Below are 72,089 nucleotides of genomic sequence, written 5' to 3'. Positions count from 1 at the left end.
TCAGACGTGAAAGGATTCGTTGAACGTGCTACAGCCACTATAGGTGTAGACACGGCGGTAGAATCAGTTGAGGGGACAGACGCGGAAGCGGATGTGCTTGCCGAAGCTTGTGTCGTGACTTGTGTCGGAGCTTGCTGTGACACAGTGACAGATACCTGATCTTGACGTTGAACCCCCCCAGCAGACGGTCTGTGCGGTGCGGGGTTAGCATATTCGGGAACTGTATCATCTAAATATGAGGAAAGAAAAATATCTTCTGCGGTTCTAGGATGTCCTTTAGGATGTACCTTTATTGGAAACAATGGGGGTGGCAAGTCTTTTGGTATGGCCGCAGTGGCTTGAGGCAATCCTTCGGCCAGAAGGGGATACATCCCTTTCATAAGGGCATTTCTTTGTCTCTCTGTTTGTTCTGCTTGTACTCGTGTACCTTCTTCAATCAACTGCTTCTCTCGGACCTTATTTGCACTTTCTTTACTTCTCTCTTCCTGTCTTAGCGCCTTTTCGGTGCGCCTATGCGATTCTTTACGCCATAATTCAATAGCGTCTTTCTGTGACTGTCTAGCTTTCCTCTTCCACAACTCTTCTTCTACTTTCATGATACAGTCTGCGTCCCAGGTCCCAGCTACGGGCCATCTCTGATTCTCTGGTAACTCTTTGGTGTAGTCCACCCATAGATCTAGAAATAATATGGCATCTAAGCCATGTTTATGGTACATAAAGTGCCCTGGAGTGTCCCTAGGAGGGATAGGGACTGCCTCTTCAAGCACCCCTTTTCTAGTAGTGATTTGTCTTAACTTCGAAAAGAGCGGCATATTGACAACTAATCTGGTACTTACTCTTGAACACAACTGATCTGATACTTAATCTTGAACACACTTAGTACGAAAAACACAATAATGAACAAAGCACAATAAAACAATCATTCATACCACAATATGCAGGACATTTTAACACGTTAGAAATAAAACACTGAACATTTTAAAAAAAATGACCAACAATGATGACAGTCTGCATAACTAATCACCAAGCAGAATTCTTGACAATAACTAGATACTTCGGAATACTTGATATACGGCTAAACCGTACATATACACTGCTAAACAGTGCAGACCGGATTTGTGTACCCAAATCCGTCTTGACCGGCACAACCTATGTGCACGTCAACACGCCTCCCCGGCGATGGTACTCACCGAGTAGCTCACAACGAAAGGCCTCGGAGAATGAACTCGATTTCGGACATCGGACCCTCTGGACATCGGGACTTCGGAAACCTGGTGGGCCTCTGTATACCTCGGATCTTGCTCTCTCAGCTAGGCTCTGGTCGGGATACTTCGCGCTTCTCACCGCCTCGTCTGGGTTGATCGCAGCCTCAGTCGCCCCCGCTTGACCGGAGGGAGCTACAGGAAATCCTGCTGGTACGCGTTATGGTCCGTCCAGCTGTGGCAGGAAACCGGGCCTGCAACGCACCGCCGGCGCGTGAGATGAGAAAGTGTCCCTGTTCGGGCGCCATTATGTGGTAAATAAAATCTTCTTTACCAGACTGAATTTCATACTGGATACTTTAGACAAATAGCTCAGAATAATAAGAGGCAGAATCCGTGGTATAAGAGGTTTCTGAATGGGCTTTATTCCAAAAATGGCCGACTCGAGTCGCGGCCTTCAGGTTCCGTCACCAAGAAGGTTCAGGAAGTGAAGTACGATATTTTATTGACAGACATGCATTTTTATAGTAAGTACATTTACAATGAAATGAATGTAGGAGGCGTAACAATTGATATGAAAAGTGACATAGTAATTACGTAAACGAAACTAGGCGTAATAAGGAATAAAAAGAAACATAATTGGTTAGAGTTATCATATATAGGTGGATCTATAAGATAATACTTGGCATAGATGCGCGCGCAGCAGCATGACGTGTAATTGACGTGTAACTAGGGGGTGAAGGGGGCTTAACATTAACTCTACATGTGGAGACGAAAAGTCTAGGGGGTCAAGTCAACCTAATCCCAAATCATATCTAACATCCTATGTTTAAAGAACTATGTTATCCACAAGGAAGGACTCTCGGACAGGATCTAGTCTATACTGACTGTGTGCGTGCACAAACGTCTAAGTGTCTATGTGAGATGCAAGAGGCAGAAAACTTTCCATGGCAACTGGGCCATGAATTACTTGCATGAGCACAAAGAGGCCAAGCCCCTTGCTCGGAAGCTAAAGGAAATGTTTACCTAAATCACTAGACAGGAATGCATCGGCTGGAGAGCAAAGTAGATAATTCGAAGGTGAAATACAGCTTCTTGGCAGGCAGGCAAAAACTGGCCGAGGCAGGCACCGTTAGCTGCACAGGAAATAGGACAAAGTTCATGGGTACAGATGCAAGCTCAAGCTGACGCTTGTCAGAGACAGAGAGCAGGGAAAGGCTTTGAGGACAGAATCGGGCCTACTTCGCCTGAACTGTAAAAATGGAGTAACTGAGCCATATAAAGTCGGTGGCCTTTCCTACTTAGGAATCAAATATCCAGCCCATTGATGGCGGATCTGACAGAGAACATGTTGATGGTGGACGCACATGTGTTTGCGTCTTCGAAACTGAAACTGGAGGGAACATACATGTGTTTGTAACATGCATATAGAACCGTTGGGGTCCAAGATAGGGGACATAACTGATCAGGAAAATCCACTTTTCCACAGTACGCTTACCGTAAGCGGGCTCAGATATAGATATTGATTTAAAGGCTATTTTCTCAGAATCTACTGAACAGATTTACACCAAACCTACAAAAGGCACTTCCTTGACCTAGGGACTACCTCTCTGCCAAATTTTGAGTAATTCTGTTCAGCCGTTCGGGCTGTAGCTCGTTCTAAAGGTCCTATGGAAAAATGCATGGGAAAAACGCGTTTTGGGACCCCCCTTTTATCTCAGCCCCCGCTTGACGGATCCCCCCGAGACTTTCAGGGTAGGAGCGGAGCGTAGCGCCCCACCTATTTTGAGAAATTCGCGAGGATTCGTCGACCGGCGTCAAAGTTATTCAAAATAGAATGTTGAGGTTTTCCTATGGAAACGTGGTCCTAACTATAACTACCTACTGGCGACCGCCAGTAGGTAATATATATATAAATATATATATATATATATATATATATTTTTTTTTTTACACACAATTGTCCTGCACGGAAGGAGCACCTTACCAGCCGGTGCACACGTCGAGATCAGGACACGATCTCGGTATTTTATCAAACACAAATGAAAAATGACGCGGCACTCCTCTCGACGATTCAGATGTTAGTTTAATCTCAGATAGTAACAAGTAACAAGCAGGCTTGTTCACCAATTGGTGAACAAGCCTGCTTGGCAGGCGAAACGCGTCCTCCTAGGCTGTTCCAATAAATTTTTGGTCAGAACACAGCGTCGTCAATCTTTGTCGGTTCGAGAAAGAGAGAGATAATATATATATATATATTTATATATTTACTGATAAAGAACTAAAGTTATAAGGACATTATGGTTAGGCTTCACGTCCGCAAAACCAGAGAAATTTGGCACTTATACATTGCGTCCCAGCTATGCAATGCTATGCACTGCTTATGACCTCACATATTACATCCCTCATGACAGTGAATTTCTAAGGTTTTTTTAAATTCTATTTGCTAACTATAACGGCCCTGTAACCTTTGTTTTTTTTCAGTGAATTTCCATAGTTATTAAAAGGTAATTCCTAACTGTAACGCTCTTTGTTTTTTTCAGTGAATTTCTAAGTTTAAAAAATAAATTCTATTTCTTAATTGTAACGTTGATTCTTTTTTCAGTGAGCTGCTAAGATTTTTGTATTTTCTTTATATTATTGAATATTGTATATTATATTTTTATTTTACAGCACTCATTTTTTGATTTGGTACATGTTTATCAGAAAGTACATTGATAACTGGTTTTATGTTTAAAATGTTTTTAAGTCAGCACAACATTGTCACAATATACTTTGGAGAATCTGTGATCAGCAAATGTATTTCACATTCTAAAAAATAAACTTAAAGACATTTTTTTAATAAAGTTTAAGTGTAAATATTTACTAAAATATTGTTTCAACTTTTCTTTCTGTGATCAATGTAGGAGAAAACCACCTTTACAGAAAACTTCATATCCACTACTAGCAACGTTGTTGTGGTGACGTTGGCAGTTGCGAAGAGTGTGTGTTTTGTGCAAAGTGTAAACCATATATATAGACATACTCTACAGTATATTTAACAGTAGATCTTTGTTAGTGTACTTTTTGAACTTATATTGTTTAATCTCGGATACTGCATGTTTTTCAACATCTCTGAAATATATATATATATATAGAGGTATTGTAAAAATGTTTCAGTATAGCTGTCCACTATTACAGTATTGAAAGTTGTGCTTTCTTTCCATTTTTAAAGAAAACTACTTTAAATTTGTATTTTGAATATCCACTTCTGTGCAGTAACCGTGAATATGTCAGTCACCCCGAATATCACATGACTGGGAAAGCAAGGAATATCATTGTATGATATACGTTTCAGCAAAATCAATAGGAAGTACACACCCACTCCTTATTCTTGAATTTTCTTTCATAGAACTTAATTCTGAGCAGGTGGATCGATCTTGCTGTGGAGAGTTGGTGCAATTTTCTTTCATTAAAAATGGCAACACAGGAAGGAGATGGGGTAAGCAGCAACAACAAGAAGACCAGGATGTGGAAGAGGTGGAGACCGAAGATTTAGAAGGAGAGGAGCCACCACATAGGAGAGCAAGTGTAGCATAGGATTTTTTCAAAATCACATCTGGGGAATCTAAAACTGCTGCAAAACTAGTGCAATGCACAATCTGCAAAAAGACCCTCTCTAGAGGGCTAAACAACAAATATTCATATGGGACGACGTCCATGTTTTATCATCTTAACAACTATCATAGAAAACATCTCCAACCGGCGATCAAGCAGAGGGAAGCTTCGAGGACCATCTACATCAGTGGAAGCAGAAACTTTTTCCGGCCAGAAAGTCCCTCCAGAGGTGCTGAAAACTACAACAGATATGGCTCCAGAGTTTTCAAGAATGGCCACGTACTGCAGTGATGTTTTAAGTGCTGGTGAGCAGTGTTACAGCTATTCGCAATGCTGCAAAACATCATACATGCCAATGTTCCCCTTTTGTATCTTTTGCTAATTTTTCAGTGCAAGTTTTTTGAATTACTCCTGTCTCAGTTGCCATCTTTGTTATCATGAAAAAGAAGAAAAAAATGTAAAATTTTACAAAAAGCACTAAAAAAAGTTCCTGTTGGAACAGCCTTTTACAGTTAAAAAAGATAAAGTATTTATATATGTTGGAATGAGTGTATGACCTGTGTATGGATGATTAAATGAGTGCATAACTGGTGCTTGGATGTTACGATGAGTGCAGCAGTGGTGCCTGAGTGAATCTATGAGTGCATAGGCATGGGTAATTGGATGAGAGCATGGGTAGTGCCTGGGTCATTGGACGAGTGCATGGTAGTGACTGGGTGAATGCATGAGTGCATGGGTGATTGGATGAGTGCATGGGTAGTGCCTGAGGGAATGGATGAGTGCATGGGTAGTGTCTGAGTGAATGGATGAGTGCAAGGGTAGTGTGTGAGTGAATGGATGAGTGCACTGATAATGGCTGGGTGAATGAATGAGTGCATGGGTAGTGCCTTGGTGATTAGATGAGGGAGAGGAGTTGGCCTAATGGCTAGGGCAGTTGACCTCGAATCTGGGGAACTGGGTTCGAGTCTCAGCAATGAAGCTGAACATCCTGTGATTCTGGGCAAATCACGTAATCTCCCCGTGCCTAACAAAAACTGAATGTGTCCTCATGTAATGCAACTGGTGCTATGTAAAGCACTCTGATACCCAATTCGGGTCAAGTTCACGCTATATAAAACTCTGTAAAATAAAAAAAATTAAAAAAGATGAATCCATGGGAAGTGCCTGGGTGAATATAAAAGTGCATAGGTAATGCCTAGGTGACTGGATGTGTGCATGGATAGTGCCTGAGAGAATTAGATGAGTGCAAGGTAGTGCCTGGGGTATTGGATGAGTGCAAGGGTAGTGCCTGGGTGATTGGATGAGTGCATGGGTAGTGCTTCAGAGAATGGATGAGTGTAAGAGTAGTGCCTGGGTGATTGGGTGAGTGCATGGATAGTGCCTGGGTGATTGGGTGAGTGCATGGTTAGTGTCTGGGGGAATGGATGAGTGCAAGGGTAGTGCCTGAGTGAGTGCATGAGTACATGGGTAGTACCTGGGTGAATGGATGAGTGCATGGGTAGTGCCTGGGTGACTCTATGAGTGTATAGGTAGTGCCTAGTTGATTGTATGAGTACATAAGGAGTACAAGGGCAATTGCATGAGTGCATGGGTAGTGCCTGGGTGATTGGATGAGTGCATGCATAGTGTCTGGATGATTGCATGAGTACCAGGGTAGCACCTGAGTGAATGGATGAGTGCAAGGCTAGTGACTGGGTGATTAGATGTATGTATGGGTAGTGCCTGGTTAATATCATGAGTTGCATGGGTAGTGTTTTGGTGATTGGATGAGTGCAAGGATAGTACCTGGGTGATTGTATGAGTGCATGTGTTGTGCCTGGGTGATTGGATGAGTGCATGGGTAGTGCCTGAGTAAATGGATCACTGCATGAGCAGTGAATGGATGACTGTATGGGTAGTGGCTTGGTGATTCAAGGAGTGCATGAGTAGTGCCTGTGTGATTGGATGAGTGCATGGGTAGTGTATCAGTGAATGGATATGTACATGAGTAGTGCCTGTGTGAGTAGATTAGTGCAAGGATAGTGCATGGGTCATTGGATAAGTGCATGGCTAGTGCCAGAGAGAATGTGTGAGTATATGGGTAGTACACAAGTGAATGGATGAGTGCATGAGTGGTATCTGAGTGAATGGGTGACTGCATAACTAGTGCCAGGGTAATTGGATGACTGAAAGTGTACTGCCTTGGTGAAAGAAGGAGTACAATTGGAGTGCCTGCATGAATTATAAACTGTGATTCCTTAAAGTATGTGACTGAGAGAATACATGTCTCTGGGTAATTGGATGACTGAAAGTGTACTGCCTTGGTGAAAGAAGGAGTACAATTGGAGTGCCTGCATGAATTATAAACTGTGATTCCTTAAAGTATGTGACTGAGAGAATACATGTCTCTATACTTACTGCTTGGGTGATTGGATGAGTGCCTGAGTAGTGGCTGGGAGATTGGATAAATGCAAGTGCAGTACCTGAGTGAGTGGATGACTGCCTCAGTAGTTAATGGATGATTGAATGATTAGAACTGTAGTCCCTGGGAAATGGGATTAGTATATGAGTAGTGTCTTGATCCATCACAAGATTAGTGATTTCAGACAAGTAATATATCCCAACCTCCAAACACTGTGAAAAAATATAAACAGACAAAAATGTATTAGAATTCAATTTTGAACATTAGGCAACCAAAACTTAAATTCAACAAGGACAAATGTTTTACTGTTTTTTTTCCGTTTTCAGCTTTCATACTTCTTCACTTTCAACAGGGCTTTGTATGAAGCATCATCATTAAATAGTGGGAAAAACAATCAATGTATTGTAAAATAAAAACCAAGTGTGCACAGTACATCATTACAACTTTGTCATACTGTTCACTGCACTCACTAAAAGATTTTTAATACTGGCTTGCTGATAGGTTACTACCTTAATGAAAGCAAATATATGTTAAAACTGTTTCTGATATTTTTATATCTGGTACAAAATGTCCAACAATTATGAAGATGACTTCTCTTTTTGGATATGCTTTTGTAAACATCATACTTTTAAGGCCAAATGATGTCTGAAATGTTCTTAGTTTATGTACGAAAAACATAACACATAGTACTACGTAGAAGTTGCTGTAGCAGAAACAAAAGAGCACATTTTTTTAAGTCTTGAAGAGACTTTTTATTTGCAACTTAAGGCTACTGGTATTATAGTACCTCCTTTTACTTTTTATCTGTAGTAACACAATGCAGTCCTCAAATGTTTTATAAATTCCTTTCCTGCAGTTAAAAAGAGTCTTTCATTTCTAACAGCTTGCTGTAGACAATACACCTAATAGGCCGAATAATGTCTCAGAAACACATAATCCTTATATATGTCAACACAATACCACATTTTCTTATCTTAATTTCTCATTAGAACTTTGGTTCTAGAAATTGCAGATATGAGTTTGAGAACTTTGGAGGTAGTCTTGATTTAGAAGTCACTTGTATGTCATTGAACTCTGTTCATCCTGTTTAACATCTTAAATATATTGTGTAGCCTCCAGATGTTATATTAACTCGTTCATGAAATATGATTGTATAGTTGTGAAAGTTTTTTTTGGGATGGAAATTTGTGTTGCTTTAAAGTTTGCAATTTCAGTTCCTAATTTAGTACCATTCACTCTGCATTTTTGTAGCATGACTAGTACATATTTTCCCTACCTTTGTAGAAACAACGTTGACTTAAGTTTTGATCTGCAGTTTGGACAGATCATATCTTGATGGGCGTTTGTGGCTAATTTTTCAGAGAGCACAGCTTTACAATCTGATAATGTCCAATGGAGGAATCGTTCTGAATTGATTTCAGTGCTAGACGTAAATTCACAATCTTCACAGTTATGGGTCCATGTATAAGTTAAACCAAATAAGTCATTGTTCACATCTTCTTCATCTAATAGTCGTAGCATTACCATTAGAAAATCTTGAGCATCCTGCTGAAGATTTTGAGAGAATACTACTGATGCAGTACAGTCATCAGTGAGTTGTTTTATTCCAGAAGCAGAATGTATAATACTTATGTCACTTCTTAATTCTTCAAGTAAACTGCACAGTTGTGAAGACATTATTCAATCTACTTTTTCTTTAACAGAATTTGTGAAATGAGGCAAATGATGTACTGCATTTAATACTATATTAGCACTCCAAGGGCCAGATGTACGAGGAGAATTGGCATGCGCAAACGGATTTGCGACCCGTTTGCGCATGATAATTCTGAAAGGGCCATGTCCAAACACTATTTTGTGACTCACAAATAATTTGCGACTCACAAAATAGTGTTTTGCGACTCGCTATTAGGAAGGGGCGTTCCCTTCCTAATAGCGAGTCACAAGCCTATACACTCGCAAATTACCACCCTTTTCAAGAGGGTGGTAATGGAGTCACAAATAGGAAGGATTCCTATTTGTGACTGGCTTTGAATTATTTTTTAAGGGCAGGTAGTGGTCCAAAGGACCCACTACCTGCCCTTGAAGGAAAACGAGCTGCATTTAAAAATAATATAACTGCTTTATTGACAAGCAGTCCCAGACATGGAAGTCTCCTGAGTCCAGCAGGCCACCATCCCTGGGTGGGCCAGCCATTCCCAATGGGGTCGCAAATTGCGAGTGGCTCATTAGTATTTATGAGTCTCGCATTTTGCTACCCCATTGGGAATCGCAATCAGTGTCTCTGACACTGTAGTAGATTGTAAATTGCACCTCCCAATTTGCGACTATGGGTGGCGGAGAACTCCGCTCCGCCCGCGGAGTGTGCAGAGTTTTGCCTACTGCGCGTTCCGCAGAGAACATGGAGCAGGCAAAACCCACACACTGCGTGGTGGAGCAGAGTTGGCCTGTCCCCGCCTCCCACCCGCCCTATTATTAACAATTGCTAAAGTTTTAAAAAATAACTTTAAAGCGGGTGGCGTAGCGGAGCTACACGGAGCGCCACGGAGTTTGTTATCACCTTTGTGGCGTGTAGCCCCACTACGCCCCGGGTTATTTGCAACTCGCAGTCAAGCGTAAATTGTGAGGCGCAATGTACAATGGTCGTACATCCGGCCCCAAATTTATTGTCAAAATGATACCCTTCTATTTCCTCATTGTGCTGCAGTTTTCTTTTCTTTCCTCCTTGTTTTGTTTTTGTTCGTCTTTCTGTTCAACTCTGATAGACTGCTTTGATATTTCCCACTTTGGACACAGTATCGCTTTTGATGCACAGGATACTGGCCTAATTGAGGAGCATATTGAGCTCTTAACCAGTTATACTCCCTCACACAGCTCCCATCAGCACTTTCTTTCTTCAGAAATAAACCAGACAACAAAGCAACATATGACATTCCTTCTTGAATACACTACTACCAATATTAACAAGACCTGTACCTACACTTAAGCCTTGCGATTTGTGAATAGTTACTGCATACGCTAAAGACACTGAGAACTGCTTTCACTGGACATACAAGTCTTTCACAAGTAGGAAACATACAATGCATCTACCAATCTGCTTAAATTCAGCAATATCAGCAGATTTAAAGGCTAAGTATTCCGAATTATTTCTGTTTGGCTAATTATTACATTTCATAATTCTACCACTAGAATTACTTCAACATTTAAATTACGACGTAAGATTATGCGACAATTTCTACAGATACGTAACTGTTTTTCTAATTCTGCAGTTTTTGACACAGAATTTTCCGAACCATCCAATTTTGATTGTAGTTTTTCTGTTGGTAGCAATTAACTCCTTGAGGTTCCATTTTACCATTTGCTCTAATTTCGTTGATCTCTTCTTTTTCCAGTTGCAGTAATTGTTCATTAAAATTACTACACTCCTCAAGAGTTGGCATCAAACAAACAATAGACTTCTCTTCCTTAACAAAATTAGACATTACTTCAGCAGCTGAAACATAACTTGGAAACAAGTTTTTGATGAGACAGGTTTGTATTGCTGTCTTTCCCTCTTTTATGAGGACTCCCACTCTTGTGCCCTTTAGTATATTTCCATAATGCATATCTGATGCTTGTCATATATTTTGAATTAACTCTTTGTATTGAAAGTTTTTCCAAATATTTACATTTTGAATGCTTCCTAGTGAATTCCGTGTTTCCTTATGAAGTAGTATCTTGAATACAGGTTGTCCTTTTACTGGAGTTAGCTGTTAAAGGTCTCAAAAGACTATTAAGTGTTTTCGTCCAAAAAGTACATTGTAGTCAGTTTTCAACATTTGCTGCATTCTTAAATATATAAAAGGTAGCATTAGGTTAGACACCATGCTGACTTCATAATTAATTAGTAGCTTCAATTTCTTTAATACTCCTGCCACTTCATGACAAGCATCAAAAGATAATTTGTTGAATTGTAATTTGTTGTCATGCTTAACAGGCAGCATTAATAATTGACAAAGGGTAACTCCTTTAACATTATGAGTGTCTGTAGAGTCCTTTAGGGTGGCTTAGGATAGTATAAATACTATAAGTTTACACTTAGATCTGGAATAGTTCTGCGTCTTTGGTCTTTCCTGGGTCACAAGGATTAGGGGTACAGGGGTAAAGGGCGCTGGCTCGGTATTAATAGCATTAAAAGCATTTTTCTTTATTAAGAAAAAAAAAAAACAGTTAAGTATAACAGTCGGAGACGTAATTGGTGGGGGGGGGGGAGACTTCTGCGGGCTCGCAGCTGTCATATATAGGCCTTGGCTGGCCTAATTGCCTGTAGGGAGGGTGGGAGACTTCAAGGGGTGGGGGGTTGGGAAGGGGGGGAGGTGGTTTTGGGCACGGGCACAGGGTTCACTATGGTTAGGTACTTCAACTATTGCAGAGAGGCTACATATTGGTTTGTACAAAGCATAAAAAAGAATAAGATGGGATCTGAAGGACAAAAAAAGAAAAGTTTTACTATGTTACTTGTAATGCTGGATAACTGGAGAGGATTGGCACCAGATGTGTTCTAATGCATACACGAATTCTTACACTCAATGTGTGTGGCTTAAATGATCATCTTAAAAGGCAACGGGTAGCAACATTATTAAGAGCAACCATGGCAGATTTTATCTGCCTGCAGGAGACGCACATTGAGGGAACAAAAGGCTTTTTATTGGAACAGCTGGGGTTTGATCTCCTTGCCTATTCAAAGCAGGGGGGTAAGACTAGAGGGGTGGCTATATTAACTAGATTAAAGGACGTGACAGTTAGGAAAAAGCTGGAGGATCAGTGGGGCAGATGGCTATTAATAGAGTGCTCTATAGCTGGAGATTGGGTTACTCTGGGATCCATATATGGCTCGACTGAAGACGATCCAGAAATTTTTGCCTTTTTAGATCTGGAACTTGCTACATGGGCTCCACATGTTATTCTTTGTGGGGACTTCAACATCAATCGAGTGGGAGGCTTGGATTTAGATCAGGCTGGGAGCTATCAGGGTCGAAAGAAGCGAGTGTGCTGTGCGATCACAAGCCTAGCAAGGAATAACGCACTTGTAGATGTCTGGGCAAGGCTGAAACCCACTGATTCTGGTTTTACTTATTTCTCCACCCCCCACAAGGTTAGTGCTAGGCTGGATTACTTTTTGGTTTCCAACTGTTTGCTGTTAAATACCAAGATTGAAAAACTACCTCGTGTTCTTTCAGATCATAGCCCCCTGGTTTTCTCTCTAGACACCACAAAACAAATTAAGAATGAACGGATATGGACCTTCGAGAGATGGCTTTTAAAGAATATAGATTATGTACGCCATATGGAAAACTGGATTAAACAGTACTGGGAGATTAACAGAGGTAGTACATCGTCGGGAAATTCCTGGGATGCTTTTAAGGCAGGCATCAGAGGCGAAACGTTAAGCTTTAGTTTGTTTAAGCAAAGACAGGAGCAGGAAAAAGCTTTAGAACTGAGTAAAGCCTTGGTGGAAGCTGAAGATAGGTTGTCCTCCCTCTCCCTAGTTGGTGCTCCTTTGGAGCAAGCACTAATTGAAGTCGTTAGAGCAAAAGCAAGAGCAGAAGAGAGCATAGCTAGTAAGGTGGCTGCTACATATTTAGTAAAAAGGGAACAATCATATGAGCTTGGGGAGCGGGTGGGCCACACTCTAGCAGTGCGTGCTAGGCAAAAATCGGCTCTGGGTGAAGTCAAGGGGGTTGTGGATGGGTATGGGCAACTACACACGGACTCGGAGGGAATTCGTGAGGTCTTTAGACAATTTTATGTTGCATTATATGATGAGGAACACCCAAAGGACCCTTCAGAAATATATTCTTATCTTGCCGACATTCCTGCTCCATCTCTAACACAAGAAAGCATAGAAGCTTTAGAGGCTCCCCTGGGGGCAGAGGAGATATCTGCTGCTCTGACAAATTTAGTGTCCGGGAAGGCAGCTGGGCCAGATCAAATCCCGACGGAGTTTTATAAAGCCTTTCGGGATGAGATTTTCCCAGATTTATGCATTACTTTACAACAGGCTCAGGTAGGGGTATCTGTTCCTAGTAGCTGGGCGGGGGCAGATATTGTAGTAATTTTAAAAAAAGGTAAGCCAGCCACAGAACCAGGATCTTACCGGCCAATCACATTGATGAATGCGGATGCTAAAATATACTCAAAAATTCTGGCCACCAGGCTGTCAAAGGTTATAGATACTTTGGTTAGTGCTACCCAACACGGATTTATACCAGGAAGAGGTACAACACAGCATATCCGCAGAGCTATTACCTTATTTGATGCTGCAGAGGTGACAGGACACCCGATGGCAGCTATGCTACTGGATGCTGAAAAAGCATTTGATCGGGTCTCCTGGGAGTATCTCTGGTTAACACTGAGGTGGACAGGGTGTAGAGAGGGATTTATAAAAGCTATTCAGGCCTTATACTTAGCTCCATCAGCTCGAATTCGGGTGAATGCGGGTTATACAAGATCCTTACAGATTAAACGGGGTACAAGACAGGGCTGCCCATGTTCGCCACTTTTGTTTGCGTTGTATATAGACCCTTTCTTACGCAAATTAGAGACGAACAACAGGATCCCTCCTATAAAAACTAAGGGTGCAGACTGTAAAATTCTGGCTTACGCCGATGATGTGGCAATTTTCACACCGGCACCCACTGAGGCTATAAGGGAAGTGGAGAGAGAAGCCCTATGTTTTGGACAGATATCAGGTTACGCCCTGAATGGGCCTAAGACGCTGATAATTAAAAACGACAGAGCAGATTGTCTGGATTCTAGAGTAGTGGAGTCCGGAGTTTATCTAGGGGTTAGCATTTCGGCAGATCTGAATAAGGTAGTGGAAAGGAATATAGAACCAATAATAAAGAAAGTAAAAAAGGACATGGACAGATTGCATAATCTCCATCTCTCTATAGTAGGACGTACAAATATAGTCAAAATGATTTTTTTGCCAAAATTTCTTTATCTTTTCAGATCAATTCCACTTATGTTTGAAGTAAAATGGTTCAATATAATAGGGCAGATCCTAAATAGGTTTCTATGGGCACAAGGTAAGACAAGAAGGGCTTTACGGTACATGGTGCTCCCCAGAGAGAGGGGAGGATGGGCTGTCCCTGACCTAAAAATGTATTATTGGGCAGCAGCCTTGCAGTATATGTCCGGACTTTTAGGTGGTGGCGGCACGGAGGCAGATGACGCCTTTGGCTCTGTATCCATCTACTCTATACTTCTAGGAGAAGAGGCGGAGAATGCATTGTTGAAATATACTGATCCCAGTTACTACAAGAGAACAAAATTTAAAACACTGATAGCTGCTCATAAGATATGGATATCTTTCAAGAATAGATATGGTTTAGGCAGATTCAATGCATATACTCAATTACACAAGAACTATACGCTGCCACTGGAAATACTTACAAGTTAGGAGCTTTCTAAAAACTAAGAAGGGTGGTCCCGCTGGGTTTGGGAATAATGTAATTTTGGAAATTATCCGGGGCAGGGTGAGTTGTACGATCAAAAGAATCTATGCTGAATTGATGACGAATAAAGAAGACGATCTTCTCAAATATCAAAATAAGTGGGCAGAAAAACTCGGAGTGGGCCAGGAGTGCTTCTTAATGTCACTTGAATTAGCACAGAAAGTACTATGTTCAGCGACACTCCAGGCTCAGCATTACAAAACGATCTACTCATTATACTTCACACAAGCTAGGATAGCACAGTGGGGAGGGACGACAGGAATTACTTGTCCCAGGTGTGATAGCTCCGAGGCAGACATAATACATGTCTTTGCTACCTGTCCACATCTTTCCCTGCTACATAAGCCCGTAGAAGCATTCTTAGAGAGATTATTGGGTAGTAAGATTAATCTTACCCCATTGACAATACTGCTGGGGATAGATATCGATGGCGTAGGGGACTCAACATCTTTCTTCCTGTTTGTAGCTATGGCTGTTCTGCGAATCTGCATTGCCTCGGCCTGGCTGGAACGACACCCACCTACGTTCTATCAATGGTTGGCTAGATTACTTTCAGTTTATAATCTGGAGAAAGAGATATACGCTAGGAAGGGTAAAAGGGGAAGAAAGCTGGGACTACAAATCTGAGACCCTAATATTAGGTGGAAGGAAAATTAGAAATTGATGGTATAATATTATTTGAACTCTTGTTTAGATTTGTCTGATTTCCTCTCTTCTCATATTTTCAACGATGTTAATGCAAAAATTTGCTTAGAATAATTGTATGTTTAGCCCAAATTATTATAGAACTGTTTTAGTTTGTTAAACTGAACTTATGTAGTACTCTGCTCTACGTATTTTTACGGTGACTATGCCCTGTATTAAAGGGGGAAAAAAGGCAATAAAAAAATATTTAAAAAAAAAAAAAATGAGTAGCTAAGCCTGTTGGTGTAGTGACTACACACGAAAAATTTTAATTGGTTGTCTTCTGTAGGTAACTTGTCAGTACTTTAATCAAGAAGCTTTTTCCAATTCCAGATTGACCACTTATAGGACTGGTTTATGTGTACAACATGCACTCATTTTCCCATGCAGAAATCTATGCACTCCTTTACCTTTTACCTCTTAAAAAATGTATTTATGATCTGCATTCAATTGCTGTATTAGTAGTTGTAGATCCACAGTTTCCTGTCTTATTTGTGGCATTGCATTCTCCACCTCATTCATAGCTATTGCAGCATCATTTGTAATTGTTGGCTGTCCAAGAGAATATTCACTTCCAGGTACTGAACTTTGACTGCTCTGGAACTCTCCCTTGCTATCTCAGCAGCAATTGTTTCTTCTTGTTCAATCTCTTCTCTCAACATTTGAAGATACACTGGAAACACAGAACACTCAATGCTGTCTTTCACAGCATTGAATGAGTCTTCATAACATCTACATTCTCCAAGTAGCTCACTTTCAGTTCTACGTGGCTTAAACAACTGTAACAAGGCTAAGCATTGAAATTATGTTTTGTCTGCATTTTGGCACATTTGCTTTCGATGGTTGACTAAATTTCCTTAGTTATGTCTCACCAAACATCCTTTACATCCAGCCACAGCAAATTACCTTCATCTATATTTTCATTGACATTACTTCCGAAAGTATAATGTTGAAGTATTTCATAGAAACACATCCTTTCCAGATGAAGACTTCTTCTTAGAAAGTACGTATCCAGCATGTTACTCTTCAGAATATCTGTATTATGTGGCTCAATTTCTGCAAGATATTGAATTTCAGGAAAAGACTTCAGCACCCTGTTACGAGTATTAGCAAGGCCTAAACTGACCCATAGAACTCCTCTAGAATTAGAAAACAAACAATTTGAGTTTACCCGTCTCCACATTCATAGGAGCCTATCTCTCTGTGAAAAAGCGGTTTCAAACTAAAACTATATCATTTCTTTGTACGGCTCTTTTCTGGTGAAATCTCTCATATCTCCATAACCTCGTTTTCTATGACTTTGTTATATATAAGGTGTAAAGTGCCGGCAACAGCAATTGAGTTTTTCCACCTACAGTATTTTCTGCATCTATGATTTTGGAATCATAGAACTTGTTGTCTTAAAATGTTGTCACTACTCTCCTTTGGAATGGAGGAAGATATAAACAGCTCAATAAAAGACAACACAGACTCATCACTTTCTGTTACAAACTTTGGGGCAGCTTTTACCCAAAACATCATGTGAATATGGGGGGCACAGCTGGCTTGGTAATCTTTACACCAAAATAGATCAATCAACTGTAGTACCTCTGTCCTGGTCTGCAACTCCTCCTGTTATCAACTCTTTAATTTCCCTACAGTCTTGTTCTGGACCAAAGAAACAAAACTGCACATCTTCACAAACGGTTTCTACCTCTGCCACAATACCATGCAAAAGTGCCCTATTCATTTCTCCTAAACATAAAGCAGGAGTTTTCACAATCTAAAGTCCACATTGCTGAGTGGTGTACAGATAACATCCTAAAATGAAGATAGGTGCATTCGCACACTTTCTTTGGTAAACAAGCTAGTGAGTGTCCCTGCATTTTTGCCTGCTTTCTCAGCATGCAAAGATCCAAACCTTGTAAGGTACTTATTTTGTGATTTAAACTTCGCCTTGGAAATATAGCTAGGAGTTTTTTTAATATATCAATAGATTGCTGTCTAATTCTACAAACACTACTACAACTACATTTGTATACAGGTGCCTGACTACACCTTCTTTGTACCTCTTCTGCAATAACCACTTCTATATTTCTGGGTACTATCACCTCCTTCGCTATAGGACTGCCATTCTTCATTTCAGAACAACGTTCTCTTTAATCAATAGCATGAACTAATCTGTTATCCTGGAGATAACTTTTCTCATAAAAAAAGGCTCTGTGCTAAAAGTATGTATCCATTCTCCACTAGAAACTGCACAGACGTTACTTCTATTCACTAATCTTTTCTTCTGGTTTTGTTTCCTCAAGCACAATACCATTTTGTCAAGGGCCTTCATTCTATTTAGAATTAAAATGAAAAGATTGCTCTTCAAAGCAAAGGCCTTATCAACTTCTCTCTCAGCTCATTCTTTCTGTTCTGGTCCATCTCTCCTTCTTTTATCTTTCTTCAAATTTCTCAGTAGATTTACAACCACTCTACTACAAAACATCCTGACTCTGATTTCTTTAAACTACTTCTGTCTCCTGGTTAAGGTGTGCCCATCTTTGTTACAATCGTTTCTGTTCTTGCAATGTACTCTTTGCCCACTCTTATTGTTTCTCATAGTCATAATTCTGTTTTCTTTATTTTGTAATCTTTGCAAATGTCCACATATATGTTTAAGATACCAGTAGCTCTTTTTTCTTTCACCACTTTTTTTGCAATTTGCCCCTTTTGTAACTCATTTCTGCAGAGATACTGCAGTTGCTTCTGTTGCTTTTTCGTCCCAGCTTTTTTTAGGCATTCTAACTGTGTGTAGTTATGTAGTTGTTATTCTGTAAAAAAAAAATGAATATTTCAATTTTTACCCTAGTCAACATACTAACTACTTTACTACTGACTTACACATAATACAAAAACAGTTTTCATGTTGATGAACTTAGATGTATTACTACATTCACTTTTTCAATATAACTAACCCAAAATAAAACACAAAACTTTATTTATTAGTTACCTTTTAACATTTTAGCACTCTGTTGTTTATCACTTATATAGTAAATTTTAAAATGAACATCAAGCTATGGGGGCGTATTGCCCTATGCCCTATATACCGCAGGTGTATCACTTTTTGTGATACACTGGCGGCGTACTGTGGTGCTCTATATTTACAAGGCCACGTAAAGCCACACTAGGTGCATTCCCAGATTTACAATGATTTGTGAACCTGGGAATGCGACAGAATCCTACGCCTCCACACATGCGGTGTAGGAAGGTGCAACAAGGAGAAATACTTTTATTTCTCCTTGTTTTTTCCTCTTTCTATTTGTGCTGCATTCTGCAGCACCCATAGAAAGAGGAAAATACCTCTCATGATTGTTTTATACCTCTCATGATTATTTTTGTACAGTAAGGTGTCCCTTCCTGCACAAAAACAATCACCCCAACAACACAGGCAGCCTTGCACCATGGTGCAAGGGTCCCTCTTTTGGTGCATGGCAGCCGATTGTGGGCAGCACAGGGAAGAGCATAGGAATCCATCATATTGTTGTAAATATGACACATCTCTACGCTTTGAAAGTAATGCAGAACGGCGCAGCCAAATGGCTTGCGGCTCCATGCTGCATTACTTTCCTGTAAATTTTGCCCCTAGTGTAGAAGTACATGCAGTGTCTCAATACTGTAAATTTGAAAATACAACATAAGAGCTATTTGCATGCCTCTCTACCACTGTGTCACTGGTGTATTTAGTATCTCTGTACTGTTGTACTTAAATGTATCAAATTTAAAATTTGGGAAACGGTGCATATAACAATCTGAAAATTAATCTCTATCAAAGAATATAGCTCACTAATTCTTCCAAGTACATGCAAAGAGTGTGTCACAGCAGCTTGCATATATAATTCACCAGATGGTTCTAAAAGACTACATATTCCTCACTAAAACTTGTAAATGAATGTGTTTGTGGTTGAATTCATGAATACTCCCTGGATGATGTAATTGGTGCATAGCTAGTGCCTAGGTGATTCACAGAGGATACAGGTAGTGCCTGGATGATTCCCAGAGTATATGAGAACTCCATGGGTTGTTCCATAGCTGCATAGTTACTGCCTGTGTGTTTGCATGAGTATATCACTATCTGATTGTTTGGGTCAGTGTATGAGTAGTGCCTGAATGATTTAGATAAGTGTATGACTAATGGCTCAATAATTCAATACATGTATAGATAGTGGTTGGATGATTAAATGAGGGCAACACTAGTCCCAGCAGCAGAGCATAGATAGTAAATAGGTTATTTATAGAGTGCATGGATTGTGCATACATGATTGTACATATATAGCATCTAGCAGATTGGATGAGCGCATGATTAGTGTTTCAGTTGGATGACTAGATAGCTGCTGCCCATGTGTTCAATGAGCAGGTAGTGCCTGAGTGTTTAGATAACTACATGGGTAGTGCCTGGATGATTAAATGAGTGCATCCGTAGTGCCTGGCTGATTAGATAAGTGCATGAATAGTGTCTGAGTGATTGCATGTCTCAATTGTTGAAGCTTGAGAGATTGGATGAAAATAAGTGTACTGCTGGGGTGATTGCATTAGTGTAAGAGTATTGCCTCAGTGATTAAATGAGTGCATAGGTACTGGACGGATGATAGGTTTACTACAATGGTACCCTCTACATCATTAGATGAGTTCATGAGTGGTGCCTGAGTGTTTGCATGAGTGTATGTGTGTCCCTCAGTATTTCAGTCACTGTATGGGTTGTCAGAGGGTGTTTAGATGACTGCATAGGTTCTGCCTAAGTGTTATAATGACTGAATAGTTCCATCCTCGTTAATTGCATAAGTAAATGGTTAGTGTCTTATAGGTGGTGCATGCATAGTTCAATCACTACATAATATCTGCCTGCCTGATTCCAATATGTGTAGTGTCTATGTAATTGAATAACTCCATGGATAGTGAATCACTGATTTGATGACTGCCTGATGAGTGGCTGGCTGATTGCATGAGTGCTTGAGTACTGCCTGAACGACTGCGAAAGTACCTTAATTGCTATTAGATACATAACAGTTGTGACTATATCTCTGACTCACTGGTTATCTCCTTCTGTCAGTATCAAACTACCTGTTTTACGGTATATATGCTTTTCTACTGAGCTATGTGTGAGTGAAGTCTAGATATCAAACTTGATATATATTTGCATACATGGCTCTCTAGGAGCATGCATTGCTTTGTTACTGAGCGCGCACATGGATCAGTAAGTTTCTAAAATGGAAAATGTTAGACCTGACATCCTTGGCGTGGGTTTTTCCCCTATCTTTTGCCTCTGCTACCTGGATTTTTGATGCTGTGCTGGATTTCGTTTTGCTGGTTTAGATGCTTCGGACACTCTGCCACTGCTAATCAGTGCCAGAGTGTAAGTGCTCCCTGTGTAAAATATCGTATTGATTGGATATACCTGATTGGCATATCTGTATCACCATGAAGTCCCTAGTAAAGTGCACTGTGTGTGCCAGGGCTGGTGATGACGGATGCTACTAGTGGGTCTGCAGCGCTGATTGCGCCACCCACCTGTGTAGCCCTAAAACAGTGTCTCAGGCCTGCCGCCGCAGGCCTGCCTGCAGTCCCCGGACTGCCATGTCCCCCTGGCCAGTGTCCACACTGGCCGGGCCTAACCCTTCCCTTTTCATACACGTCAGTCATCCCTATGGAAGGCCCAAGGTACCCCCCTGGGCAGGGTGCAGTGTATGTAGAAGGTAGAGCATGTACTAGTGCAGGTAACATGTTGTGGTAGTGAACACCGGCCATTTTGTGGGTTCACTACTGCAAGGTTATCTTGTTCCATAGGCTATCATGAGGGAGGCGGGTGCCAATGGCTATCCGCCTAGCTTCTCATACGAACAAGATAAGACATGAGTGTTTGATATCCCTGAGCTCAGCATTTAATAACACATCTTTTAGGAGAGATTGTTTTTAAATCCTGAGTTGGAGAACAGTACTTTTTAGAGAGTAGCTGTTCTCTTGTCTGACCCTTCTGTGTGCCTGGGCGCGCTTGTGGATTGACTGTCTGGTTTGAGAGTGACAGGGGCTGGGGATCCCCCGGGAGGTTGGCTGAGTCAGCCCTCTGCTGAATGGCGACGATCGCAAGGAGAGTGGAGGGAGGAGATAGCACCTGGGATTGAATAGGGCTGTGCCTGCCTGCCACTCTGCTGGCTCCACCTCCTGCTGGGCGGCTGACGACCTTGCCCCTCGCTCTGAAAAGAATGTAGAAGCCAGGAAAACAAAGTGCTCCAGCAACACCCAGAACTGGATCAGACCGGGCTCAGGACCCACTTGCACAAAGACTTCAAAGACTTCTAGGGGTATAAGTACAAGACCCCTGACAACAGATTTTTAGATTCGACCATCGAGAGGAACCTCTGCTGAAAGACGGACCGCTGAAGAACTAAAGGAAGATTGCCGTGCTGTGTGCTCTAAAGGCTGACCTGTTCTGGCGTACAACTGAAGCTAAGGAGAAGAAGGGGTCCTGCTGTGTGCTGACCCTATCCACTTGACCAAACAAGACTTTGCTGTGTGCTGTGTCTTCAACTGAATCTCCAAGGGCCTGAGACGAGCTGGCCTCCTGTTTCGCAACCCAGGGATAGAAAGGTTGCCAAGAACTCAAGACTCTGCTGTGTCCCACCTGCGCTGCTGTGTGCCGCAGGGACCGTGGACTGTTCTACCAAGCTTCTCAACAATCTGCCTGTAAGGTGGGCTGGCTGCTCTCTGTCTCGCTGGAGAGTACCGCACCGAGCCGGGCCCGACGTCGGTTGCCGCATCAAGAAGATCGACGTGCTCATCGGCACGTGCTTTGCCGCGACCCGGAGGCCTGAAGCAGATCGCGAGTCGTATTTCCCTGCTCTACGAAGACGCGCTGTGAGTGGCTAACTCCGGTGACGTCGACATCGTCACTGGGGGCTCGTCGAAGGAGTTGTGGAATCCTTGCATCGAACAGCCCGAGGAGCGCTTGTACAACGAGCGCAGCGACACTGCCGGAGCAACGTAGTTGCCTAAACATCGAGAGCCTACAAACTGATTCATTCTCCGTGAGTACCGAATCACTCAAGAGACTAGAGACTATCGTCTGACGATCCCGACCAACCAAGAAAGCGAATATTGTGTAAACCTGTGATGCTTGCCTTCAACTGCGGAACTTAGATAAAGATATATTATTTTTGATATAACTCACCTGTGTGGTCTAAGTTTGTGGTGTGCGGAGGGGGGATCATTGTGGTGTCTACGTGCAAATACCTTACACATTGCCTTGGGGATAAGCCTGTCTGCTCGAGCCAAGCTACCTAGAGGGTGAGCAGGGGTTATCTACCGTGTGTGTCCCTGTACCCTGACTAGAAGCAAGGGTCCCTATTTGGTCTCAGGTATATACCTCTGCCAACTAGAGACCCCCAGATCTAACAGAAAACAACATTTTTAAATTGTTTAAAGCACCAAACCTTTTGGGAATGGCATACCTACATCATTTCTAAAATACTTCTTCTGCTTTTAAAAGATATATTCAGCATTTCTCAAACAAAAGTTACACTCCAAAAGAAGCTAGCATAAGAACTCTTGAGGCATTCTGTACTATTAAGCCTCCTCAATTCTAAACAAAGCATGTTTAAAGAAAAAACATGCCCCTCACCATATACATGACATTTTCATCAGCCTTACTGAACATAGATCACCATGTAAACATATTTGCAATTTCTTCATAGATGTACACCTTCAAGCCATTTTTCCAAAAATATATACCTTTCTGCATCTTTAAGTAAACTCAAAACTCCCACTGTATATATAGCAATGTGCAACCACAAGAACCATATCTCACCATCTAAACATACGCAAAGCGGGCATATAAGTTAAAAACCACATTGACAAACACTTCGCAATACATACCGAACAGATATTACTTTTTTCTAATTCATATACATGCGGACAACATGTTCTCATCTTTTAATTGTGACTACACTACTCCTGTTTAATAATGTTACTAAATGTACTACCTCTCCCAGAATGCAAATCACAGATGTATCTATTCTGCACATGATGTTTATACATTTAAAACATTCTTAGTTTCTCATTGCAAATTTCCACAACACTCTACTCCCAAAACATTCAGCACTAACCTCCTTAACAGATGCCCTCTAATAGATACATTTCATCTGATATATATTTGCATATCACTGTGATACTCTTTTTTATCAGACTCCCCAATACATCTTTAAAAAGGGATGTATAAACCAGTGACTTCATTTTGTATATTATATTGTTGTTTTAGATCTTTGTGGATAGTTTTGACACATACAAAGCAACCATAATATAGCAGACTCTTTAACTTTGCACTCTGTGATCATGAGAATAGCAGCAAATGCAATCATGTCTTTCATTTAGACAACACTATCTCTACTTGTGAATAATTAGTATCTGTTAACCCTTTCTTCTCTTTCAAAAAGAGAACAGGAGTTAAAACTTATATCTAGTGTCATTTTTAAAAAAATGTAAATACTACACAACTGTTTATTACATAGGAAATTAAAGCTCGCCATTGCTTAAAATTGTGTCATCACTGCTCAACTTTAAAAAAAATCCTATCTCTTTAACACCCTTTCCCCATTCACTCTTAGCTCAGTGTAGCTAACATCCCAGTGGAACCAGTAGGTCACAAGTTCTGAGCACATTCTAGAAGGAACATGCTACTTCCAAATGAAATACAGCAGGTGTGGTTGACTCCACAGATTCAAAAGCATATCCATGTCTGTATTACATTTCTTTTTTTAACAACAGCCAATAATAAGACTTCTTCCTAAGTCATCCAACACACTACCTAATTGTATTCACTTTCAAGTGGACAGCATCCAGTGAAATATTATATATATTTTTTAAAACACCTCCATTGTAACTGCTTTTCCTTTGGAAATCTACCTCATTTATCTTCAGCTTTCTCCTGACTACCATTGCTCCTTCACTTCAAAAGGCTTAGAGTATGGATTGTAGGACACCGCTATATCTATTGGGCTAAATAGGCTGCAAAAAATGAGAGGTATTGACTGGGACTTGGGTTTGCCAAATGTGCAGATTGCTTGGTTTGGCCAGAGAGGGTTAAAGCTTCATCAGTTGCTGGCTTTGGTTAAATCCATTGTGGGTTCCCAACCTCAACACACCTCATGATTGTGCACTGTGGTGGCAATGACCTAGGCACATTGACTGGGGTAGGGCTGGAAATCCTAATGAAAGAATCCTTTGCAGAACTGATGTCACTTTTCTCTCACACTATCTTGGTGTACTCGAATATATGCCAAACACAGAAATGAGAGTGGTCAAATCAATTCTGTCCAAAGATTGAACAAAACCAGAAAACATGTTAATAAAATGGTTTCTGCATTTCTCAAAGACCATTGAATTTATAACAAAAATCGGCGTTTTGACATGCATGGAATTTATAGAAATGATGGAGTGCCCTTTACAAATGAAGGCAACATGGTATTTCTAAGTAACTTTAAACTCTGCATCCAGGCTTATGTGTAGCAGCCATATACACACAACCACCCTAGTGCCCAAAATGATGTGGAGTTTTTTTCTAAAGTTGTTTTTTAGTTTTTGACAATCTTCACGACGATGTAGCGATCCCAGAGGATACGTCGAAAAAAACAAAAGCAGACATTCAATCACCACTAACACATCCAGAAAGAATATGTAAAAATATCCATTCTGAACATTGCAATACACACATTACTATATACAATCTTCTTTCAAAGCATAGTTAAACTCATATTTTTATACTAAGTTTCTTAAAAAAACCATTTCAGACCTCTTTTCCATTTTTGTGATTATTTGGAATGTCGCGATGCGTCGTTAATCGTGATGATCACTTGTTTTCCCATAAAGTCTAAAACAGATATATCCACTACTATTACAATATTTTACACACAAGGAGTTTCTTACTTTATTCTCTAAAAATATGGGGCATATTTACAAGCTGGCGATAAAAAATTATCACCGCTTTTGCGGCCGTTTTCGGCCCAAAAGCGGCGATAATTTTATCGCCTAATTAGCAAGGCCATGCTAACGCGTGAAACCTTGCTTTAGCATGTGGATTCCTAACGCCCAGCTTTGCATCTCTAATGAGATGCAAAGTGGGCATTCCTGAACTAACATGACAGGAGATATGTCGCTAAGCGACATTTCTCCTATGATCAAGCACCACGCTATGAAGCATAGTGGCAGGAAAAGTAGCGATAACCCCTGTTATCGCTACTTTCCTTATGCCTGCTTCAGGACTGACTTAGCCATGATATCCTATGGAAGGTGGATATCATGGCTAAGTTTGTGAGTCCCTATCAGCAAGCTAACGCCACACTACGTAAGATTATCGCTGGGTTTCCAGCGATAATCTCACGTTAGGCTGTTAGCGCTAGGATTTTTATCGCTGAGGAGATAAGCGTTGCTAATAGCACGCTATCTCAGCGATAAAAATCCACATTACCCGGCGATAATTATCCTCACGCTAAGAGCGCTGAGTGATAATTATCGCCGGTTGTTGCTGATATGCCCCTATGTTTTTCTAGAGAGTTTCTAAAAAAAATCTCTTAAACCTATTTTCTCTTTTCGCAGTGACGCCAGATATCGTGATGACGTCGGTAATCATGATCCCCGTGAATACATTGTGAAAATGCAAAGCAAAAGCAGGAATTCAATAGCCACTGCCACATCCAACAATTATAACTCTGTTACTAATTCTAACCATCGCACTAGATAAATCACTATCTAATTAACTTGGTTATGTGGGTGCATGCATAAGTCTCTGAGTGGGTCTGTCACTGCATATATAAGTCAATGAGTGGCTATGAGAGTAGACTCATGAGTTTTTTAGTAAGTGTGTCACTGGCTGTATAATTCTCTGAGTGTATTTCTCTGAATATATGAGTGGAAGTATAAATCTGTCAGTGGGTTTTTGAGTCGATGCATGAATGTCTGAGGGAGATTCTGACTGGGTGTGTGAATTTGACTGGGTGCATGAGTGTCTGAATAGGTCTGTGAGTGTGTACTTGTATCAGTGATTGTATAAGAGAGTAAGTATGCATTAGTATCTGTATGAATAAGTCAGGTGGTGTGTGTGTATAACTGTATAGGTGAGTAAATGGAAGTGTGATTGATTCTTTGCATGACTGACAAGGTGTGTGAGTAACTCTGGATGAATGGCAGTGTGTGAGTGTTCGTATAAGTGTATGAGTGCATATGATAGTGTTGTATTGATGAGTGACTGCATATATGAGTAACTGTATGGGTGAATGAGTGATGTGTGTGTAGACCTAGGAATCAGTGAGTGCGTTTGTAGTAAGTTGTATTGGTGTGTTGACGGTTTTGAAAATGGTAGTCTGTATTTTACAGGGGGTGTATCAAAGGTTATATTAGAGTGTGAGGAGGTGCATCAGATTGTCACGTGGATGATGTCATCAGTGATGTCATTTGAGATGTCATCAGTGATGTCACTGACCATGTCATGAATGATGCAATATGTGACCTCATCAGCAGTGCATTACGGGGGCGCGAGTATAGTTAGCTCAACAAACTATAACAGCGGAATTTCTATGGTTTTGTGTGAGTGAAATGTACAACAAACTATAACGTCCCTGAAACCTATGGCTTTTTCAGTGAATTTCAAAGGTTTTTTGAATGCTAATTTGTAACTATAACGTCCCTGAAACCTATGGTTTTTTCAGTGAATTTCAAAGGTTTTTTAAATGCTAATTTGTAACTATAACGTGCCTGAAACCTATGTTTTTTTCAGTGAATTTCAAAGGTTTTTTAAATGCTAATTTCTAATTATTTTCTTCTTTAAATCTATATTTTTTTCAGTGATTTTAAATTATCACTTCATTGTCAACCTAGTGAAAACAGCCAATATCCCCAGTTTTCCAGCAATAGCTTCCAAAAAACAAAATTTGTTACAAATGAGAATAACAACTAACGCTAATAATATACAGAGTAGACGTCCCCGTGCAAAAATTAACACAAAAGCACCAGTTCCCGCTATTTGCAATGAGCAGCCAAATCTGGGGTGTGATCCAAAAACAGGGAATAAGCCACGTTTGCGGTAGGTATCTAACATCTGCACTTCACTGGTATAAGCCAGGACAACTACTTACAATGTGAAAGGGATCATAGCCCAGAATCACATCTGAAGCGCAACATATGTCATAGAGTTATTCATCACGCAGCTCAAACACCCATGAAGGCCACAACACTCACTGCCTCCAGCCTCAGGACGTCCCCCCTGGACCACCCCCCTCCCTACTACCACCGAGGCAGCGCAGAACAGGACAGCGGACCTTCCAAAATGGTATGGTCCCTCAGCCACACAATACTTGAATGTTGGCAGATATGGCAAGCAAATATGTGTGAAGGATGCAACTAATCCATCAATAATAATAATGCACACAATACCAAGTGTAGCGGTGATGTGCTGGACTGACCTCACTATACAGAGCATAAACCTCTCCATCAGTACATATACTGCTGTTGCTTGTAGTGTTGTGGACAGTGGACGCAACCATGTTACGTCAGACAGTGGAGAATATCTCGGTGATGTGCCTATGTCATCATCCCCTGTAAGGGGAAGCGCAGTGGGCTGGTCCAACGTACGCCACTCCAGCATAGGAGTATGAATAAATAAGCCGGGGCTCTGGGCATGGTTCACTTGTGAACTGTGAAGACTAACGAGTGTGCCAGAGCGGCGGGCCTCACCCTGCCACGAGACTGCCGCCATGACCGCGGGACTCCTCGACGCAGGCTCCCTGTGAACCCAGTGGCACAGCACTGCAGACTACTGCCTTTGATCTACACTGCAGACAGCAGGCATCACAATTCAGATGGAGTAGCGATTGCAGATGACGCAGTCCAGTACGCAAGATACATTGCTCCCAGTGCGGCCCTCTCGGACCACGCATCACCGCAGGGTGCACACACACTGAGCGCCAACGGTACCACTAACTCAGTGCATCACAAGTCATTGCCATGTGGCCTTACTGAGGCAGAATTCAATAGACAAAAGACATTGGTCCGAGTGTGGCCCCCCCTGACCACGCATCATCGGAAGGTACGTTCACACTGAGCGCTAAAGGTACTACTAACTCAGTGAACCATAGGTCATCGCCACGTGGCCTTATTGAGGCAGAATTCAATAGACAAAAGACATTGGGTTTTATGTCAGCAGTGAGGCATACTATCACTCGAAAATCACCCAAAAATACTTATAATATAAAAAGAACAGAAGAATCGAAGTACATTAATGATTACAATCCGGTAATTTTAAAGATGTGGAATGCAAATATGGACATACAATATGTTGCACATAACTCAATTGTTGTTCCTCGCATACTATCCAAATAGAAGTCCATACCTGGAAAACATATGTCTATATGAAATACTGCAACATTATAGTTTTTAAAAAAAATGTTACAGAAAAAATAAATGAAGGGAAATATGCTGTAATTGGATCTAATGGATGTTTCGTAAAGCATGCCAAAGGAAATTTGATTAATCACAGGAAATTAAGTTGTCATACTCCAGATAAGAGAGAGTTTTTCTATTTAGCTCTTCTGCAACTCTTCAAACCTTGGCGGACTGAAATAGAATTACTTGGAGATTTTGACTGCTATGAAGATTCTTTCAATGCATGTAAAGACATTTCTACCAGTGCGGCCTGCCCGGACCATGCATCATTGCAGGGTGCGCACACGCTGAGTGTTTCAGGTGTCACTAACTCACTGCACCACAAGTCATCGCCATGTGGACTTATTAAGGCAGAATTCAGTAGGCAAAACACATTTCTCCCAGTGCAGCCTCCTCGGACGACGCATCATCGCAGGGTGCACACACGCTGGTTGCTTCAGGTGCCACTAACTCAGTGCACCACTTATCATTGCTGGCTTCACACATGCTGAATTTCCAATAACTGTGCATCTCTACTGAACGTCACGTAGTTGTGGGCCCTTGCTGACCGCTGCCTCTGGCTTACACTACGGTCAGCACAGCTCACAATTAAAATTGAGTGTTTATTCATTAATTACAGAGTCCAGTAGGCAACTAACTACAAAACCTAAATAATATCCTTTAAGTATCTTTACTACAAGAATTTTTTTGATATCACTTATAGCTTTAGTACAATCACAAAATTCATCCTGCAAGTCCAAAGGAACACTGAATGGCAGTCTACACTGCGGCCAGCAGAGCTCACAGTTCGAATTCAGTCTTGATTCATGAATTTCAGAGTCCAGTAGGCAACTAACTATAACGTCCTCAAAACCTACACATTTTGACAATGTATTCCATACATATTTCATCTTTTGTAACCTACACTGCGGTCAGCAGAGCTCACAAATTATATTGAGACATGATTTATTATTTGCAGACAGAATTGTGCTCTATGTCCTTGGATTTTGTCAAGAGGAAGTGACAAAAAGCATTCCTCGATGTCTGTGCTGACTACTGCCTTCCATCTACATTGCGGATAGCAGGGCTCACAATTCACATCAAGTCGCAATTGCAGATGACGCAGTCCAGTAGGCAAGAGACATTGCTCCCAGTGCGGCCCGCCCAGACCACATGTCATCGCTGGCTGCGCAGACGCTAAATGCTTCTGATGCCCCTATCTCAGTGCAGCACAACTCAAGCACCCTTTCTCTTACAATATTTTGCGTATAATTTCACATCTGCTGTCCTACCTCAGTGTATCACAAGTCATGAAGCCTTTACAATAGAATCTTTTCTGTATGATTTCATATCTGGTACCCGTCCCTTACTGCAGCACAAATCATTGACCCTTTATGATTGAATCTCTGTGTCTGATCCAATGATTACTGTTGTACTTGTTGCCAGCACCAACCATTCCCGGAGTGTTAGCTTACAATCACCACACATGCATCCACCACAGACGTCACTGGACATGTGACCCTGGTAATAAAAAGGAGTCGAGCGCACGTGCCCGTACCCAGTTCCACTATCTATCTGTGTCTGTGTGTTCATTATGTGTGCAACATGCTGCCTCTAGGCCCTACCACATTACATAGTGCTCTGGACAGCGTATGCAACCATCTTACCTTTGACAGTGGGGGAAAACTTTAGTTATGTAACTTTGTATCAGTCATTGTACAAGTACATACGTAGAGACTGCATCATTAGAGTACTGCAAGCAGAGTGTATAGTGAATTTATAAGTGCGTGAGGATCATCGCAGTGATTGTATAAGTACATATGTTGGCGCAGCCTAACTCCGACTGCCCTCCATGTGCCAAAAACTGAAACTTCATCTTTCCATGGCCCTGTATTGCTACAGCTGCAAACCTCCACTGAATGTGCAATAAACATTCATAAACATTCATATCCAAACAGATGTCTCATGTCCATCATCTTTCTTGTGTGGAACTATGGATGAATATAGGGTCAGTAATTCGCCGTACCTTCCATGTTGGCCATATTGTGGGACATGGCTCACAGAGTCACACTTTGGTTTTTGCATCCCGGGTGAGGGTAGCACTCCAACACGGACACCCGCACCCAGTGTTGTCCGATTTCTTATGCTTTCTATAACCCAAAGCCAACCAAAAAGTAGCCCAAAGTAGCCAAATATTGCTACTTTAGGGAAGGGGGGGCAGGGACGGCGTCAAGCGGGCGGTGAATGCATTGGAATTGATGTTGCAGCAGTATGCCAAGTAAATATTTGTCTAATAAAGCGCTTTAACATACTACTTTGCTGGAGTGTTGTATATATATTTATAATCTGGCAACTAGCACAAACCAAAATTTTACCACACAACTGGAAAAATATTGCCCAATTGTGCGTGATCTAGCCCAATCTGGCAACACTAATGCCACTACCACTCCCTCACGGCTGGTATACACCCACACCACACACATGACCCTGCTAATATAAAAGACTGAGCAGACATGCACTACGCCATTTTAGAGTTTAGAATACATGGCTTCACTTCTCACTGAGTTAGTAGCACCACAAGCACTGAGCGGGTGTACAACCTGCCATGATGATAGGTGCACTAGTATGTCCTCTGCCATGGCCATATCAAGACACAGTACCCAATGCGAGACCTATTACCTTCCAGGACAGAGCGGCATGATGTGGAGGGTGCAGTGACCGCGAAAAGGTGAGCAGTAAGGCCTGGGTGCACAGCGGCGGGCAAATACCTCTGGGCGGTGGGAGAGCATGGGGTGCAGCAGCCTGGATGCAGAAAGGCTGCTCCGCGATTTAGGCATATGCAGGTGTATATATACCCTGCCATTATCCTCTCTTATTACATTTTGAACAAGTTTTCCAATAGCAGGACAGTTTTTACAGTCGGCCAAATGTCTGTCGCTCCCACATCTGTATCAAAGTAGTTGAGTATTTATTTTTTCATACTTTGCACCCTTAAATTTACCATCAAATGTTGACAAACTTTCTTATCTCTGTTTTTTTTTAAGAGGTAAGGTGTGTCAGGAGCATCGAAGCATGCATACATGAGCGTGACATTCCTCTCACAGCTCGTGGCTGCCTCGCATTGCTTTGGGAATGTTATGTTTTGAATGTGAGATGGTCGGGAGGTAGAAGTTAACGGGGGTTCAGTCATTCTTGCTTTATATTTGCTGCTTACAAAACATGTTCTGAGGATTAAGCCACATCAAGAGAATTACCGTCTCTGTCTTTTCATTCCTGCATACTGGTCTTTCCAACAATTACTAATTCTGTACTATCTTTCAGATGTGGGAGCCTGAGGGTGCACTATGTCCCGGCACGTGGTTGGAGACACACTGGTGACACAAAGGTGAGCTGCGAAGATTTTCTCCAGTGTCACTCTCTCACTATTTCTCTATCGTCCTCTCTCCTTTGATGGATGCATGACGCACAATCTTATCTTGCTTTTTATCTAACAGACTCTGATTCACAAATTGACGTACCCCCAACGCCATCAGAGCTGAACATGTGTAGAACCTGCGATGATGCGTGGCCATCCTGTCAATCAACATCCGTTCTGAAATGTGAGCTCCATTGACCGCGTGTATTGAGGCTGAGGAGGTTCCTTCGGCATGTGGTCGACTCTCTTCAGCAGACACTGGTGGTGGAAGGTGAGCAGAGAGGCTTGTTTGCGCAGCAGTGGGCACTCACCTCCAGCCAGGGGGAGTGGATGGGGTGCAGCAGCCTGGAGGCACAGCAGCAGGCACTCAGCTCCGGATAGTGGGACTGCATGGGGTGCAGCAGCCTGAGTGCGCAGCAACTGTTAGACACCTCTGGACAGTGCAAGTCTATGGACTACAGCAGACTGGGGACCATAATATCAAGAACGGCGATAACATTATCACCGCTTTAGTGTCAGGAAACTGCCGCTAAAGCGGCGATAAGTGGCTTGATTATATGCCCTTGAGAATTCAAATAGAAGCCAAGGTTCTGGTGTGAAGGACATCAAACCTGGACTTCTATGGGAATTCATAAATGCATATTGTCAAGCCCCTTATCTCCGCTTTTGTGGCAGTTTCCTGCTGCTAAAGTGGCAATAATGTTATTGCCGTTCTTGATAATATGGCCCTGGGTGCGCAGCGGCTGTTAGACACCTCTGGGCAGTGGAAGTGGATGGGATGCAGCAGCCTGGGTGAGCAGAGCTGAAACAGAGAATTACGCGTGTGCAGTTGTATTTAGTCTGCAATTACTAATTCTATACTATCTTTCAGATAACTAAACTTGAGGGTGCAGTATTTCCCGGCACATGGTTGGAGACACACCGGTGACACAAAGGTGAGCTACGAAGATTTTATCCAATGTCAACACTTCATCTCTTCTTTCTCTCTCTCTCACACTTTCTCTCTTTCTCTGTCTCTTCCTCTCTCTCTCATTCTTTCTTTATCTCACTTCTTCTCTCTCTCTCTCTTCCTCTCTCTCACACTGTGTGTCTCTTTTCCTCTCTCTCACACTGTTTCTTTCTCTCTTCCTTGTATCACACTCTTTATTTCTTACTTTCTTAATATTTCTCTCTTCCTCGCTCTCACTCTTTGTCTCTCTCTCTTCCTCTCTCTCACTCTTTCTCCCTCTCTCTTCCTCTCTCTCTCTCTTCCTCTCTCTCACACTGTTTCACTCTTTATCTCTTCCTCTCTCACTCTTTCTCTCTCTCTCCTCTCTCTCTCTGTCTTCCTCTCTCTCTCCTTCTCTCTTCTTTATAGCTCTCTCTTTCTCTCTCTCACTCTTTCACTCTCTATGTCTTCCTCTCTGTCTTACTCTTTCTTTCTGTCTTCCTCTCTCTCTTTCTCTTTTGCTCTCTCTCTTCCTCCCTCTCTCACTCTTTCTCTCTCTTCCTCTCTCTCATACTGTTTCTCTCTTTCTATCTTCCTTGTATCTCACTCTTCCTCTCCTTCTCTCTCCTTTGCTGGACGCATAACGCACCATCTTATTTTTCTTTTTGTCTTGCAGGTTGTGATTCACAAATTGTCGAGGGATGACGCGCCATGGCTGTACATAGTTTTATTTGTTGTTGTTTTCTTTTAATAAAATATTTTACACACATAGTTTTATTTGTTGTTGTTTTGTTTTAATTAAATGTTTAATATGTAAATCCATACATGACTAAGATTCTTATTTGTCCAACCTCACAAGCATCTTTTTTATTAAAACTGCAACAACAGCCGAATTGTTAGGCTCCACATTTAAAAACGTTCCTGTCACATTTGTTTGTGGTGGGTGAGCGGGGATGGCAGACAAGCAGCTGCTGCTGGGAGATGTCGGAGTACTGTTGGGTGTCTGACCTGCATCATCGTTGCCTCCATTGTATCTCTTCTCAGAGACCTGCAAACCGGCGGCCTGGCTCGTAAAAGTGCGGGCCCGAGAAGTCGCACCGGAAGAGATGCGAGCCCACCAGTGGTTCGCAGAGGGAGACTTGCGGGCCCAAGAAGGTTGTTGACGGTATGCTAGTGATGTGGGAAGAAGGTGCGTTACCTGCTGATGTGGGCAGAGGCAGCGTGAAAGGGGTATCTCTCGCAAACAGATCTCCGGTATGTTTTCAGAAATGCCTCGGACAGACGCCAGCTGACGGACTGAATCACAAAATGGCTTTTCAATGCTCATATAGTAAGACGTATGAACAGTTCATACCCAGGCTCGCAGAGGAATAACTACGGCCCGTCTGCTCAACTCACAGAGGGAGAACAACCAGCCATCCACTCCCAAAGGAACAGCAGCGCAGTAGCTCGCAGAGGTACAGGCACAGCAGCGCACTAGCTCGCAAAGGTAGATAGCTGTGAGCCGATGGACTGGCTTCTAAAGGCATACCTCTGAAGTGGTGATGTTGGGCACAGGGAGCATGAAAGGGTTATCATTCTACTAGTGTCCTGGAGTGGAAGTCGTGCTGCCTGGCGCTCACCTGTTTCTCCTTAATTGTTAATAAATCTTAAACCTTCACTGCGTCCAAATCATCATTACACAGAGGTCCGCTATATTAGATTGCCCCAGAACAATTCTTTTATATTTTCACTCGATGCGAGGCACAAGATATCTGCTAACACTTCCTGGTTTCAAGTGTTAGCAGCCAATCAGGGGACACTTCAAGCTTTGAAGAGTTAGCAGCCAGTCAGAGGAAAGCTCGTGCTCGGGAGCACCGGCCATATATATATATATATATGTATTTAACCTTTAATATCTCAAAAACTACTGAATGGGTTTACACCATTTCAACAAAACCGTGCTTTCTGGACCAAGACCTTACTCCCTGCCAAATTTGGCGTAATTCCGTTCAGCAGCTTGACCTATAGCCTTGTTTAAAGTTTCCTATGGAAAATCCATTGAGAAAACATGTTTTCACCCCCCTTTTTTCTCAGACCCCCCTTGACCATCACCCCTAAACTTTCAAGATAGGAGCTGATCAAAAAAGAGAATTGTCAAACGACGCCAAAGTTATAAGCGGATGGAGAGCTCCAGGATGGGGCCGCGCAACTCCCCTCCCAACATAAGTGAAGCCCCGAGGCTACGGGGACCCCAGCGGGCACCCGCAGCCCCAGCAAGTCCCAGCTATTATTTTTTTTAAAATGCCCCCGGGACTTACCCACCCTGGGGTTTCATTAAAATAAAACACGGGAACCCGCGACCCCAGCGCAAATTACCCCGATTTAAAAAAAATAATAATAATAATTTTGGGGGCCCTGGGGGTCCTTCTGGGACCCCCTGACCAGGCCTAGGGGGTCAAGGTGTTTCTACTCTGCCTCCTTCTCTTGTTTTCTACCTTTGTTTCTCTGTTTTCTACCGACTCACTTCTACCGATCCACAAGATGGATGCCAACACTTCCTGGTTTGGAGTGTTGGCAGCCAATCACAGTGAACCTCGTGCACAGGACTTAGGCTCCGCCCAGATATCGAAACTTTTATTTTTCTAATTACTCAGCAACTACTGAACGGATTTACACCATTTAAAAAAAGGTCACTTTCCGACCCACGCACTACCTTTTGTGCCAAACTTGGGGTAATTCCGTTCAGTAGTTGCAGATGTAGCCTTGCACAAAGTTTCCTATAGGAAATTAATTTTTTCACTCTTATTTTTTTATTTTCTCAAAAACTACTCAACGGATTTACACCATTTAAAGAAAAGGTCGCTTTCTAAACCAAGCTCTACCTTTCTGCCAAATTTGAGGTAATTCCGTTCAGCAGTTCGGGCTGTAGCGCGTTGCAAAATTTCCTATGGAAATTAACATGGGGAAAACGCATTTTGGGACCCCCATTTTTTCTCAGCCCCCGCTTGATGAATCACACCCAAACTTTCAAGATAGGAGCTGACCTAACAAGTGCAACTTTTTGGAAAATGTCATAAAGATTCGTTAAATGACGCCAAAGTTATCAGCAAATCAAAAAATGCTTTTCCTATGAAAACTGGGTTGTAACTATGACTACCTACTGGCGACCGCCAGCAGGTAATATATATATATTACCTACTGGCGGTCGCCAGTATGTAGTTATAGTTAGTACCTATTATCCATTCTATTTGTAATTACTTTGGCGCCGGTTGACGAATCTTCGCAAAATTTTCATAACTGGTGGGGCTCTCCAGTCCGCTCCTATCCTGAAAGTCTTGGGGTGATTCGTCAAGCGGGGGCTGAGAAAAAATGGGGGGTCCCAAAATGTGTTTTCCCCATGCAATTTTCCATAGGAACCTTTAATCGCAGCTACAGCCCGAACGGCTGAACGGAATTATACCAAATTTGGCAAAAAGGTAGCCCTGGATCAGAGTCATGCCTTTTGGTTAAATGGTGTAAATCCATTCAGTAGTTCCTGAGAAAATCAAAAGTAAAATAACATATATATCTGGGCGGAGCCTAACCACACATCTCATCATGAGATCTGATTGGCTGTCAGCACTTCATCTAAGAAGTGTTGGCAGCCATCTTGGGACCAATATACATGATAGCACCTCATTGAAAAGCATTGTAATTAATGGAAGGTTTTAAGACTTTAGTTACATTATAAATCATTTGTTGATGGTACCATACTCATTTTAGGAATTGTGGTGTGTTCTAAGGTGATTTTACCATGTGAAAAAGCCTTCTGCTGGGATATCATGAATCATGTTTGAAAGAAAACTATTTTCTCATGCTTCTCCCACAGAGGTTTGGAAGGTGATCTATAAGCTAAACTGTGAGCATATTTTTTGTAAATTCACATTATCTTTCTCAGTCATGTGAGAATTAAGTCTGACATTCTCAGTAAAACATGTACATCCAACAAGGGCAGAGACTGTCATTTGATTCCCTTGTGTTCTACTGCAGCTTCCCAGAGTGTTCTAAAGTAAACTAGAGCGCTAACAGTCCTACTTATGACAAACGTATTGCACACCTGAAGCCATCTTGATTGGATTAAGTGGTAACTCTTAAAATATTTAATTTAAAAAGGAACAAAATGAGGGGGTTCATTTTGCCATAGAAAGTATGATTAGTGCTACAGAAAGAAAAATTAGGGCACATTTTGAGTGACTTCTCAAATCCTCTTCTATTTCATTCAAAAATTCTGACATGCAGACTGAAACATGCACTGTCAATACCAGCAGCAGACTTCCCTTTTGAGCAGTAGCTTTACTACAGTGATCTAATGAGCAACTAGAGTGCTTACATTCTGAATTTATGGAAAATGTGTGACACATCTGAATGCCTTCTTGATGGAATCAAAGTAACAAACTGAAAGTATTTCCTACTGCGGAGACTGTAGTAAATGAGGAAATTAGGAAACTCCATAAGAAATAAGTCCACCAAGATGGCCACCAGAGACAAAAGAGCCCAAATGTAGCACAAATATCACCCAGATGTAGCCCAAGTATAGCCCAATGACAGAATGTCCCAGAGTGTTCTAAAGAACAACTAGAGCGCTAACATTCTTACTCATGACAAAAGTGTGGGACACCTGAAGCCATCTTGATTGGAATAAAGTGGTAACACTTAAAACATTTAATTTGCAAAGGAACAAAATGAGGGGGTTCATTTTGCCATAGAAATTATGATTAGTGCTGCAGAAAGAAAAATTAGGGCACATTTTGACTTCTCAAATCCTCTTCTATTTCATTAAAATATTCTGACATGCAGACTGAAACATACACTTTGAATACCAGCAGCAGACTTCCTTGGTGAGCAGTAGCTTTACTACAGTGATCTAATGAGCAACTAGAGTGCTAACATTCAGAATTTATGGCAAATGTGTGACACATCTGAATGCCTTCTTGATGGAACCAAAGTAAAAAACTGAAAGTATTTCCTACTGAGGAGACTGCAGTAAATGAGCAAAAGAGCCCAAATGTAGCACAAATATCACCCAGATGTAGCCCAAGTATAGCCCAATGACAGAATGTCCCAGAGTGTTCTTAAGAACAACTAGAGCGCTTACTGTCCTACTTAGGACAAACGTATTGCACACGTGAAGCCATCTTGATTGGAATAAACTGGTAACACTGAAAACATTTAATTTAAAAAGGAACACAATGAGGGGGTTCATTTTACCATAGAAATTATGATTAGTGCTGAAGAAAGAAAAATTAGGGGACATTTTGAGTGACTTCTCAAATCCTCTTCTATTTAATTAAAAAATTCTGACATGCAGACTGAAACATGCACTTTTAATACCAGCAGCAGAATTCTGTGGTGAGAAGTAGCTTTACTACAGTGATCTAATGAGCAACTAGAGTGCTTACATTCTGAATTAATGGCAAATGTGTGACATATCTGAATACCTTCTTGATGGAATCAAAGTACAAAACTGAAAGCATTTCCTACTGAGGAGACTGCAGTAAATGAGGAAATTAGGAAACTTCATAACATATAAGTCTCCCAAGATGGCCACCAGAGACAAAAGAGCCCAAATTCAGCACAAATATCACCCAGATGTAGCCCACATGTAGCCCAATGACAGAAGTGTGCAAAACACTTTTTTTTGTGTTTTTGCAGTTTTATATAGTGCAGACTTGTCAGGTATTAGAGTGCTTTACATGAGCATTGGTTACATCACACAAGAACAAATTCATTTTGATTGTAGACATGGGGAGATTAAGTGATTTGACCAGAATCACAGAATGTCGAGGTGAAGCAGAAACTCCATCCTGGTTCCCCAGTTGCAAAGTCTGCAGCTCTGGAAGTAACACCACATCCTCTCCCTTAAGTGCAACATTTAATCAAGTGGTCAACTGGATAAAAAAACATAAAGATAACAAATAATTTAAAAGTGCTTTGTCGCTATTTGAAAACTCAGAAAATATGTCCTCATTTTAGTTTTTTAGAGCACTAACCATAATTTTGATGCAAATAAGACCCTCTCATATATGTAATTTCTAAAGGAAATGCTCTAGGTATTACAGTTTTGATTACATCAAGATGACGTCAGGCGTTTCACACTTTTGTAATAGATATAGAATGTTAGCAATCTAGTTGTTCATTAGGATACTGTTGAGAAGCAGAGGCCAGGGGCACGGACTCTGAAAATTGAAGGCAGGTAGGTGGGTGCAGAGGCAACAATTTGACCACACTGGGCAGGCAGAAAGGGCAGTGGCAGCACAACAGACTATGGAGGGCAGTGGAAAGGGGGGCAAGGGCAACAAACCAACAATACAGGACTGACAACAGAGGCTGTGGCAATATAATAGACCATTGTGGGCAGATGGAAGAGGCAGTGGTAGTACAAACATACATGCCAACAGACCCGATTCAGCCAGGAAACGTCCAATGTTTTTAAGCTCAAATGGGCTTTATTTGATCTGTCTCCTGTCTACAATCTCCTCTTTTTCAATGTAACTCAAAGGGGAAAATCAATACCCCAGTTTTTTCTTCAAAATCTCCCTCTTACCAAGTTCAAAATGTTTGTACGTATGGTACATTGGATCATGGAAGGCAGGAGGAATTGGGGTAGGGACATAGACTCGGATAACAGAGGACAGGAGGGACATGGAGAGGTGCACCAAACTGACCCTACAGGGCAGGCATCAGGGTTTGCAGCAGCACAATACACCACACAGGGCATGCGGGACGGAAGTGCAGCACAACAATCCATAGAAAGCAATAGGGAGGGGAGAGGACCATGCACATGGACAACAGAGAACAGAGGGGAAAGAGGCAATGGTAGCTAGCTGACCATAATGGAGAGACGGGAGAGAAAGCTGCAGCATAACAGACCATAAAGGGCAGGAGGACGGATCAGGGGCATTACAATGGAACAGACAAGCCAGGAGGGAGGGAATAGGGGTCTGCACATGGAAACAGAGGGCTGGGGGTAAGGGGGCAGGGCAGGAGCAGCAAGATGACCATGGAGGTCAGGCAGGATGGGCACTAGAAGCAAGACACACCATAGAGAGCAACAGTGAGATTATGATGGCATACACACAGACCATGGAGGGAAGGTGGGAGGGGGTCTGGGGCAGCTAGCTGACCACACAGGGAAGGTGGGAGGGGCTGTGGCAGCACAGAAGACCATGCATGGTAAGCTGGAGGGTTAGTGGCAGCACAATGGCTATGATGGGCAAGAAGGAGGGTGCAGGGGCATGGACAAAGGACAATGGAGGATAGAAGGGAGGGTCAGGACCTGGGCACTGACAAGAGAGTTCAGGGGAAGGGGCCTCACAACAGACCATGCGGGGCAGGCAGGAGGAGCAGTTGCAGCACAACAGACCAGGGAGGGCAGAAGGGTGTGGCAGTAAAATGGACCATGGAGGACAGGAGGAAGGGGATAGGGGCATGGAATGTGGACAGGCAGGGTGGAGGCGGCAGGGACAGGTTACAGTCATCTGACAATGCTTGTCAGGTGGGAGGGGAGTGGCAGCTCAACAGAACACTCAGAGTAGATAGGAGTGGCGGGTCTATGGAACATGGTGGGCAAAAAGGATGGAGCAGGGGCATGCACAAAGACATCAGAGGGCAGAGGGAAGGAGAATAGGGGCAGCAAGCTAAGCACAGAGGCTAAGCAGGAAGTCAATGATGGGGCATAGAATTGGGCAATGGAGGGCAGGAGGAGTGGACTGGTACATCATGCTAAATGGAGGGCAGTGGCAGCATATCAGACCATGCATGGCAGGAGGGAGGAGGCTAGTCCATGGATTCAGACAACAGAGGATAGGGAGGAGGTGGATGGGACAGCAAGCTAACTGTTCAGAGAAGGCGGGTATTAGGAACTTTATTGTTTTTAAAATGTGTGTCTGTGCGAACTGCTTAAAATGTGAACAAGTATGCAGCATAGTCTCCCTTTTATTCAGGAAGAAGAGGACGTTTGTGACTGTGACTCCGGGCTCACTTGGCAGAAACACCCCCTGACCCTCCACCCCCATCGCAAAATGTAATACCCGTGAAAAGGGTAGGTGAACGCAGTGTTATATAGAATATAGTCCTGAGAGCACGATTGAAAATGAAAACTAGATATAGTGTATGGTATAAACTATGCACCAAAAAGTGTGATATAAGAGGAACCGAGCGTGACATATAATATGCAATACATTGTGCGCAATGACAGATTCATTGGAGAGTGCAAGATAGCACAGGCACTAGCGCGTGCTATGTGATATACACCTTGGAGTGTAATATGCACAGGGCAGCGTTGTGTAACCTAACTAGTCTCTAAAGTTGTAATATAAAATATGTGCTGGGGGTGTAACGTTGCAAATGCACAGTGACAAAGATATGGATCCCAGATTGTAATATGTATGGCATGGTGCTGTGCGTTATAACATAGGCATCGAGGAAGGCACGTTAGATGGGGCAATATAACCCGTGCGAAGGCAAGTGTGGCATGACATATTCACGGGGTGGTGCTACAGTGCACATGGGCTAGAGAGTGTCATAGTATACGTACTAGCTGGTGGAATACAACACAGAGGTGTGTGGCACTCGGCGGGCACTGGTGGGTGTAACACAGCATTGGGCTCAGCCAGGAGCGCGCTGTGACTCTCAAGTGAAGATTGTCTCCTTTCCAGAGAGTAAAATAAAAAGTATTACACATTCGGCGGTGGATGTGTGTTTTATTAACCGGGAGGGGGGTTTCTTGCATAGTTTTGGTCGGATTTTTGTCGAATCCCCTTTAAATGGCTTGGTGGTGTCTACTTGGAGAGTACCCACCGGCGGGGGCACTGGGATTAGGCACGGTAGGGCGTCAGACACATCAGAGCTTCACTAGCAGTGTAAATACATTCCACATGGATTCATTGTATGCATAGTCGCCTTTTAATGAATATCACGCAAATCGTCATGGTGATAGGTACGTACGGTTTGTCCAGCATGTCCTTAGTGTTTCTATAAATATATTTAAAAAAAACAAAGGCCAGCCCCGGAGGATGGTGTCCCTGGGTCCATAAGTGGCCTGAGGAGGGGGCAACGCAGCCCCCCTCCTAAATAAAAATTTTTAAACAGGCCATGCCCTGGGGTGGGGTGCCCGGGGCCAATTAAGGCCTCGGGAGGGGACCACGCGGCCCCCTTCCAAATAGTTTTTTCCCCCCAAAAAATAAGGGGGCAGGCCCTGGGGATGGGTTCCCCAGGGCCAATAAATGAGAAAAAGAAGGGGGACCACACAGCCCCCTTCTTAAAAAAATAAATAAATAAAAGACTGGCATCGCGCCAGAGGCCACGCCCCCTCCTTGCAGCACTCTGCAAACGCGCCCCCTGGCGAGTTGTATTTGGGGAATTAATTCCCCTTCAATACTGATGGCCCCTGAGGGCCAATTAGCCCAACAGGTATCTCCAGTATGCGCCAGGGAGCTGCATTGCAGACAGGTGTTCTGAGGCCACGCCCCTTTTTACACCTCTCTGCAACGCAGCTCTGTGGCGCTTACTGGAGGTACCTAGTGGGCTAGTTTGACCCTAGGGACCCTTAGGATTCAAGGGGACTTAATCTCTCAACTTAGAACGGCCACAGGGCGTGTTTACACAGTGGTGAAGGGAGGTGACCTGTGCAAACACGCCCTGTGGCGCATTTCAAGTTGGGGAAAAAATTCCCTTTCAATCCTGAGGGACCCTGTGGGCCAACTAGCCCACCAGGTGCTTCCAGTAAGCGCAACTGCGCTGCGTTGCAGAGAGGTGGTTCAGGCCGTGCCCCTTTTTACACCTCTCTGCAATGGCGCTTACTGAACGTACCTAGTGGACTATTTTGCCCCTAGGGACCCTCAGGATTCAAGGGGACTTAATCTCCCAACTTAAAACAGCCACAGGGCGTGTTTACACAGTGGGGAAGGGAGGGGACGGGGCCTGAGGTGACGTGTGCAAACACGCCCTACGGCACGTTTTAAGTTGGGGAAATAATTCCCCTTCAATCCTGAGGGCCCCTGGGGGCTAACTAACCCACCAGGTACTTCCAGTAAGCGCCACTGCGCTGCGATGCAGAGAGGTGGTCCAGGCTGTGCCACTTTTTACACCTCTCTGCAACGCAGCTCTGTGGCACTTACTGGAGGTACCTAGTGGGCTAGTTGGACCCCAGGGATCGTCAGGATTCAAGGGTACTTTCTCCGCCAACTTAAAACGCGCCACGGGCGTGTTTGCACAGTGGTGAAGGGAGGGGGCGGGCCTCAGGTGACATGTGTGCAAATACGCCCTGTGGTGCGTTTTAAGTTGGGAAATTAATTCCCCTTGAATCCTGAGGGCCCCTGGGGCCAACTAGCCCACCCGATACCTCCAGTAAGCGCCACAGGCCTGCGTTGCAGAGAGGTGGTCCAGGCCATGCCCCTTTTTACACCTCTCTGCAAAGCAGCTCTGTGGCACTTACTGGAGGTACCTCGTGGGCTAGTTGGACCCAGGGACTCTCAGGATTCAAGGGGATTTAATCCCCCAACTTAAAACATGCCAGAGGGCGCCTTTGCACAGTGGTAAAGGGACGGGACGGGGCAAGAGTTGATGTGTGCAAACACGTCCTGTGGCGCGTTGTAAGTTTGGGAATTAAGTCCCCTTTAATCCTGAGGGCCCCTGGGAGCAAACTAGGCCACCAGGTACCTCCAGTAAGCGCCACAGGCCTGTGTTGCAGAGAGGTGGTTCAGGCCATGCCCCTTTTTACACCTCTGTGCAATGAAGCTCTGTGGCGCTTACTGGAGTAACCTAGTGGGCTAGTTGGACCCCAGGGACCCTCAGGATTCAAGGGGACTTAATCCCCCAACTTAAAATGGCCGCAGGGCGTGTTTGCACACATGTCACCTCAGGCCCCTCCTTCCCTTCACCAGTGTGCAAATGCGCCCCGTGGTGCGTTTTAAGAGGTAGTTTTAATCCCCCTGCCCTATTATGTACTAGAGTCTTACAGAGGAGGTCATGCTCATCACAGGGGTACCCCAACGCATAGTGTTCCCTAGTGTATGTAGGTATTTTCACTGTATTCTAAGTGTCTTTTAGCATAGCACTGGCTCTAGGCCTGGTTAGTCAGAGTCAGTTACTATCAGTACCCGTCTGAAAAGGTTGTGGGCACAGGATTATTTTGCAACAAGACCTCTTTCTGCTCCTCTGTTGGTTCTTTCTGCACGTCTTGCTTCTTCCTGCAATTTTCTTCGTCTTTGTGGACTCCTGTTGCTTCTTTCTGCATTTCTTTTTTTTCTTTCTGTGTGTTGTTTCTTATTTCATCACATGTCCTACCCCTGTAGGCATAGTTAGAAACTAGCATTTAAATAACCTTTGAAATTCACTGAAAAAATATAGGTTTCAGGTACGTTATAGTTAGGAATCAGCATTTAAAAAACCTTAGAATTTCACTGAAAAAACCATAGGTTTTAGGGAAAGTTATAGTTAGTTGGACATTTCACTGGTACAAAACCATAGAAATTCCCCCGTTATAGTTAGTTCAGCTAACTATAACTTGCGCCTCCGCAATGCACTGCTGATGATGTCACATATTACATCACTCAGGACATGGTCAGTGACATCACTGATGACATCTCAAATGACATCACTGATGACATCACTGATGACATCATCAATGTGATAAATTGATGCATCTTCTCACACCCTAATATAACCTTTGATACACCCACTCTAAATTACATTCTCAAAACCAATGACACTCCAACACCAAAATCTACATACCCACTCACTGATTCTTAGGTCTACACACACATCCACTCACTCACCTGTACAATCACTCATACCTATGGTCACTCAGTACAGGACTATCATATGCACTCATACATCTATATAGACACATCCATAGAGGTACTCACACACCTAGTCAGTCATGCAAATAATTAATCACACTCCCATTTACTCACCTATACAGTTATACACACACCAAATCACTTACTCATACAAATACTAGCACATTCTTATGCTCTTATACAATCACTAATACAAGCACACAACCATCCATACAGCTACTCTCATAATCACACACTCTCACTTATAGCCTTTTATATACTCTAACACACACATATACTGCCTTTCACATATGTAGTTATTCACACATGTACTACTGTGATATACATTCACTCACTAACACACCCATACACACACTCACCCACCCATACAGTCCATCACAGATGCACTCTTGAAACCATGCTCCCAGTGAATCACCCACTCACACATCTATGTACGGAGTCACACACATCCCACCCACACAAACACTCAGGCACCGATACAGATAGTCAGGCAACCAATCAGTAACTAATATAGACACTCATGTAGCTATTCACAAACTCATGCAGCCGCTTACACACCAACAGACAGACGGATACAGACATTCACACAGTTTAGTCACTAACCCATGCATTCAGTAAGATACGTTTAATCACTCACTTATAGAGTCAGTCACGCACCTACTAAATCAACCATTCAGACACTTATACACCCACTCATTCTTCAATATGCCTTTCCCTATATATATTAAATATATTTAAACTTTACAGAAACACACAGCCACTGGATGATGTCATCAGTGATGTCATTTGAGATGTCATCAGTGATGTCATCAGTGATATCACTGACCATGTCATGAGTGATGTAATATGTGACATCATCAGCAGTGCATTGCGGGGGCGCGAGTTATAGTTAGCTGAACTAACTATAACAGGGGAATTTCTATGGTTTTGTACGAGTGAAATGTCCAACTAACTATAACTATAACTATAACTATGCCCAAGGTCATACCAGCTGTGAAGTTGGGGGTCTAGATTCAGATGCTGACCTTCTAGTTAAAACTCCTCCTTTAAAAAAAACGGTCCAATTAGGAATATTTTCTAGCTAACTATAACTCGCGCCCCCGCAATGCACTGCTGATGATGTCACATATTACATCACTCATGACATGGTCAGTGATATCACTGATGACATCACTGATGACATCTCAAATGACATCACTGATGACATCATCCAGTGGCTGTGTGTTTCTGTAAAGTTTAAATATATTTAATATATATAGGGAAAGGCATATTGAAGAATGAGTGGGTGTATAAGTGTCTGAATGGTTGATTTAGTAGGTGCGTGACTGACTCTATAAGTGAGTGATTAAACGTATCTTACTGAATGCATGGGTTAGTGACTAAACTGTGTGAATGTCTGTATCCGTCTGTCTGTTGGTGTGTAAGCGGCTGCATGAGTTTGTGAATAGCTACATGAGTGTCTATATTAGTTACTGATTGGTTGCCTGACTATCTGTATCGGTGCCTGAGTGTTTGTGTGGGTGGGATGTGTATATATATATATATATATATATATATATATATATATATATATATATATATATATATATATATATATATATATATATATCGTATATCATATATCATGCTACCAACATTTGCCCTGAGGTCTCATTGGAGTTATCCATCATTTCATCAAACCTTCCTGTATGCAACAAATTCCTAAAAAAAAGCAGAATTCTCAAACTGTTTTTTACTTTGTGTGGTTTGCTCTTTTGCAGTACTGCTTGCTCTGGCACTACTTCAGTACTGAAATTCTTATGTTTTAGATTCAAATCATTTTATTTTCAAACATCTGCCTTATTTTTTTTCTAAAGTTACACAGTTTCGATCGCAAAAGAAATTCTATTGAATAACGGCCACATTTCGAATGTTAGACAAAACTATGACGAAGATAAATCGAAGAAAAATGCGCTCTGCAACCCCGTTTTTTCTAAAGTTGGTCTATCCCCTGTCCAGAACAATGGGCTAGTAAGTAAAAACATTCAAATTTGAAAATATTCCTAATTGGACCGTTTTTTTTAAAGGAGGAGTTTTAACTAGAAGGTCAGCATCTGAATCTAGACCCCCAACTTCACAGCTGGTATGACCTTGGGCACTATGCTGAATCATTCGATGCATAGAGTTCCCTGAAATATAACTTAAGTAATTGTATAAACAGAACCTTGGTAGCAAGTGGAACTCTATATTCCTCACTTGTGAAAACCCTATTCCCGCCCGACCACAATCTCTCGATAAGGAGAGGTCAATGAGATGTTGTTATCCATGTAGTTGTTGTGCAATGACGCTAGAGGGCAGTCTAGTTATTGAAATTGTATTTTAAATTGTGCTATACTTTTCTACAAATGTTCACTTTGGGCATTTGTGATCACGAAGTGGCAGGTCAAAGTATGAAAGAACTTTACACATCAATGTCAGCACATGAATAAAAGATGTGTCTCTTTGCGCTTTAAATTGTATGTGTTATGAGCCACTACAATGACACCTTGTTTATACTTAGGTTGCTGTACAAGCAAATGTTTAACCGACTGAACTATCTAATGCTAGCCTATTCGTGGCTACCCGTGGGCTTCCCAGCGCTGAGTGAGTCATAGTTGCAAGTGAGCTTCTAGGACAGTAAATTACCAAGGGCCATATTATCAAGAAACAGAGTTACAATTATCGCCGCTTTAGCGGCAGAAAACTGCCGCTAAAGCGGCGATAATGGGCTTGTAAATATGCTCTATAGAATTCCAATTGAAGCCCATGTTAGATGTGAAGGACATCTAACCTGGGCTTCAATTGGAATTCCATCGAGCATATTATCAAGCCCATTATCGCCGTTTTAGTGGCAGTTTTCTGCCGCTAAAGCGGCGATAATTTTATCGCCTGTCTTGATAATATGCGCCCTAGTTTTAAAACCTAGAATGAACTTTGGGGCAGATTTATGTTGCACTTGCGGCACTTTTGCGCCGCCGTTGCGTCACTTTTGTGACGCAGCAGCGGCGCAAATCCTGCGCCATGGTGCGGGGCATTTACAAACGTGACGCATCTCCCAGATGCGTCACGTTGTAAAGCCCTGCGCCACATGTAGGCGTTCCAGGGCAGGTGGGGGCGTTCCGGCGCAGGAACGCCTCCTAAAAGTGGCTGAGTGAAATCTACAAGATTTCACTCAGTCACTTTTAGGCCCATGCTGCGTCAAAACCCTGCGCCTGCTTGAAGCAGGCGTAAGGATTGACGCAGCATTGTACAGATAGGGCCCCCCAGATCATTGCTGGAGCTGCGTCGCGCTTGCGACACAACTCCAGCAATGCGCCACTTTTCGGCACAGATGCGTCACGCATCTGTGCCGTTTTTGCCCCATGGTGCGCCGCATTATAAATGCGGCGCATCCATGGTGGTGCAGCTGTGGCGCATAATAACTGGCGCATCCCTGCTGATATGCAGGGATGCGCCAGTCGTCATAAATCTGCCCCTTTATTTCTACCGCTCACATGAGGCCTTTTTTCTTGGACGTCATTTTCAAACACACACTTTTCTTGAATGCGAAAATGATACTCTTTTTATTGGGTTAAAATTTTATGGTAACACATCACCACTAGGGGCCTCCTCAACCTATCCAATCTAGTGACCAGAAAAATGTCACACAACATATAGATGTATTGAAACTCCAAGATGCACGTGGCACTACGGGGCAGATATACTAGTTTCTCATGCAGCACAGCAGACGCAAATGCCAGCTGAGCTGCGTGAGAAGAAGAGAGCAGTAGAGCGCCATATTTTCAGAAATATGGCACTCTCTTCCCCTCTCCCTAATGCCGGGGCAGAAATATGCTGCAGTGAACCACAGACACACCTTTGTACTATGGTGCAGGGTTGTCTCCGTGAGCCTAGCATAGGTTTTGTCCCGGTAGGGAAGCTTTCCAGTACAAAATATCATGCTTCGACCAACTTGAAACCTTTTCCCACTTTGTATGTGTGCTGTAAAGTGCAGCGCACATACAAAGTCAGAAAAGAAAGGTGAAATGAAGGCATTTCTCCTTAATAGTGCCTATTTGAAATGGGAGCTATTTTCTCATGCTAAACCCTGTCTACTTTTTAAAGTACCAAGGGGCAGATTTACAAGCCCCTTGCAACACTTTTGCGCTGCCGTTGCTTCACTTTTGTGGCGCAGCGGTGGCGTAAACAATGTGGCAAATTTACAACGTGACGCATCTAGGGAGATGCGTTACGTTGTAAAGCCCTGCGTCACATTAAACCTACGTCAGGTATAATGTATTCAGGGTGGGCGTTCCCACGCAGGAAAGCCTTGTAAAAGTGATGCAGTGAGATCGACAAGATTTCACTGCGCCACTTCTAGGACACCACTGCGTCAAAACCTTACGTCTGCTTGAAGCGGGCATAATGAGTGATGCAGTACAATAAGTATAGGCCTCAACATGCATTGCTGGACGTATGTCATGCTTGCGAAACGACTCCAGCAATGCGTGACTTTTGGGCCAACAGATGCATCAGAATTTCTGACACATCTGTCGATCCTTGCCACATGGTGTGCCGTATTGGAAATACAGCGCATCTATGGTGGCGCAAGGGCATCGCAGGCTGGCGCAGGGTACCTGACGCATCTCTACAGATGCATCAGTTTCTTGTAATTCTGCCCCATAGGGTTTAGCGTCAGAAACCTTGGGTGGTTGCACCACCCATGGTACGTCCCCTTGGCGCTAAGTAAAGCAATAGCGCTGCTTTGCACTACTTTAAAGTGGGTTCTTCGCTAAACAAGTTTTAAGCTAGAAAATAAATGAGTTAAAAAAAATATTTCTTGACATTTTGTGTCACGTATGTGAAGTAAACATGATATCCCCCTTACAAAAGAGGGGCATTCTTCTAACTTTATTGACTCGTGCTAGAAAGATGGGTTCAATTTTGCACAGGACCACTTGGAGCGTTGTTTTAAACAAGTCGTCGTTTTTTATACACAAGGGGGCAGATTTACAAGAAAGTGACTCAGTGCGGGCCGCAAGTCATTTGGCGGCGCCACACTGAGTCACTTTCAAAGCACAGGGATGCAACATATTTAAAACAATATGTTGCATTTCTGTGCTTCCTCCTGCGCTGGCGAACAAACTGCTGCCATGCGCCGGTATTGACGCAGGGTACGATCATACAAGGACCTGCAATATTGCACAGTACCACTTTGAATTGTTTTTTAAATGCCTCCACTTGATCACAGCCTCTTCTTTTTATGGTTTTACCTGAGCAGCTTGCCTTCAAATATTTAGGATAATAACCCACAAGTATGAGAGAGCATAATAAATCATATGTTGATAACTTCTTTGCGCTTCTAGTGCATATATGACCACATTTTGCATGGTCCCTATACCTAGGTATGGACGCGGAGTTACGCGCACCACACCAGGACCCAGGTGCAAAAATCTCTCTGGCCACATCTGCACCGTGCGGCAGACCACGGCGAACCACTTAAAAGCCGGCTCTCCCGCTGCCACTTATTGGGCAAGACAGGAGAAAGTAGGCACGCAAGTAGGTGTAAGAGGAAGCATACAACCCTTGGGGGCATGTGTAGGGGAAGTATTCCCCATGATTTCGGCAAAACCCTGCCGGTGTTTGCATTGACTTGTTTCTCCTTATGTATCACTGGGAATGAGAGAAACTTCCCCTTCTATTTTAATGTTATGATGGTGCTTTTTGTAACCTTTTGATAGGGTGTGACTACAGGAGCATGCTCCCCACCCCCAAGTAGCAGGACTATTATCCCAATTGGGCTCAGTGGTAGTGTAAATGTTGTTGCTGTCATGTCTCATGTGTTTTGTATTCCGCATGTTGCTATATTTACGCAGCATGGACTGCTGCTGTAGGCATGATTACAATTAACTGCAAACTAAGGGGCATATCAGCAACACCCGGCGATAATTATCACTCAGCGCTCTTAGCGTGAGGATAATTATCGCCGGGTAACGAGGATTTTTATTGCTGATATAGCGTGCTATTAGCAACGCTTATCTCCTCAGCGATAAAAATCCTCACGCTAACTGCCTAACGTGAGATTATTGCTGGAAACCCAGCGATAATCTCACGCAGTATGGCGTTAGCTTGCTGATAGGGACTCACAAACTTAGCCATGATATCCACCCTCCATAGGATATCATGGCTAAGTCAGTCCTGAAGCATGTGTAAGGAAAGTAGTGATAACAGGGGTTATCGCTACTTTTCCTGAAGCTATGCTTCATAGCGTGGGGCTTGATGATAGGAGAAATGTCGCTTAGCGACATTTCTCCTGTCATGTTAGGTCAGGTACGCCCACTTTGCATCTCATTATCCCCAAGCTAAAGCAAGGTTTCACGCGTTATCGTGGCCTTGCTAATTAGGCGATAAAATTATCGCCGCATTTCGGCCGAAAACGGCAGCAAAAGCGGCGATAATTTTTTATCGCCTGCTTGTAAATATGCCCCTTGGTGTGTGATTTATTTAATACAACGCACAGTGAGAATCACAGGATGCATTAAACAAAGTATGGGCTTGCTGAGTAGAGCATAATACACCTTTGCGAAGCATGCATTCTGTGGCACATTTAATCTGGTGACAATACCATTTGAAAGAGTGCCATGTAGTAGACATTGCCTACTTTGTTTTTCCCTTTCCACAGATAAAGTACCATGCAATCTAGACATTGGATTTTGAAGTTTGAGATCCTGTGCTCTTTTCTATTACAGGATCAGTGACCCTACAGTAAGGCGAGTGATTCTAACTCACAGTGCATGCACTTTTAGATTGCGTGCTACAGATCCCTAAATAGGGATTGTGCACAACACCGGGTCATTTATTTATATTTACATCCTGAAGAAAGCCCTGGGCCAGACAAAGTATAGGGGCTGAAACATGTCGGCAAGTGTTTAAGGGTCATATGACCATCTTATCCCAAACATTCCACAAATATTTTTTAACCCGTAGCCTCTTAGAATGTGAGCCAAGTGATACCTTGGTTGGGGTGAGGTACTTTTATTTATTTCCCCGGTAGAATTAATATTCAAGGAGCTCCCTGGAATACAGTTGAGCTCATCAAGGCTTGTAGGGGCCAGGGTGGACTGATGAAGAAGTATGACACTGTTAGAGTGTGTGAGGTTCATAATAAAAAAAGAATGAATTTCCACCTGCCTCATTAAGAACTGACCAGAACCACTTGTGGGACAGGATCCGTTTCTTTTTCGTGTAGGACAAGGGATACCATTTGTGTGTCGCATTAAAATTGTCAATGCCATACTCACATTGATAATTATCTCATTTTAAGTAGCATATACATTTTGCTAAGTTTACACCCAGGTAAAGCACATGTGGAAAAGAAACTGGCATTTCTCAATTATGAATTATTATCACAACAACTGATACAGGGGACCCTATGCCTGGCTTGATGCAGAATTGAAGATTCTTCCTCCCACATATAAGTGACTGAAATTTACCTCTCACATACCAAGCAAAACTTTTAGCTCCTGACCCTGCTTGCTGGAGCACTGTGACTATGGTGTTGTTCTCATTTATCTTCAGGGTGGTTTAGAAGCAGGTCTGTTACTGAAAAACAAATCTTTGCACTAACTGCAAAACGTTGCTTAGAAAAAATCGTAATAGCTGATGCCCTGTTGATTCATGTACTACTCATGTTGTACATAGCCTGTACTGCTTTCTCGTCTCTGACATATTCAGCGAAACGTTTGTGCTTGGCCCTACTACGTGAAGATTCATAAATGGTTAGAGAAGAGTCTGGAAGTTTACATTTCTTACATTTTTCAAGGTCTTTTTTATGGTCTGGCTTGACAGGGCAGCTGCTGCCAGACAATTAATTACATGGGAATCACTAGAAAGGGAATTTGACTCCGCCCACATGTTGAGAGCTAGGAGTACATGTTTTGATTGGGCAAAAGCTGTGTGCTTCTGCAAATAAAGGGGCAGATCTATATCGGAGATGCGCCACTTTTACGCCGCCGTTGCGTCACTTTTGTGATGCAGCGGCGGTGTAAACCCTGCGCCACGTTGCGCCATATTTACATCGTGACGCATCTATGGAGATGCGTCACGATGTAAAGCCCTGCGCCACGTAAAACCTGCGTCAGGTTTCACGTGGGCGTGTCGACAGAGGGGGGGGCGTTCCGCCGCAGGAACGCCCCTGAAAAGTGACTCAGTCAAATCTATAAGATTTGACTGAGTCACTTTCCCAACGCTGATGCGCCAAAACCCTGCGCCTGCTTGAAGCAGGCGTAAGGCTTGACGCACCATGTTAGGGATAGGGCAGGTTGGAACAGTGCTGGAGTTGCAAAAGCTGTATATTTTGTAGCATTTTATTTTACCCCAGCAAGCAACATCCCACCCAGCACCTCACCCAGCCCAACAAAGTAATTTACAAAAAAAGAATCAATAACATATATATATATGTTCGTAACTACAAAACCAATAACATTTTCTAACCTTTTGTTGCATAAAATTACAACCATTCAATAAAGTGACAAGTACATTTACAGCCAGGACAGACCCACATTCCACCAAGCATTTTCTTTCTGGACCCTCTTTTTGTTATTTATTAAAATTTAAATTTACATTTATTTTTTGTTATACATTTTTTATATTAAAGGGCCGATTGGATAACCCATTTAGTCAAATAGTTCCAAATTCTCAGACCCTTCTTCCTGGCTTGAGGGCCCTTTCTTGCGTAAACTGCCTTTTCCAGGTTATACACTGTTAAAAGTCGAGCCAACCATTGCTGAAGGGAGGGGGGTTTAGCATCCAACCAGGCTGAGGTGACACATAGCCTTAAAGTAGCCATGGAAATACAGAGCGGAGCCCCTCACTCATCAGAAGGGGTTAGGGTTACATTCAGGGACAATTTATCTCTAAAAAAAAGTTGTGAATTTCATCGATGAAAGGAGAAAGAGCGCCACAAGTAGCAAACATATGCACAATTTCGGCCCCATACAGAGCTTACCTGTGGCAGCATGTTCCTTTATCTTCCCTCATTTAGAAATCCTGTATGGGGCATAATATAAACAAATACAAGTCATAAAACTGGGCTTGTGGGTTTGCGGACATTAACACGGATTGTGCAAATAGAAAAGCTTCATGAAAAGCCACATCCAAAATGCCCAATTTCATTTGCTACTTTGCCGAATATTTTTCGAAGTCATCCTTCATTAAATTTTTCAAAATATTGTATATGGTGCCAATTCGGGGAGGTGTTGTATTGACCAATTTCTCAATAAGATCAATTTTAGAAAACCCAGCTGGCCTGCCCCCTTTCTGCTGTAAATATTCATAATTTGAAGGTACTTGAAGAATTCTTTATGAGTAAGATCAAAATCTAATCTAATGTGATTATATAACATACGACCAGAAGATTAATAAAACACCCCTAGTTTATTGATCCCAGCATAAATTCAAGTAATCATATGAGAGTCTCGAAAGATCTCTGGTAGGTTCCTATTAACCTGAAGGGGGGTATATAAATTCACTCTGCCAATACCCAACAATCAATGGACTGTAGTCCAAACCTTAAAGGCAGTGTGAAGGGTCTTAAATCGCACTCTTTTATAGTATCCAAAATCTAACTGTTGCCATAGACAGCTCCATGCTTCAAAACTAATAAATAATTCAAAGGGAGAGGGAAGATACAGCACGTATCCACCTGAGCGTTCCTGTAAACCAATAATATATCTTGAGATTAGGAAAAGCCCACCCCGCCGGGTCTCTAGGGAGTGACAACAAATTTATAGATTAGAGAATTCTAGTGGGATGGCTCTCATTAAATACAAAATCTTCGAGAAAAAATCATCTTGATTACATCTACCCACCAGGGATAGATGTAGATTATTTAGCCTGCTCAGTGCTTTTTAGGTGTTGTCTGCCAGAGGAGATAAACTTGCATTGATATTCTCGTCTGGATTGGCTATCATAATAATATCAAGATACACTGTGCTTTTCAACACTCTATTATCTGCCAGCCAGGGATAAGTTCCTGTTGATAATAATTTGAGTCTTTTCTTTATTTAAGGAGTACCCCGAAACAACCCCAAAGATCTGAGCCTCTTCCTCAATTGTCTTAATATACAAATCTGAGTTAGGGGTGAGGCTAGCGATGTTGTCAGCATAAGCCAAGACTTTGGTATGATAACCATGCATATGAACCTGGAGAATAGTTTTTTTTTTCCAGTCTCCTTATAAAGGAATCAATATACAGGGGGAATAGCAGAGGGTAGCATGGACAACCTTGCTGTTTCCCCCTCGAGACCTTAAATTGATCAGTCATTTCCCTGTTAATAAAAACACTGGCAACTGGTTCAACATGCAATGCTTTAACTGCCTGGAAAAAGTCTGGCCCTATCCCCGTTCTCTGCATGGAAGCCCAGAGAAAGTGCCAGGAGACCCTATCAAACCTTTTTTCAGCATCAAGCATGATCACAGCAATAGGGTCACCTGACACTTGCACAACATCGATCAAAGAAATAATCCTTCTCACATGGTCTGTCGTGCCTCAGGCACAGATAAATCTGTGCTGTCATTTAGAGACTATCCTATGGATCACTAAGGATAAGCAAGAGGCTAAGGGGCTGATTTATGTTCCCTGGCGCATCCCTACAAATCAGCAGGGATGCGCCAGGGAAGATGCATCACGCAAGTTTGCGCATTTACAATGGGGCGCATCATGGGGCAAGGACAAACAGATGCGTGGGGCTTCTGCCGGCGTAAGGTTGGTGCAGTGCTGAAGTTGTGTCGCAAGCGCGACGCAACTCCAGCACTGTTCCTATCTGCCCTATCCCTAACTTGGTGTGTCATGCCTTACGCCTGCTTGAAGCAGGCGTAAGGATTTGACGCACCAGCGTCGGAAAAGTGACTGCGTGAAATCTTGTAGATTTCACTGCATCTCTTTTCCGAGGCTTTTCCTGACGTAATGCCCTCCCTGCATACATTAAACCGGGGAACAACCTTTACAACGCAACTGTTACAACGCACTACACTTACAACGCATTTTTTACAACGCAAAATCCATTACAACGCACTACACTCACAACGCATGACACTACAACGCATTTTTAAAAACTACCTTTACAACGCATTCCATTACAACGCCTACCATTACAACGCATAATATCAATCAATCAATCAGTGACACTTATAAAGCGCGCTACATACCCGTAGGGTCTCAAGGCGCTGGGGGGGGGGGGAGCCGCTACTGCTCGAACAGCCAGGTCTTCAGCTTCTTCCTGAAGGAGAGGTGGTCTTGGGACAGGCGCAGGTCGGGAGGGAGGGAGTTCCAGGTCTTGGCGGCCAGGTAGGAGAAGGACCTTCCCCCTGTAGTCGCTCTTCGGATGCGGGGGACGACGGCGAGGGCGTGGTTGGCTGATCGGAGGTGGCGTTTGGGAGCGTAGAAGTTGACTCGGCTGTTGAGGTAGCTCGGGCCTTGGTCGTGTAGGGCTTTGTGTGCGTGGGTGAGGAGGCGGAAGGTGATTCTTTTGTTGACGGGGAGCCAGTGAAGGTCTCTCAGATGTCCGGAGATGTGGCTGGTTCGTGGGATGTCGAGGATGAGTCTGGCTGAGGCGTTCTGGATCCGCTGGAGTCTCTTCTGGAGCTTGGCGGTGGTACCGCCGTAGAGGGCGTTGCCGTAGTCCAGTCGGCTGGTGACGAGGGCCTGGGTGACGGTCTTCCTGGTCTCGGTGGGGATCCACCAGAAGATCTTCCGTAGCATGCGTAGGATGTTGAAGCATGCCGAGGAGACGTTGTTGACTTGCCTGGTCATGGAGAGGGAGGAGTCCAGGATGAAGCCCAGGTTGCGTGCATGGTCTGTCGGTTTGGGTGCGGTGCCCAGGGCGGGAGGCCACCAGGAGTCGTCCCAGGCGGAGGGAGAGGAGCCCAGGATGAGGACCTCCGTCTTGTCCGAGTTCAGTTTCAGGCGGCTGGTCGTCATCCACTCGGCTACCTCTTTCATCCCTTCGTGCAGGTTGGCTCTGGCGGCGGCGGGGTCGTTGGTCAGGGAGAGGATCAGCTGGGTGTCGTCGGCGTAGGAGATTATGCTGAGGTTGTGTTTGCGTACGATGGCCGCGAGGGGGCTCATGTAGACGTTGAAGAGGGTGGGGCTCAGAGATGATCCTTGGGGGACGCTGCAGATGACTTCAGAGGCCTCTGACTTGTACGGTGGTAGGCGGACTCTCTGTGTTCTTCCGTCGAGGAAGGAGATGATCCATTCCAGCGCCTTGTCCTGGATTCCGATGTTGCTGAGGCGCCGTACTAGGGTGCGGTGGCAGACCGTGTCGAATGCCGCGGAGAGGTCTAGGAGGATGAGGTCCGCTGTTTCTCCATTGTCCATCAGGGCTCGGATGTCATCGGTGGCGGCGATGAGGGCGGTCTCGGTGCTGTGGTTGGCTCGGAAGCCAGACTGTGAGGGGTCGAGGGATCCGTTCGTCTCAAGGAAAGCGGCCATCTGCTTGTTGACGGTCTTCTCGATGACTTTGGCTGGAAACGGGAGGAGCGAGATGGGGCGGTAATTCTTGAGGTCGGTGGGGTCCGCTGTTGGTTTCTTGAGTAGAGCGCTGAGTTCGGCGTGTTTCCAGCTCTCAGGGAAGATGGTGGTGTCGAAGGATGTGTTGATGATGTCTCGCAGGTGGGGTGCGATGACAGCGTCGGCCTTGTTGAAGACGTGGTGAGGGCAGGGGTCGGTCGGTGATCCGGAGTGGATGGAGTTCATCGTGCGGCTGGTGTCTTCGGTGCTGATCGGGGTCCAGGCGTGGAGGGTGGTGGTGGGGGGTGGTTGCTCGGTCATGGTGTGCGTTGGTTGGTTGTTGAAGCTGTTGTGTATGTCCGCGATCTTGTTGTGGAAGTATGAAGCGAGGGAGTTGCAGAGGTCTTGCGATGGGGTGATGTCGTTGTTTCCTGCGCTGGGGTTGGAAAGCTCTTTCACGATGTTGAAGAGTTCCTTGCAGTTGTGTGCGTTGTTGTCCAACCGGTCCTTGAATGCTGTTTTCTTGGCGGCGCGGATCAGCTGGTGGTGTTTCCGGGTGGCAAGTTTGAAGGAGGTCCTGTTGTCCGGTGTCGGTTCCCTTCTCCAGACTTTCTCGAGGGCTCGGCAGTTCTTCTTGGAGCTCTTGAGTTCGTCGGTGAACCATGGGGCTTTCTTGCTGCCGGGTCTGCTGGGCGGGGTCCTCAGTGGGGCGAGTTCGTCCGCGCAGTTGCTGATCCACTTCGTGAGGTTGTCGGCGGCCTGGCTGGGGTTCGCTGAGCTGGCAGGAGGGTGCTGGCTCAGGGAGGTGGCGAGCTGGTCTGCTGTGATCTTGTTCCAGCTTCTGCGGGCGGCCTGTTGCTGGTGTTGGTGGGTCGTCGTTTTCTTGAAGGTGAAGTGGACGCAGCTGTGGTCCGTCCATTGAAGCTCTGTGGCGTGGCTGAAGTCGATGTCCTTGCTGGATGAGAAGACAGCGTCGAGTGTGTGTCCGGCGAGGTGGGTGGGGGTGGACACCAGTTGCTTGAGTCCCAGGTTGGCGAGGTTGTCGAGCAGGGTGCTGGTGTTGCGGTCGTTGTTGTTCTCCAGATGGAAGTTGAGGTCTCCCAGGAGGATGTAGTCAGCGGAGGGGAGGGCATGCGGGCTGACGAAGTCGGCGATGTCCTCGCTTAATTGTGTGCGTGGTCCAGGGGGTCGGTAGATCAGGGTGCCTCTGAGGGTGGTGTTCGGGTTGGTGTGGATCTGGAAATGCAGGTGTTCGGCGGTGGTCAGGGTGTTGTCGGTGCTGGTCGTGAGACGGATGGTGCTCCTGTGGATGATGGCGATGCCTCCTCCCATCTGGTTGGCGTTTCGGTCCCTCCGGACGATCTTGTAGCCCTCTGGGATGGCGATGGCGATGTCGGGAGCTGAAGAGGCGTTCATCCAGGTCTCCGTGAGGAAGGCAACGTCTGGAGCTGTGGTGTCGAGGAGGTTCCAGAGTTCGATGGCGTGTCTGTGGACGGAGCGGGTGTTGAGCAGGATGCACTTGAGGTGGGTGCTGCTGGTGTTCGGCTTGGTGGGTGCTGGTGCGAGGCAGGTCCGGATGCAGGTGAACTTGCAGGCGTGGCAGCTGAAGGGTCCGTGGGTACGTCGTGGAGTGGCTTGATGGCATTCTGGGAGTCGGCCGGTGTTGAGAGCGGTGAGGGTGGCGGGGGAGTACGTCAGGCGGGTCGGTCGGGGTCCTCGTGGGCCAGGGGTCCTGGCACTGGGCACGGTCCAGGCGCGGACGGGCGTAGACGGGCTTACCTTTGGCGCACCTTCGGCGCACAATCGGCGTGCCCGCTGCGCGTGACCGCTGCGCGTTCGCACGGTCGCCATTTAAGGCGAAGTGCGCGGGTGGGCGGAGCAGCTGGGAGGCGGGAGCGGGGAGGGTACAGAATAGAAAAAGGGGCGGGGAAAAGCGGCGGTGGCGGGAAGGGAGGGCGGAGGGCGGCGAGGTAGGCGGACAACAAGGAAGGAAAACCACAACACGGGGAAAATAAAAATTAAACAGAACAGGCACAAATTCTCGACAAAACAAGGAAAAAGTGAAAGTTATACAAAACAGGCACAAATTCTCGACAAAACAAGGGCAAAAACAACCGCAGCGGCGGCAGCCGGCAACCGGCAAACGAGGCAGCAGCGAGGCAGAGGGCAGGCGAGGGGCACACGCAGCAGCTGGTGGCCGTGCGGCGCGGGGGTGTCCCACAAGTGGGTCACACTCACCTGCGTCGCACGGTCGCCATTTAAGGCCAAGTGCGCGGGTGGGCGGAGCAGCTGGGAGGCGGGAGCGGGGAGGGTACAGAATAGAAAAAGGGGCGGGGAAAAGCGGCGGTGGCGGGAAGGGAGGGCGAAGGGCGGCGAGGTAGGCGGACAACAAGGAAGGAAAACCACAACACGGGGAAAATAAAAATTAAACAGAACAGGCACAAATTCTCGACAAAACAAGGAAAAAGTGAAAGTTATACAAAATAGGCCCAAATTCTCGACAAAACAAGGGCAAAAACAACCGCAGCGGCGGCAGCCGGCAACCGGCAAACGAGGCAGCAGCGAGGCAGAGGGCAGGCGAGGGGCACACGCAGCAGCTGGTGGCCGTGCGGCGCGGGGGTGTCCCACAAGTGGGTCACACTCACCTGCGTCGCACGGTCGCCATTTAAGGCCAAGTGCGCGGGTGGGCGGAGCAGCTGGGAGGCGGGAGCGGGGAGGGTACAGAATAGAAAAAGGGGCGGGGAAAAGCGGCGGTGGCGGGAAGGGAGGGCGGAGGGCGGCGAGGTAGGCGGACAACAAGGAAGGAAAACCACAACACGGGGAAAATAAAAATTAAACAGAACAGGCACAAATTCTCGATAAAACAAGGAAAAAGTGAAAAGTTATACAAAACAGGCACAAATTCTCGACAAAACAAGGGCAAAAACAACCGCAGCGGCGGCAGCCGGCAACCGGCAAACGAGGCAGCAGCGAGGCAGAGGGCAGGCGAGGGGCACACGCAGCAGCTGGTGGCCGTGCGGCGCGGGGGTGTCCCACAAATATTACACTACACTATCCAACACTTACCCTACTGTTGCACCCCCTGGAGTTAGAATAGTAATTTTTACCCCTATACTATCCAACACTTACCCTACTGTTGCACCCCCTGGAGTTAGAATAGTAATTTTTACCCCTATACTATCCAACACTTACCCTACTGTTGCACCCCCTGGAGTTAGAATAGCAATTTTTACCCCTATACTATCCAACACTTACCCTACTGTTGCACCCCCTGGAGTTAGAATAGTAATGTTTACCCCTATACTATCCAACACTTACCCTACTGTTGCACCCCCTGGAGTTAGAATAGTAATTTTTACCCCTATACTATCCAACACTTACCCTACTGTTGCACCCCCTGGAGTTAGAATAGTAATGTTTACCCCTATACTATCCAACACTTACCCTACTGTTGCACCCCTGGAGTTAGAATAGTAATTTTTACCCCTATACTATCCAACACTTACCCTACTGTTGCACCCCCTGGAGTTAGAATAGTAATTTTTACCCCTATACTATCCAACATTTACCCTACTGTTGCACCCCCTGGAGTTAGAAAAGTAGTTTTTACCCCTATACTATCTAATACTTACCTTAAATGCAATTTAATATTATGCGTTGTAATGGTATGCGTTGTAAAGGTAGTTTTTAAAAATGCGTTGTAGTGTCATGCGTTGTAAGTGTAGTGCGTTGTAATGGATTATGCGTTGTAAAAAATGTGTTGTAAGTGCATGCGTTGTAAAAGTGTGCGTTGTAACGTCATACATCCATTAAACCTGACACAGGTTTAATGTGGCGCAGGGCTTTACAACGTGACTTATCTCCCTAGATGCGTCACGTTGTAAATTTGTTGCAGCATGGCGCTAGCTTTGCGCCGCTGCTGCGTCACAAAAGTGATGCAACGGCAGCGCAAAAGTGGCGCACAGGGCTTGTAATTCTGCCCCTGTGAGTTTTGAATACATTTTCGAATCGCCATTGATTAGGGTAATCGGGTGATAAGAGGCAAGCTCCTGAATGGGTTTATTTTTCATGGGTAAAACAATAATTTTGGCCAGGGACAATGACCTAGGGGAATCAACACCATTGACAATGCCATTGAAAAGGTTTGTGATGAGGTCCGTAAGTTGAACCAAGAATATTTTATAAAATTCAGTAGGTATCGAGTCTGTGCCGGCAGCCTTCCCATAGGGTAAACGAGACACAGCTATATAAATCTCATTTCAGGACAGAGGGACATCAAGCAGCTCTTGTTCTTCCTTGGTCAATGGTTTCAGTCAGTGGAATAGAGTCTAGATATTTAAAAGTGAAATCCTGCAACAGATAGGCCTCCCTCTCTGGTACCTTAGAGAATAACGCTTGATAGTTATTCTGAAAGGACAACCTTATTTTAGTTGGATCTGAGACCAATCCATGTACTGGGTCCCTAATCGCACCAACTTCATTAGGTATATGTTCCTGTCTGGTTCCCATTGCTAGATGATGTCCGATTCTTTCACTACATTTGTAAGCTTTATAACTGTGATTAACTAGTTTAGCTGCTGCTTTTTTGGAGAGAATTTCCCTGATCGCTACCTTAGCAGACACCTCTGCCATTTGAGCCTCCTCTACCCTGGTCCTCTGCTGCAGTGCTGCTACTAAATTTTCTTTAGCCCGGGCCAAGTTAAACTGATGGTCCTTCATACTACATTTCTCATCTTTCCCCCACTTCAGAGAAAACTGCATAGTTCCCCCCACCCCCCGAATATAAGCTTTCAAGGTATCCCACACAACACCTAGTTGGCACTTCCAACATTGCCTCTAAAAAACTCAGGGATCCACTACTTCATGTGCTCCCTGCATTCATCATTATGGAGGGTGCCCTTTCAAAGCTCCAGGGAGAAACCCTTTTTGTAAACCCGGCCCCTGAATTAAAAAAAAAGTGAGGTTTATGGTCAGATAGAAACCTGGGAAAGCATTCAATCTGGCCTTCCAGTAATAGAGAGGAGAAAAAAAAATCTTGTATTGTATTGTAATCTAGTTTTGTATGAGATGTGGGGCAGAATTATAAGTGAGCCAGTGTTCCGTCAGATTTGAACTCGACCATGCACCCCTAAGACCATGTACCTGGTATAAATTCTCTAAAACATTTAGGGGCATATTATCAACAAACGGCGTTAAAATTATCGCTGCTTTAGCTAATATGCCCTTGGGGATTCCAATGGAAGCCCATGTTCTGGTGTCAACATGGCCTTCTATTGGAATTCTCAAGGGCATAATATCAAGCCCATTATCGCCGCTTTTGCAGCAGTTTTCTGCCGCTAAAGCGGCGATAATGTTATCGCCGTGCTTGATAAAATGCCCCTTAATACCTTTGGTTTCCTCTCTGTGTATTTCTGGTTTGATGTCGTAACTCAATTACCAGCTAAATTAATATTTATATCCCCACACATTATGATTGGTAGGGGCCAGTGTACTAACTCATTGGATAGCCAGACGAATACCTCATATTTATCGGTTATACTGCCGCAAACTGAACATAAAGTGAAAGAGGAACAAAGGGAAGACCAACATCCAACAATAACCCATCGTCCATGTGGGTCCTCCCATATTTGATTAAATTGTATCATATTATGGGTGGCTAAAATTGCGACCCACATATACGTACCCCTTGTGAAGTCCCCCCAGTTAATCTGTAACCTAACTTTCTAAGCAGATCCTACCGTGCCTCCTCTATATGGGTTTCTTGTTGACACATACTGCCTACATAAAACAATTGTAACCTTTGCGATACTGTTTGCCTTTTCTTGGGATCATTTAGCCTACAGATATTCAGCCAAGTGATTCTTAATTTTCCACTTCCCAAAATCAAAATAGCCAAGTTCGCCACCTGCCAGTACCACTACTATATTTGATACACAGGTCCCTAAACCTGTCAATTGAAAGAAAAAGCAACAATAAAGAAAGACTTAGTTTTACAAACACTATGATACCCCTATTCAAAACACCCATAATTAGGGAAACTTCACTTCGATAAACTGTTCCTACACAACCCCTGATTAAGCTCCTTTAGAAATGAATGGACTTAAATTTCAGAGACGAAGCTACGGCTTTGCCCATTGATAACAACTTTGAGTCTAGCAGGATTCTGCAAATACACTTTGGCATCGGCTTTCTGAAAGGGTTCAAACACTTGCCAAAGGCGCAATCTTCGCTCAATGGTTGCATGTGCAAACTCGGGTCTAACAAAAGAAGACACCCATTCAGGCACTCTTTGGGCATTTGGCTGAACTTGATCGTAAAACAATTCCCTTAGCAAAGAATTGCCAAATTACACTAGCTTTGCTCTGGGCCTCTCAGCCTTATTTGTCTGGCCCTTCTTCAACATTAGGGGCAACCTGTGAGCAAGCTGAAATTTCAAGTCCCAATCACATTTTGTCTGATCAGGGAATAATTGAAAAGGTTCACCATAAAATGACTTGTGTTGCCACATTCCAATTCTTCCGGAATTCCCAGAAATCACTGATTGTTCCTCCGATGCCTATTCTACTGATCATCCAGATTTGACATGACGTCGGACATAAGAGCCCCCGGGAATTGTTTTGAGTGGTCAGGGAGCTCACCTCAAATTCAAGACTCTCCGTCGGGCGCTCCACCATTGTTAATCGATCTACAATGTCTGCACAGATTTTGTTTAATTTCCAGATCCTCCCTGTAACTTTTTAGAGGCAACTCTCGCCTGATGATTTTCATTACGGGTATCCTCTTGTAGTTGTTTAATAGAGTAAAAAATAGTAGTGAGGGAAGGTTCCCCGGGCTAACCAGATATAGCACTAGGTCCGACATCCAGAGTATCAACACCATATGGGTCGTGATTTTTAAAAGGTTGATCTACATCAGAATAAGTGAGCTGTGTGGCCGAGTAGTCCAGTTTCAGCTGTTGGCTAGTTCTCCTCCTTTTCCCTTTTTTCTTTCTTTGCGAGTATTCTTTAATTGCGTCGATAGTAGAACTACAGTTGAATTACTACTATTTGTGTCAGACTCCTCGTCCTCGCTTAAATAGATATTACCCTGATTAGATGAGTCAGAGCCGTTGGATAGAGAGAAAAATTTCTCCCCAGGCATTTCAGGAAAAATAGCCCCTCCCTGCCGCTGACCCTCGGAGAGGGGTTTGGAACTAACCTCTGAGGTGGCAAAACCTTTAGCACTTAAATTCATTTTTAGTCCCCCCTCTGCATCCTGAATAATGTCTTGTGGTGAGAGATTGCCGAACAATGTACGGTAATGAGTTTAGGGGCGTCCTGAGCCACACTCAAAGTCCCTTGCGGCAGTAAAGCTTCCCATACCAAAGCCGATAGGGTCTCTGGATTTGCCTTTTAAATTACAGTACTGTCACGAATCCCAGGTAGTTCCTGGGTCCCAGTCAAAGAGTCCATAACCGCACAGCAAACCATATCCACAGGGAAATCTCCTTGCGGACCCGCTACTTGGGTGGAGGCAAACAGACTAGCGATAGAGGGCTGCAGAAGCTTGCTTTCCAGCTGCGCCGTGCCATGAGACAACCACAGAGAATTTTTCTTTTCCCCCGGTCTCCCGCTTGCCCTTGCTGGGAACCTCTTGTGGTGTACCTTCCTTGGCAAGTTCAGGTGCCATAGAGGATGCTCCCGCTGCAGCCGCAGCGCTGGAAACCTGAGGACCCGCTGCACGCAACTTTAGATTTTTTGAACCGCGGCTCATCATGACCTTGGAGTACGGGACTCTAGAAGACTAATGCAGCCAGGATCTGCCAGGCAAAGCAGCCACGCAGTGGCAGTGATGATCTGATGGTTTAACTTGATGATATTGAGCCACAACAGTTTCAGCTTGGCAAAGAAGGAACCAGGACGCCGAAACCAAGCCGCAAAGCTCAGTCCAGGTAATCGAGTTCTGAGGCACAGAAAGAGAGGTGAGTGGAACGGCAAGCTACTCAGATGCCATCTTGCTCTGCAACAGATGTTCGAGCATGTTCAGTCTTCAAACGAGTGGTGGCATAGGCTGAGCCTGGCAGTAACTACCCAAAGGCTTCAGAGTTGAGGGGTAGCATCTCCCATGTACAGCTGAGGCTAAGCCAGCATCCTGGTGATGCATGCACCATGCACGCGGGAACAGACGACAAGCTGTATGGGGGAGGAGAGACTTTTAACAGGACCGAACTGGCCATTCCACTGCTCGGGCCATTCCAAGTGGCTGCTTTCAGGGCTGTATGGGCTGCCATGACCCAACTATGAAAGCCTCTATATCTCCATTCTAGTTGTGGGCCTAGCCCTGTTTTTGAGGTTTTTATTGGTCTGTCGGACTGTAAGCTCGAGTTGCTGAATTTGTGCAAGTCATGCTGTTCTGTTGTGTTTGGCTTAGACTGTAGCAGCTCTGCACAGGGCTGCCATCAGGGTGCAGTGTCAATTATGGAGAGAAAGGAGGTCATAGTAAAGGGAATTTATCATTTATGAACAGAAGATACATGTCCATTCGGAAGGCCTTAACACTTCTCCGCAGTCACATAAAAGTATTATTATTGGTATTATTATTATTATTATTTATTCATGATGGATTCTGTAAAATCTTTACATGTAAAACAACTTTAAACACATTTGGCAATGTATCATTTTAAAACTCATAAAAGAAGAAATACTTTACTGTCCCTTCCAGTGTTGCCGTTTCGGACGTTGTGCCATGCTAGTTGCTGTTAATGATTTTAATTGTTTCTGGCAGGGTGGCCCTGATTGCGTTGGTAAATTTCCCCAGTCTGGTCAGGGTTTGTGTTGTGTTTGCGGAGAAACACAGATCTGAGACTTCTCTGCAGAGTCTGAGGCCGTAGAACCTGCATGTTGAGTTAGCAGTTGACGTCTTTCACTTGCCATCTTTGGACAACAGCACAGCAGGTGAAACCAAGATTCGCGTTTGCAGCTGCAGATGCGACAGGCAACTGAGTTGTTCTGCCGGACCCAAGATAGATTGAAATCCACGAAAGGCTGTGCAAGAAGTCTCATGTAGGTAATTTTATTTCATGCCTGGGCTGTCAATGCTTGTTCAAAGTATGGTTGAGATTGTCCACTATATAGGAGGCATCCAATGTGGAGAGGTTTGATCAGTGACGTAAACATTCTGTGTCCCTTTCGAATGAGAGTTTCTTTACCAGTGAGTTTGCTGTTGTTTTCCAGGCTGTAACTGGGTTATCCCGGTTATGCAGATTGTAGACTTCAATTTCAAGAAGGCTTGTGGCTGCTGCCAACATGGGGAGCCTGTCTCTTCAAAGATAGTTTTGATCTGTGCTTTCAGTGAGGATGCTGTGGCATGCAGGGTGCTGATATAATATTTTATTAGGTCCCCTTAGTATATAATGAGAAGCGAGTCCTAGTTCCAGCCTCACCCTGACTATCCTGGTCTGCCTGGGAAGAGTTAAAATGTTCTTGCAAGCAGATATTTGGAAATTCATGAGGAACTTGTTTAGTGCACCAGGGAAAGCCAGGTGACCGTAGTTGAGGGAGGGGACTAGTTTGGCTCTCAGAACTTTTAATATGGATTCCGCAGTTGGACTGTGTAACTGTTGATATAAACACTTCAAACTGTGGATGATCCTGGCTCCCTTGCTTCTAAGGTGTTTTTTAGTGGGCCCCTGGTTTTGCCTCATCTGAAAGACTGATGCCAAGATAATTGCAATTCATGCATGATATTATTTGCAGGTCGCCAAGTTGCCATTGAGCTTTTTGCTTTCGTGGATATTTCCCAAAGATGACATCTTGGTCTTCCCCTGGTTCACCAAAGGTTTGTTGTTTTGTTTATACCAGTGGAGTGTATTGAGGGCTCTCTGTAAACCAATCCGCAAGTGATCCATTATTACGATATCATCTGCGTACTGGAGGATTTGAAACTGCACCTTCCTCAACCTTGGTGTTATTAAGCTAGCACCTTCCAAGGCTTTGCCTAGATCTGCCACATAGAGGTTAAAAAGAAGGGTGGGCCTTGTTTGAGGCCGTTGCAGGTTGGCACCTTTGCTGCTGCTGTAGTTTGGCTGGTTTTTATACTGACCCATGTCCCCTGGTATAGTGCAGTTATCGCCTTTAGTAGCTGTTGGAGGATTCCCCAAGTATTTCGTTTCTTCCACAATTTCTCTCAGTACACCCGGTCAAATGCTTCACTGTAGTCTACAAAACAGCAAAAAGAGGTGGGTGCTTCAGCTGTGCAGTTTGATTAGACAGGTGACCCAGTGCTAGAATGTTATCCCTGGTGGAGCTTTCGGGCCTAAAACAGGATTGAAAAAAGGGGAGAATGTTGTTGTCTGTTGCCTAGGCTTCTAGTTCTTTCATTAATATTCTGGCATACGCTTTTGCTTCTAGGTCCAGTAGATCTATAAGCCAGTAATTTTCTGGTTTCGTACTGTCCCCTTTTTTGTGGATTGGGAAGAGGATTGATCCTCTCCATGATAATGGGATTATAGAGGTACCGTAAGCGTGCCTGAAAAGTGGAGTGAGCTGTCCTGACCAATATGCCTGTGAAGATTTAAGCACTGCTGCTGGAACCCCATTGGGTCCTGGGGCTCTGACATTACTGATTTTGTTGATTGTATCAGCTACCATGGCCTCTGAGATACTAGTTATTTCAGGACCAAACTCGGTGCGGAGGGAGATTGATATGGGTGGGTATATGGTGTACTCTGATGGTTGAGTAGGGGTGGGCGGAATTTGCGAAATCCACTTTCGCAAATTATCGTGAAAATGTTTAAAATTATCGCAAACAAGCGGAAATATCGCGAAGATGCAGAATTTTTTTTCCCGCATGTTCGCGAGATTTTCTGCATGGTTGCGGGTCGCCAACTTACCCATGTGGTTGCTCGCGGGCGCGGCCATCTTGTTTTGAGTTGTCTCGCGGTGCATGATCGTGAGAAGAAAGACGTGATCACGCGACGCATGACGTCACTGCGGGCGCGAACTGTCGCAAGACAGCGCAAATGGCTAAAAACAATCCAACATCTCATGGAGAACGCGACCGGATCAAGAAAACTTGTCGGCGAACGCAGGGATTCAGGTAAGGCGATCGCGGGCGCGCGAGAATATATTATTTTACAGCGCGAGCAAGAAACAAATTATCTCCAAGCTGCGGAAAGCGGAAATTTTGACATTTTCGCGCTCTCCGCGGAACGCGAAAATGTCAAATTATCGCAATTTCCGCGAACGGAACAAAATTTTTGCCCAGGCCTATGGTTGAGGTACAACTGTTTGTCATAATGAACCCACTTGTGGGCTGCTACTCCATTCTCCTTTATCTGGCCAGTGTTGCTTTGTTGAAATTAACTTTATTGCATGATTAATAAAAATCTTTGCAATGGGAAAAATACATTCAGAAACACCTATACAAAAGCTCATAAAACAAATCATTTCATTGCAGTGAGATTAGTTTAAGACCATTTAAAATTAACAATGTGTTTGTGCTATTATGTTATACTGTTATAAGAAGAGTAAAAGTATAAAATCATTTAAACTTGTGCAAAGATTAAGATACATTGAGAAGGCCTATGGTTTTAAAATAGCAAGTTTTAGACTTATACTTTTTCCTACTCACTTTACCCTGTAGTTTGTAACAAATCTAACAGTGAAAGCTAGTTTAATAGTCTTAGTAATGAAAAGTTTTTTTTTTAAATTGGAAGAATACTTGGCAGGTGAAGATTGTGCAACTGGTTCTAAGTTTTGGCTTGAAGCATTTATAATCGATTCATGTACTAGTAGAAGGATTTAACATGATGTTTGCTGTTATCATAAAGCGTACCATTCTGCATGCTAATTGAATGTCTCCTCCTTCAAAACAGGCTTTTATCAGAGTGCAGTAAAACGAATTGATTCAAAAGTTTCGGGTCTATTTCCCAGCCTGATAGTTTAGCCCAGAGTTTCCCCCCGGTCTATGTTGTTGAAAGCAGACGTATAGTTGATAAAGCAAACATATAGTGGCTTTTTAATTTTTATTGTGGAATCTATTAAAAGTGAGAGAGCAAAAATGTTTGTTGTTGTCCCTGTGTGTTTTTGGAAACCTGTCTGGTTGATGGGAATTAAACCTTTCTTAGATGCCCATTCAATGAGTTTTTCCAGTATGAGGCCCGCAAAGTATTTGGCATCTATGTCTATTAGTGCAATATGCCTATAGTTCTTTGCTTGGATCCTGCTGCCTTTTTTATAGATCAGGGAAATAATTGATCCCTTCCAGGAATCAGGAATTCTTTCTGCTTCCAAGATGTTTTTAAAGAGAGGTCGTAGTTGCTCCGCCCAATAATCCGGATCCTGGTTATTTAGAGTAGGTGGAAAGCCATTGGGCCCAGGGGCCCCTTCTTTTCTGCCTTTTGCAATTCTGTTCTTGACCTGTTTTATTGTGCATGGGAAGTTGATCTCCTCTGCTGGCTGTTTTAGGGTCTGCAAACCTTGCTGGGGAGCCATGACGTCTTGTCTGATTCCGTCAACTTCTTTATTGAAGTAGTTTGCTAAGTAGTTTGTCCAGGCTTCCTCAGTTATTTAAGAGTTGATTCCAGGGGCCCTTGTGTTCTCTATGTTGTTCACGGTGTGCCAGAATCTCGCATTATTGTTAGCTTTTGCGTCATATAACAGTTTGGCCCATATGTTCTCTGTGTTTTCCTGTTTGTTGCCAAATAATTGTGTTCTTATTACATTTTAGTTTCCTCAATTCCATCTGTGTGATGGTGTCTGGGCCCTTTTGACGGAGTCTGCAGATTGTTCTATTGATTTCCCTTTTTATTTCCCTCAATTTAATGGTTTGGGTTGTTGGGGGATGCATTTTTTGGTTATTTGTGTGCCTGATAGATATTTACTTTCGGTTGTTAGTTCCGTTTGTTGCTTTTGATGATTTTTGCTTGGAGTTAGCTGGTCCAAAGTCTTTCAAGAAATTCCCCCAGGCATTTATGCTATTGTCATCCTGAAGTTTGTTTACTTCCCAGCATGTTTTTGCCTTTGCCAAAAGTTTTTCTGCATCTCTCGTTTTGCACTTAATTCTTTTGCAGTTTGATGAGACCGTTGAGTTTTGAGCTTCAATTGGGACAGTGAATGCTGTTCCCTGAGCCGTGAGTGTGAGCTCTTGCGGCTGATGGTCACTGTAGTCTGACATTCCAATCTTAAAATCACTTACTGATTTGAAAAGTGAATAGGATAAGAAAGTATAGTCTATCGCTGTACTTGCCACTGAATTATGGTAAGTTGCTGCTACGGGGCGATCACCGGGGGATCGACCATTTAGTGCTATCAAACCCAAACTTGTTAAATCCATCAATAGGTCTTTGGATACCTTAGTTTGTTTACCCCATGCGCACTCCTCCTGAGATGGGACCCCCTATTCAAGCAATTGATCTTCTGACGGCTGATCTTTATCGGAACTCCTTGAGAGGAGCATATTAAAGTCTCCTGATACAATATAATTCGATGTTGCCTTTTCAGTAATAAGCTTTGTCAATTCTGACACCAGACATTTTGCGCCGTTTTTTCCCCGCGTGGGTGCAAATAAGTATTTACCAGTATTAGCTGTTTGTTTTTCCCAAGGTTTACTATCTCCATCTGTGTTGCATTGATTCCATTGCTTGATGTGTTCCTCTTCGACAGTTCTTTGACTGTTTTTATAGTTTTTATTAAGGCATACGTGGTAAGGCCTCCTTTCAGATGACCAAACTTCGAACTTCTGCTGGCTGAAAGATGATACGATTTGTAGCCTTGTAGGTGTAACGGATCTTCCTGCCAGGTTTCTTGGAGTAGGATTAAGTCAAACTGCTGGAAGTACGTCAACAGATCTTTATTCGTGGTTTTAGATCCTAGGCCGTTTATGTTCCAAGAACATAGTTTTAACTGTGGAGTATTCTTATCTTGTTCCATGATCTGTCATGGGCCTACCGATCTAATATTAATAGCTTTTGCTATCCAGGTCCAGTCTTTTTCTGTGTCATTCTCACTTTTGTCCCAGAGAATAGGGGTGTCCCTGATCGTGGCTTCTACTGAAACACTTCTGGACCCTTTTGACACAGATTTTGTGGGCCGTCTGGACCTGCTTCTTCTTGACGTATTTTCGTTGTATGCTTGATAGTGTCGGAGTAATGGCTCTGGATAACCAACATTATGATATTGTTTTACACGGATCACCCATGCTTCTAATTAATGTTCCTCTTTTAACATTTTCTCCGCTATTTCTCCTGTGGCCCAGGTAGTTTTTGTTATTTCTTGTTCCGACAGATGTTTAAGTCGTTCAAATTCTACAGATTCCAGGTCTTGAGTGACACATTCCGGCCAGGTTACTGATGGAGGTTAGTAACTGAAGGATGTTGCTTCTGTTTAAAATATCTCTCCGACCCTTTGATTTGAACTCTGGCATAAACAAGATTGATTTAGGATCATTCGGAAGTTGTTTGGAGGTGTTACCATCTTTAGCTCGGTTTCTCTCCTCTGTATTTTCCTTGATGGTTGGGGATTGTTACCCTCCTGATTCAATATTTCCACTTTATAGTTGGTGTCGATTGCTTCTGCTGGCATTTTTAATACTTTTTCGTTGACGGTGTCCTGGGTATCGATTTTCCCTA

The sequence above is a fragment of the Triturus cristatus genome, chromosome 9, assembly GCF_964204655.1.
Source record: "Triturus cristatus chromosome 9, aTriCri1.1, whole genome shotgun sequence".
Classification (NCBI taxonomy): domain Eukaryota; kingdom Metazoa; phylum Chordata; class Amphibia; order Caudata; family Salamandridae; genus Triturus; species Triturus cristatus.
This window is presented reverse-complemented; position numbering follows the sequence as displayed.